The 60,948-nt window shown below is 62.9% G+C and overlaps 1 protein-coding gene across 1 annotated transcript; it reads left to right on the top strand.

Moving 5' to 3' along the window:
- Nucleotides 1-1,568: 1,568 nt before the first annotated feature.
- Nucleotides 1,569-39,742, top strand: PLXNA1 (plexin A1). The gene is made up of 32 exons (XM_055557842.1): nt 1,569-1,694; nt 5,557-6,805; nt 8,014-8,196; nt 14,799-14,939; nt 15,571-15,671; nt 15,874-15,997; nt 16,192-16,345; nt 16,545-16,644; nt 17,992-18,106; nt 20,941-21,141; nt 22,675-22,771; nt 22,841-23,034; nt 23,123-23,274; nt 23,672-23,792; nt 24,049-24,185; nt 25,549-25,716; nt 26,020-26,113; nt 26,257-26,496; nt 26,573-26,716; nt 26,858-27,092; nt 28,736-28,878; nt 29,931-30,187; nt 30,869-30,935; nt 33,223-33,369; nt 33,615-33,774; nt 34,175-34,278; nt 34,521-34,617; nt 34,902-35,092; nt 35,210-35,379; nt 36,518-36,730; nt 37,113-37,263; nt 38,155-39,742. The coding sequence occupies exons 2-32, from the start codon at nt 5,570-5,572 to the stop codon at nt 38,248-38,250; spliced, it is 5,733 nt and encodes a 1,910-aa protein (XP_055413817.1). The 5' UTR covers nt 1,569-1,694; nt 5,557-5,569; the 3' UTR covers nt 38,251-39,742.
- The last annotated feature ends 21,206 nt before the right edge of the window (nt 39,743-60,948 follow it).

Here is a 60,948-nt window from a genome sequence, read left to right as displayed (position 1 = left end):
TCTTGGGAGCAACAATTATTTGCCATTTTTGCTCCAACGCTGTGCGTGTTGGGGTTTCTGTCCTGGGTCCCTGATGGATTGTGGCCTTGTTGATTCTTGGGGATCCCTCCTAAATCCTGGCTATGCGGCTGTTGTCAAGTGTACAGGTGTTGTAAATATCTTGTCCTAAGGCCTGGCTTACTTTGGTATTTCCTCTGGTAATTTTTAGTGAACAAAAATAACCAACATGAAGGTAGTCAGACTGACCCCTATTTTCCTTTATTTTTGACAGGCTGAAGAACTCCTCTGGTGGCTGAGGGTCATAAAGACGACCAGCTCTGCTGTCTGGAGTGCCTTATCCACTGCCTGGAAGGATGGCCCTGCGTGATGCTGAGTGTCATGTCAGGGGTTCTTCGGGGAGGGGCCCACAGGTGACAGGAGTTGGGAGCAGGGAGTGGGGGGTGGGGGCAGCCAGGGACATTCCGGAGGCTGAGCGAGAGGGGTGTGGTCCCAGGGCAGGCTGGTGGGCCCGCTGCGCCCAACCAGCCACGCTGGGATCCGCACACCTTCCGGTGACTCCGGCCACTGGGTTGGGCCCCCACCACGCAGACCGCGTCCCCACGTCCCCAGATGTCGCTCGGTGGACGACATCTCGTGCTAGACCCACAGGAGATGGAGAACAGCAGCTCGGAATCCAGGACTCAGCCCCTGGAGGTGGGGAGGGGCAGGGGTCGCCCGAGCCTGCGGGGTCCCTCTCCTGCGGGTGACCGCCTGGCTCCCGGCCATCCGGCGGCCGCGGCCCCGCCCCAGCTGGTCCCCCCGCACTCCGGCCCCGGGCCCTTCAGCCGTCCCCACGGCTCCTGCCGCCTCGCCTAGCCCTGACCAGGTGCCCGCGCTCGGACCCACCTTCGAACGGCCCCGGGGCGCGCGCACTGCTGCGGGGGCGCGGCCACGGCGACCGCCCCTGCCCTGCCGACTCGTGAGCTCGGATTGGCGACTCCCGCCCGGCGTGCCCTGGACCTTCCCAGCCAGCTTCTACATCCCGACCCCCGCCTCGTGCGCCCCCAGCCTAGCCCCGTGACCCCCGCTCGGCGGGCCCTTGACCTGCCCCAGCCAGCTCCTACGTCCGGCCGCCCCACCCCCCACCCCCCGCCTCCTGCGGCCCCCTGCCCCGCGACCCCCGCCGGGTGTGCCTCCCGGGCCCCACTCGCCGCCCCGAGCGCCTCGCTCAAGTCCCCGCACCCAGCCCGCCGCCTCCTCCCGGACCGCGCGCCCCGCAGCCCTATGAGGATCCCGGGCCGAGACCGCCGTTCCGGATCGCGGCCGCATCTGGGTCCGGTTCCGGGGCAGCGGCTGCCGGCGGCGGCGTTGCCCTTTGCAGCGTGCGGTGGGCATAGGCCGGCGGCGGGGATCGAGCGCCCCCTGGAGGCCGCCTCCGGCCCCGCCCCCGCGCAGGCCCCGCCCCGGCCCGGCCCCCAGGGCGGCGCATGCGCGCGGCGCTCCGCGGGCGGCGAGAGCGAGGCCGGTCCGCATCCGCGCGCCTGGCGCCCCATTCATGCTGGGCAGCGGCGGCGGCCACGCAGCGGAGCCCGGGCGCGGCGGCCTCGGCCTGGGCGGCCTGCGCGGCTTCAGCGGCCCCGCGGCGGGGCAGGGGCGGGCGGCGGCGCGGGCGGCGAGCTGCGATGGCCGGCGGCGGGCGCGCCCCGGGGCAGCCTGTGAGTAGGGGCTCAACTTTCCCCGCGGCGGGGCGGGCGGGGGTCCGGCGATGGTCCAGCGGGGGTCCAGGCTCTGGGCGGCCCCGGGCCGGCCTCCTCGGGGCTGCGGCCGAGCGGCGGGGAGGGGGCATGCGGGGGTGGGGGGGCTGCGGCGCGCGTGTCCGCGCCCCCGCGTGTCCCTGCGGCTCCCGCTGGGTTCACGCGTGTCCGGGCGCGGCCGCGGCGCCGGCGTTGAGCCCGCGCGTCCCCGCCCGGCCGGGATGGGACCCTGCCCGCCGAGCTCGCGGGCCGCACCGCCTCCTCACAGCCAGGCGTGGAGAAAGTTCGCTGCAGCGCTGCCGGGGGGGCCCTTCGGCCGGCCCGGGTCACCGGAGCGCGCTGGACGTCCGGCGCCGGCAGGCCCGCGGGGTCGGAGTGGGCGCCGGTCCGCCCAGGCCCGCAGGCCCGCGCGGGCTGGGAGGGGCGGTGCGCCAGCCGCGCGCCCGGCCTCCTCGCCGCCCCGCGCGGGGCCTCTCCAGGGTCAGTCGCTTCCCGTGGCCGCTCCGAGGGCTCCTGCGCGGCCCTGGGCCTGGTGGGCGGCGGGGCTGGCTGCCGCGGGGCGCGATCGGGCGGCCTCGGGGAGGGGATTGCGACTTCGCGGACCCACGCCCGTTCCGAGACCACAGGGACAGCCCAGGAAGGGGGCGAGAGGAGCTCCGGCGGCCGTCTAGGGCCTGGAGCTGCCCCTGGTTAATCTGTGGGGTGCTGGGGCCACGCCCCTTGAAAGAAAGAGGGGTGTGTGTTGGGGGACGTGGACCGAGCCTTCAGCCCCGGAGCCTGGAATCCGGTGGTGCGGCTCTCCGCGCTGCCCCACCTCTTTCCGAGCCGAGGCCGGTTCTCAGGCTCTGCGCAGGGTGGGCTGAGCCTCGCTCCTCGGGCCCTGGGGAGCTCGCCCAGGCAGGTCCCCTGGCGCCCTGCTGATTTGGGGTGTGCAGGGGAGACCAGGTGCTGCGCCAGGGGCGAACTGGGAAGCCGGTGATTTCTTTCAGGCCCGGCAGCAAGTCGGCCTGGGAGGGGGCCCGGGAGTCCCCAAGTGGGCATTTCAGGTAGAGGAGACGGCGCTGCAGAGGCCTGGCCAGCCCCGGTGTGGCTGAGGTGGTGTGCTTGGGGGTAGGGGACGGATGAGAGCTGGGAACCAAGCTGACTGCCCTTCGCCGGCTCTGCCGTGGTTGGTGTCTTGTAAGCCCCTCCTCACGCCAAGGAACATCTCCGCGTGTGAAATGGGGTCGGGAGGAGAGGATAACTCTGGGGAGCCGGGGAGCAGGCACTTTTCCTGAGGAGCAGGACTCGAGTGCCCTGGATCCCGGCCCCCTCAGACAGGCCTGGAGGGGAGCAGGCGGCCACCTCCGGGAGCCTGTGTGGGGGAGGTGGGGTGACGGGGCAGCTCTTGGCTCCGGCTCTGACCGACAAGGCACCCCTGGGTAGGACGCCGTGTCTTCTACGTCCCCCATGCCTCAAGCTGTCCGAGTTCCGCGAGGGTCCAGATGTGGCTGGGGAGTTGGCCAGTGAGGCGGGGGAGATTGGGGCCGTCCCTCTGGGAAGAAGCCTCTGAGGGCCTTTGTTTCTCAGGGCGCGGAGCGGCGGTGGCCGCCGGCCGGCAGAGAAGCGGGCGGCGCGCTCTCCACGCCCTGGTGGATGGCTGAGCTGGTCCTGTGCGGGCGTGGAGGCCGCCGGGCCGCTCCCTGCCCTGCTCACCTCCCGTCGGCACACCCAGCCCTGTGCCCCGGGCAGCTTCTCCCTCCCGGCCTGGCTCTGATTGGTGCTGCAGGCACCCTCTCTGCCCTCTGCGCGGTCCAGCAGGTTCCACCCCGGCCTTTGCTCCTGCTGCTCTGCGCCCGGGGTGCCCCTCCCCCGCCAGCGTCAGGCCTGGTCCTTGACCAGCAGGTGGAAGTGCCTCCCCAGACCCCTGCACGGGCCCAGAGCTCGCATCTGTCAGGGCTCCCCTCCCCCCCGGCCGGCATGGCCCTCCCCAGCAGCCGCTCTGGAATGAATACATTTTTTCCTGGGCAGAGCAGAGGCCCGTGGGAGTCCAGGTCTCCGTAGGAGTGTGCACATCTAGCTGGGTGACCTTGGGTCTATCTGAGCCACGGCCCCGTTCCTCGCGGGTAGGGGGAGTCCCCCAGCTGTCTTTAGTGGTTCCTGTGAGGGGGTGGTCTCGACGCCCCCTTTTGCTGGCTGCAGCCCCATACCCCTGACTGGTCCTCTGGGCAGCCCTGCTGGGGGAGGGGCAGCAGGCCCCCGGCCAGGCTGGCGTTTGGATGGCGCTTCTTCAGCTGGGTCCCTCCTGTTTAATATAAAAAGTAGGGCCCGTAATTGCATTAGGACGTGTATAATTATCCGGAGGAGGGGAGAGCCCAGCCCCTGGTAATTGCAGGCCTGCTTTGAACTGATAAACGGTGAGTGATTCATGTTTTCTTTGGAGTTCGTAAGCACTCAGCCCAGGCCCTGCCGAGTCCTGAGGAGCCTGTTCTCCGGTTCTGCTCTGCCCTGGGCTCCTGAGCTTGAGGCAGGGGCTGAGGACTCCTCTCCCTGCCGCCTGGGAGGTCCCTGGCGGCCATAGTTGTTGGGGGTGTCTGGGCAGGGAGTGAGGGGGAAGCTCACAGCCTGTGGGCAGGGTCCTGCGGCAACACTGCCTGGTGCCCTTCCTGTGGGATGCTGGCCACAGCTCCCCCCCTTTCTGGGGGCTCAGCATCCCCCCTCAGGCCCCCACCCGTCACCCGTGGAGTGCTTACCAGCACCCCCACACCTCAGTTCTCGAGGCTCAGCATCCCCGAAGGGAAGAGGGTGTGGGGAGTGAGGTTGGGGTGGGCGGCAGGGCCCAGTCACTCACTCACATGGGCGGGTCCTGGGCTGGCCTCTGGGACTTAAGCAGCTCTCGTGCTGGTGGGGACAGTGTCTGGGGACAGCTCGGGCCTCAGACTATAGAGGTGACAGACAGCTGGAGAGCTCGTGGCTGCTGCCCTCAGCCCGCAGGTCCGGGGACAGCTGAGGCGGGACCCTGACTGGGCACCCCGGCCTGCTCGCTGTCACCCAGGAGAGGAACCTCGTGGTCACCACTGCACAGACGGGGAGACCCTGGCCGGCGACCCGGTCAACCACGTGGCTGCGGGCCCCAGAAGCTACACGTAACCTGGAGTGTGGCTGCCAGCTGCCGGGCTGTGGGGAGATGAGATTGTTTGCGAGGAGGCAGGGCCGGGGCATTGGCTGGGGATGGGAGGTGCATGCCGCCCGCTGCTGGGGGAACGTCTCAGAGAAGGGGGCGGGGCCGGGGACGGAGCCGGGCTCTTAGCGAGCAGGGCTGGGGGCGGGGCGAGGTTCGGGGGCGTGGTCTCCGAGAGCAGTGTGGGGGCGGGGCGGGGGTAGGTGGGCGGGGATGGGGCGGGGTCTCAGAGCAGGGCTGGCGGCGGGGCCAGGTGCGGGGACCACACGAGTGAGTTCTCTACTACCTGTGAGTAGTACTGTCCAGCCCACAAGGCGCTTGGGCAGAGAGGTGGTCACCACCATGGGAGCTTGGAGCCGGGAGCCTTGCTCCCTGGGGGGCGTGGGCAAGCCCAGGTCTGTCACCCACCTGCTGGTCCTGGGTCCCTATCCGCCCAGCCACGGACCGGGCAGCGGTGGAGCTCGCATGGCTCTCGCTGCCTGTTGGGGTGTGGGGCTCAGTATAGCTGCTCCCGGGGCTCCAGGCGGGAAAGGGCTCTCCCTTGCCCCTCTGGCGACTCCCAGAGGGTCAGGCCGCGCCCCACGAGTGGGACATCCCGGCAGAGGATGGGCACTGGAGCTCGGTGATGGCACAGGTGACACGCCCTGTCCCTCCTCCCCGCAGGGCTGAGGCTCCTATGATGCGTGGCCCCGCAGGACCTGAGCGCCTTGGCCCAAGGCCCCGGCCCGTCATGCTGCTGCCACGTCTGAGCCCACGGGCTCCGCTGCTGCTGCTGCTGATCCTGCTGCTGCTCCTGCTGGGGGGCGCGCCCCAGGCGGGCGGGGGTCTGCAGCCCCCTTTCCGCACCTTCACTGCCAGCGACTGGGCGCTGACCCACCTGGTGGTCCACGAGCAGACAGGCGAGGTGTACGTGGGCGCTGTGAACCGCATCTACAAGCTGTCGGGGAACCTGACGCTGCTGCGGGCGCACGTGACGGGCCCGGTGGAGGACAATGAGAAGTGCTACCCGCCGCCCAGCGTGCAGTCCTGCCCGCACGGCCTGGGCAGCACCGACAACGTCAACAAGCTGCTGCTGCTGGACCAGCCCGCCAACCGCCTGCTGGCCTGCGGCAGCGCCTCACAAGGCATCTGCCAGTTCCTGCGCCTGGACGACCTCTTCAAGCTGGGCGAGCCGCACCACCGCAAGGAGCACTACCTGTCGGGCGTGCGCGAGGCGGGCAGCATGGCCGGCGTGCTGATCGCTGGGCCGCCTGGCCAGGCGCAGGCCAAGCTCTTTGTGGGCACGCCCATCGACGGCAAGTCCGAGTACTTCCCCACACTGTCCAGCCGCCGGCTCATGGCCAACGAGGAGGACGCAGAGATGTTTGGCTTCGTGTACCAGGACGAGTTTGTGTCCTCGCAGCTCAAGATCCCCTCAGACACGCTGTCCAAGTTCCCGGCCTTCGACATCTACTACGTGTACAGCTTCCGCAGCGAGCACTTCGTGTACTACCTCACTCTGCAGCTGGACACGCAGCTGACCTCGCCCGACGCTGCTGGTGAGCACTTCTTCACGTCCAAGATCGTGCGGCTGTGCGTGGACGACCCCAAGTTCTACTCGTACGTTGAGTTCCCCATTGGCTGCGAGCAGGCGGGCGTGGAGTACCGCCTGGTGCAGGACGCCTACCTGAGCCGGCCGGGCCGGGCCCTGGCCCGCCAGCTGGGCCTGGCCGAGGACGAGGACGTGCTGTTCACCGTGTTCGCCCAGGGCCAGAAGAACCGCGTGAAGCCGCCGCGGGAGTCGGTGCTCTGCCTCTTCACGCTCAGGGCCATCAAGGAGAAGATCAAGGCGCGCATCCAGTCCTGCTATCGTGGTGAGGGCAAGCTCTCGTTGCCCTGGCTGCTCAACAAGGAGCTGGGCTGCATCAACTCGGTGAGCACCCCGCCCCGCTGGCCCGGAGCACGAAGCACGGCCGTCTCCCGGGTCGGTGCTGCGGCCGTCCCACCCCTTGAGAAAACAGGTGATGTGACCGTGTCTGTGTACCCTCGCGGCCGTGGACAGAGCCCCCGCCCTCGTGCCTCGCACTGTTCTGGGCTCTGGCTGGCCGGGCCTTGTCTCTGTTTCACAGATGAGGTCACTGAGAAGTGAAGTGATGTCCAGGGTACGTGGCCAGTAAAGGGCGAGCTGGGGCCAGACCAGGGTCAGGCGGGCAGCAGGCACATCCCCTCTCAGGGTGCCATCTGGAGGCTCTGCTGTCTGCTGCCCTGGTGCCTGGCTGTGCGCCTCACCTGGAAGGGCAAGAAGCTGGGGCCGCTCAGTGCCCATTGGCTGGCACTGTATGTCCTGTCTCTAGGCCCTGACGGGGCCAGCTGCTTTTTGAGGAGTGTCTGTTGCCCTCCCCCAGAAAGGACGGTCTTCCACTGGAGACCCCAGACTCGTAGAGGGTGAGGGCTTGTTCGGAGGGCCTCCGGCGCCTCTGCTGCCCGGGGCTTGCTGGTGGCCCCGGGAAACCCCGACCCGTCTCTGGCCGGGGAGCATCGGGCCTCCTCGGTGCAGCTGGAGACTCCTGGCGGGTGCCTTGCTGAGGTCCCTGTGTGCTCCACGTGCACCCCCTTCTTGGGCACGACCCCCACTGCCCCTCCCATCTGCCCTGGTCCCTCCCACCTCGGCCCCCCAGCCAGCATCCTGGACCCCGCCCCGCCCCCCACCCCCCACAAACCTCAGCCGGCCTGGAGCTGCCTGACCCTGTCCCCTCGGCCGCCCTCCCTGCCCGGCTCCGGAACCTGCACCATCGATTGCTTCCTTCCCCTGCAGACGCCTCCTCGCAGCCGGCCCCTCCCGCTGCCTATTAGGTGTCACCCCGCATCCTGTCCTGAGTGAGCCACCCCAGCTCCCCATGTGCCCCTGGCACGCACCTGTGTGCCCCCCGCCGCTCCCTGTGCCCCCGTGGTGGGGGGCGGGGCCTGGGCCTGGTGGGCGTGAGAGGTGTCCTTCACCTTGGGCTCCTGCTGCTCAAGCAGCTCCCAGGGCCTCCGTCTCCCCACGACCAACCGCAGCTGTGCCGGCCACCCCCAGCCCCGCACGGCCGCAGCGTCTCCCCGCGGGACGGCCTGGGCCTCACCCCCCGCCTCCCTCTCTAGCCCCTGCAGATTGACGACGACTTCTGCGGGCAGGACTTCAACCAGCCCCTGGGCGGCACGGTCACCATCGAGGGGACGCCCCTATTCGTGGACAAAGACGATGGCCTGACCGCCGTGGCCGCCTATGACTACCGGGGCCGCACGGTGGTGTTTGTGGGCACGCGCAGCGGCCGCATCCGCAAGGTCAGCACAGGGTCATTGCCAGGGCGCCAGCGCCTGTTCCGCGTGTCCTGGTGCGGAGGGGGCCCCAGTCCCTGGGACCGTTGCCTCCTCGCGCTCCCTGGGTGCTCCTGTGTTCAGCACGTGTCGAGGTCCGGGCTGGGCGTCGGGGCCTGGGGGCGGGTCAGGCCTATGGCAGCTTAAGGCTGATGGGGCCTGTTGGCCTACAGGCCTGCCCACCCACGGAGGTGACCTCCAGAAGACCGCGGGGGCGGGGGCAGGGCCAGCCGGGCGGCCCCCCTCCACCCCCATCCCCCTGGGATCGGGTGTCGCCGAGGCAGCACTCTGCCCAGAGACACAGAGCCAAGGGCAGGGTGAGGCTGGCGGCCCGCCCGCCCCTGGCTGCAGTGAGCCTGTTGGGGTGCCCTAGTGAGGGGGCAGCTCCCTGGCCCCTCCATGGGCCCAGCCCGGGGGTGCGCAGGGCGGGGGCGAGGGCCGGGCGGGGGTGGGCATCCTGGGGTGGCAGCAGCCCCAGGGTCAGCACTGGCTGGCTGGGTGGGTAGGGACCCGCCCAGGGAGGGCCGGCTGCCGTGGGCGCAGCTCCTGGGGGCCGGAGGGTGGGGGTGCCTGGAGCCCTGAGGGTCAGTGCAGGGGCGGGGCTGGTGGATGAAATAACAGCTGGCGGAGGCTGCCTGCTGACCCAGCTCGGCCAGGGGCTCCGGGTGGGGGCTGGGCCCTGACTCTGCTTGCTCAGCCCTGGTGCCCAGGCCTAGGGGGCGGGCAGGTCCCTGGTCCCTACCACGTGTAGTCTGCTGGCTCTGTGGCCTCTGGGCAAGGCCCTCCCCCAGCGCCGGCTTTTCCACCCGTGGAAGCAGCCGTGGGCCTTGGGCCCTGGGGGCTGTGCCGAGGGCACCCCGTGCTGGGTGCTGCGGGGTCCTGCCCGTGGCAGTGTGGGGTCGGTGCGGGGTGGCAGGCCCACCCCGTGACCCACTGTCCTGGCCCTACCTGGGGGGGGCCTCCAGCAGGGTTCTGCTGCTGCTGCAGTGGAGAGGGCCCGCAGACCCTGTGGGGGCACCCTGGGGAGCCGTCTTTGCCCCCTGCCACAGGAGCCCATCTGGGGTGGGGCTGTGGGTGAAGCCTCAAGAACTCATTCCTGCAGGGCCCTCAAGCTCATCGCCTGGCAGAAGGCTAGCATCTGGGGCAGAGGGGCCCCTCCTGGTGGCCAGTGAGCTGGTGGGCAGCTGGCCAGGCAGCGACTTTGCTCAAAGGCCACCCCATGAGGCTGGGAGGACGGGTTGGTCCAGTCCTGCCTCCCTCTGCTGCGTCCCGGCCTCACCCCTTGCCCCCGTCCCGCTGAGGGAACCTGAGGCCCCGAGGTGGCTCTCAGAGCGGCAGGACCCCATAAGCAGGTCCCACGTCAGGAGCAAGGAGGTGATAGCTGAGGCCCCCGGCTGCACGCCCTCCCCGCCTTCCAGGGCCAGTTGCCCACTGTGGCCCTGCTGGCCTTGTGTTCCACGTGGGATGGATGGCGGCCTTCCTGAGGGTGTGGGGTCTGGCTGCACCCAGGGCTGCGAGTTGGGCTGGTCAGGGGGTCTGTCGTGGAGGCATAACCCCCACGGGCCCTGCGTGGACCAGTGCGCACCTTTGGGGGGCCTGTCTCTCAGCCTCCCCATCCCCCCCGGGGCTGGGGCTGCCTGGGCATGGGGGAAGGGGCTTCTCGTCCCCATGCTGGGCCTGGCCCTCTGTCCCTGGGCCCGCCGGCTCCTTGACCTGCAGTTCCCACCTGAGGCCTCCAGCCTCGACCCCCTCAAGGGGCTCTGCTCCCGGCCGCCCGCCTCTCGCTGACCTGGCCTTTGGCAGCACATTCCTAATTCCCGCCCCTGCCTGGCCCCTCCCGCGTCGTCCTGATCGGGCCTGGGGGTGGAGGTGGCTGTGGTCCAGGGCCCGTTGGCCAGCTGTGCCCGTCCCCACAGGCTCCCAGCTCCCTCCTCTGGGCCTGGGAGGGCCGGGCCTGGGGTTCAGTGCAGGCCTGGCCCCCCGCCCTGTCTCCCCGCATTCCCAGAGTCTGGGCCTGGGGCCCCTCCCTGCCTCTGCCCGGCCCGCTGCGCTGAGATGGACCCGCCCCGTCCTCCCCACAGCTGGTCCTTCCTGGGCTTTAAACAGCGACTCCGGGAGCTCTGGGGACGCGGCTGGCTCCGGGCCACCTCCAAACGGCGTTGTGTAAAATTGCAGCCTATTAACTGAAGAGCTGCCAACGGGAGCTGCCATGGGCTGGCGGGGGTGCCCCTGGGTCCCCGCCCTGCCTGCACCTGCCCCCACCCCCACCCCGTCCCCTCCTGCTCATCTCCTGACCCCCCAGGAGTCCTCGAGTTGGCCCAGGTGCCCAAGGCAGGTGGGGGGCCTCCAGCCCTGGACTCCTGCCAGGGGTGGCCCCCACCCTCCCCAGCCACAGTGTGGGCCTGGGGGGGCACCTGTCCTCCCGGGGCTGTGGGGCCAGGGCCAGGCGGGGACACAGCTGAGCCCTGCTGCAGGGGGTCCTTCAGGGTGGAGGGACCACCGCTGCATCCCCGGGCAGCCCTGGCCCCTGCCCCGCACCCCCAGGGAGAACCCACCGTGGGCTGCTGGGACAGGACCACCCCTGCATCTCCAGGGGCCTCGTCTCCAGAAGCTGCTCTTGGAAGGTGGCAACACCTGCTCCCCACCCCAGGATGCTGAGCCTGGGAGACCCCGAACGCTGGGTGGCGGTGGGGGGACCCTGCCTCCAGGGTGGTCCGGCAGCCCCTCTGCGGGGTCCCAGTGCAGGCCTTGCAGCCTTGTGCTGACCGTCTGTGAGCATCCGTGGGGCCCGTGCTCCTCATAGCCAGGCCTGTGCAGGATGGGGTGCGGGAGGTGTTCCGGGGGCGGGAACAGGGGGCTCACAGGTCAGAGGGGCCCTCACCGTGCAGGAGGGATTGGGCCTGTCCTGCGCGCGGTAGACAGATCTCTGGGCACCCTGTGGTGGGCAGCGGAGGCCACAGAGGTCTGGTCTGGGGCGCCCAGTGGTTCTGGAAAGTGGGGTCACCACGCCAGCTGCTGTCGCAGGGCGTTGGTGCAGGGCTTGCAGCAAGGACCGCTGGCCAGATGGTCACCGCTGCCTGCCCGGGCATCCCTGGCCGTGGCCCCTGCCTGTGAGAGAGGCCCAGCAACTTCTGCGGCCCCATCCCAGCTCCGTGCAGCCTCCACAGCCGTGGGCGGACTCTGCGGGCAGCTGTCCCCTCCTCCCTTGCAGGGCTCAGCCTTGGGGGGGCCCCCCTCCAAGCGCCACCCCCTGTTGGGGCTGTGAAGTTGTTACTTCTCAGTGCGGTGCGTGGGTCGTCTGCAGTCAGACGAGGAGACCGAGGGTCAGGGAGGACCACTGCTTGTGTGGGCTGGTCTGTGTGTTGAGAATTGAGGACAGGAAGCATGAGATTCCTGGGCCCCCGCTCCCACCTCACCAGGTGTGTCTGGCCCAAGTACAGCCCTCAGGCCTCCTGCAAGTCCTGTTTTAATTACCTAATTACCACCAAGAGGAAATCGCTAATTGCTTTTTCAGTATCAGATTCCTTCTGGCCTTCCTGAGAACGGACCCGGGACAGGGCCTGGAGCAGCCCCCAGCCAGAGCAGGGGGTGCCAAGGTGGCCCGTGAGGGGTGGGAAAGGTCTGGGAGCAGGCCTGTCGGGGGCCTCAGGCCTGACCAGCAGGGAGGTGGGGAGCAGGGGCCGCTGTCCCCTGGGGGCAGGGAGCAGGCTGGGCTCCCGCGTCTACAGGAGGAGGGCACCCATGCGGTCTCAGCCCCGCGGCCCACTGCCTGGAGACCAGGAGGGTTCAGCCAGGGTGCCCCCACTTCACAGCAAGGAATCGGGTTGTCTTGGGTTGGGCGGGACAGGGCACTTTCCCCTCCTGAGAGGGCCAAGCCAGGCAGCCCCCTGCCTCCAGGCGGCGAGGGCGCGTGCCGGCCTTGGCAAGCAGCCTGCATGGCCCAGACGTCCTCCCCGGGGCCCCCGCCCGCCCTTGGCCCGGAGAATGGACCCTTTGTTGGCTCCGGGCTGGACGGACAGCTGACCTGGCCGGGCCGTCAGCTGCCTGCCCGCAGCCGCTGCCCAGGGCCTCACGGCGAGGGGTGTGGGGGCAGCCGGCTGGAGGGGCCCTGGGGCCAGGGTCCCTGTGCAGGACCTGCCTGTGCTGTGCCCTGGGCTCCGGGGTCCTGTCGGCCGGGAGGTTGGGATGGGGCCAGCCTGTGTGGCCGTCTCCCCCGAGCTCCTGCAGGCCTGCTGCCCCGGCGGGTGGCCCTCGGGTGGCAGCTGGAGGCAGGGGTGCGTGTGTCCTGCCGTCCAGCCGGCTGGCCCCGTGCCCGGCCCGCACGGCCCTTCTCCCTGGAATGCTCCCCTGGCGGCCGGCCACCCCCCTCCCCTGCTTTGCCTCAGGTGCAACCGGCGGTCCCGGCTCCTGGCTTCTCGGGCAGGTCTGGGGACATGGGGTGGTTCCCCTTCTGTGGGCTCCAGGGCCAGGCAGCCCTAAAATCAGCCCTGGCGGCTCGCGCGGGCCCCAGGACTGGCCAGAAGCCCTGACTGGCACCCATGGGCTGGGCCCCTGCTGAGCCTGGCCAGGGGGTTGCCCAGCACGAAGTGTGGGGGCACCTGCCTCCCCGGCACCCCCGGCGTTCTGCGCCCTCCAGAAACGGGGCAGCCTCGCGTGTGTAAGGGCCAGGGGCTGCCCCGTGCCGGCAGGTGGGTGGTGGACGGCGCCTGGCGGGTGGACAGCTGGACAGGCACGCTCCGGCCGCAGCTGTTGGCAGCCACCTGTTGGAGTCGGTCAGCCCGTGGCTGTGGGCCTGGGGGTGGTGGCATTCCTGGCCCCCACCCCCACCCCAGCGTCACCCCCCCACGTGGGCCTTCCCTGCAGTGTCTCCCCCATCCCCCAGGGTGGGCGCCCCCAGGCCTCACCCACAGCCCGGCTGGTATTCTCTGCCCTGAGAGGGGAGGGTCAGGGCGTCTGCAGGGAGAGCCTGGGGCCCAACACTGGCCCAGTTCAGCACCCTCCTGAGGGGTCCCTGCCCAGGTCCGGGGTGTGGTCAGTCAGGCCAGGGCCGGGCAGGCCTACCCTGGGTCTGGGGGTGGGCGGTGCATCTGCAAGGGCCTTTTGCATCCACGCCGCCCTGCCCTGCCCTCCAGTGGGCAGTTCCCCACCGCCTGGCCGCATTCCAGCCTGGCCCTGTCGGCCTGGTTGGCTGGCTCTGGGGGTTTGCTGTGGGGCCTGCTTGCCCGGGCGCCGTCTGCTGGGTCATTTAGTCCCTGAGTGGCTTTGGGGTGGGGGACAGGGGGATGCTGAGGGTGTGTGGAGGGGACACTGAGGGTGTGTAGGGGGGATGCTGAGGGGGTCAAGGGGGGACGCTGAGGGGGTCGGGGGGACACTGAGGGGGTCGGGGGGACGCTGAGGGGTCGGGGGGGATGCTGAGGGGGTGGGGGGACACTGAGGGGGTGGGGGGACACTGAGGCAGAGCCCGCACAGTCAGGGCACGTCTGGGCTGGGCTGGGGCATAGGCCGGACTCCTGGCCTCCTCGGCCTGGGGCTGCCTGTGGGGTCCCCTCCAGGCCCAGCCTAGAGGACGGAGGCTGGGCTGCTGTGGCCCTCGCCCTGGCTCCCCCAGGCTGTTTGCGCAGCTCTAGGCCCAGTCCGGCCCCCCAGCCCCCCCACAGCCCAGCTGGACTCGCCTCTTCCGGGTCTGGTTTGACTTAAGCCCGCCCGCCTGGCAGGGCAGCAGCTGAGCGGATGTGGGGGGGCCGCGGGCCCTCAGGAATGCGGCCCCCCCACCCCCATCCCTCCCTCCCCTCCCCCTGCCCCATGGCCTCCGCCCGGGGACGCCCGCCCCCGTGGGAGCTGGCCTGAGCCAGGGGCGTCTGCCGGCCAGTCAGGCCCGCCCCGCCGCGTCCTGCGAGTGAGGGGCAAGGAGCAGGGCTGCTGGGCCGCGGTGGAGGTGGGCCGAGGGCCCCACGCGGCCTGGGAGGAGCCCCCAGCCCGGAGCCAGCCCCGCAGGCTGGACCTAGCCGGCAGGACGCTGCCCCACGGGTCCTCTCTCTGGAAAGCCCCTTGGGTCTCTCGCTGTTAATTAAATACATTTGTTTGGTAAAAGCAGCTAAAAATACTTGCAGCGTCGTGAGCGGCAGGGAAGAGCTGGCTGATTAGCGCCCAGCTTGTTCGGGGCTTAGGATACCTTTTAGTGCCGGTGCCATGCCTGCCCTCCTGCCTTCTAGCCGGGGTGCCCCCCTCTCGGAGCAGCCCCTCAGTCTCCTGCCCAAGGTGGGGGGGCCCTCTATCTGCACCGGACATCCCACGTGTCTCCTCCCCTCTGCACAAACAGCCCTTCCCCCGGGACGCCGGCCTGGACCGAGGCCCCTGCCTGGGCTGTGGCCATGCGGCTGGAGACTGGGGGGTGGGGCGGGTGCTGGGTGGTGATTGTCCTGTCCCTGGGGACCCCCACACCTGGGCTGTGGTCTGCGCCGCTTGACGAGGTGGTCCAGGTGCAGTGGTCCTGCCAGGTTCCTCCGGGAGGGGCTGGGGCAGGAAGACCCCCCCGACACACACACACAGCGTGGATCTCGTTCCCACAGATCCTGGTGGACCTCTCGAACCCCGGCGGCCGCCCGGCGCTGGCCTACGAGAGTGTGGTGGCCCAGGAGGGCAGCCCCATTCTGCGTGACCTGGTGCTCAGCCCTGACCGCCGGTACCTGTATGCCATGACAGAGAAGCAGGTGGGCACCCCAGGAGCTGGGGGGGCTCACCAGCCCACCGGACCTCCTCCCTGACTGACTGGGCACCCCTGGGGGTGAACGCCCGACGAATGCCTCCAGGCTGGGGGCTGGCGTTGGAGGGGGAGCGTCCAGGGTCCCTGGCTCCTGGCTCTGGCCTGGCCACTTCCTCCAGGCCACGCGCTGTGCTGCTTCTGCCCAGCCTGCCTGGAGCCCGCCGCTGCCCTCTGCCCCGCCTGCTGACCCCTGGCAGTGGGAGCAGCAGGTGAGGCCAGGCCTCTGTCCCTCCTGGCAGCTGCCTCCTCCTTTGCCCCCCGGCCCTGGCCCCCGCCGTCACTCCGCCTTGGGAGCGGCCAAGGTCGGGGTGAGCAGGCCCACCCACCTCCTGGCTGAGGACTGGGGACTGTGGCTCCCTTGGGAATGTCAGGGCACAGCAGGGCAGGAGGGACCGGGTGACTCCCAGAACGGACAGAGCTGTCTCCCGGGCCCGCTAGTGTCTGCAGAGAGGCAGGTCTGCGTGGCCTGACTTGGGCAGGACTGGGGTGACCCTCGAGTGGATGAGGCACAAGGAGGGCCTGAGACGGGGGCTCCCAGTATCTGGGGGGCGAGCCTGACATCAAGGGTCCTCCACCAGGTGACACGGGTGCCCGTGGAGAGCTGTGTGCAGTACACGTCATGTGAGCTGTGCCTGGGATCCCGGGACCCCCACTGCGGCTGGTGTGTCCTGCACAGCATGTGAGTCTGGCCTGGGCAGCCTCGCGGAGAGTCTGGAGGCCCTGGCCTAGTGCTAACTCCCCTGGGTCCGGTTGGGGGCGGTGGGCATCCTGTGAGCTGCCGAGTGTCAGAGGCCCAGCACCCCTGGGTCAGGACAGGGTGCAGGGTGGCCTGGAGCCCCTCTGGCCTCCTGCCCGAGCCCAGCCCACGCCCCCGCCTGCAGCTGTTCCCGCCAGGACGCCTGCGAGCGGGCCACGGAGCCCCAGCGCTTCGCCGCTGACCTGCTGCAGTGTGTGCAGCTAAGCGTGCAGCCTCGCAACGTGTCCGTGACTACATCTCAGGTTCCGGTGAGTGCGGCTGCCCGCGGTGGGGCGGGGCAGAGCTCGGGTGGGAGGGGCCTGGGGCAGGGCCGGGGCCCTGGGTGGGAGGGGCCCTGGGTGGGGCGGGGCCTGGGGCCGGGCCAGGCCCAGGGTGGGCGGGGCCCGGGGCGGGCTGGGGGTCCCCCTGGGCTGCTCACCCTGTCCCCCGCCCCACCCCCCAGCTCGTGCTGCAGGCCTGGAACGTGCCCGACCTCTCGGCCGGCATCAACTGCTCCTTCGAGGATTTCACTGAGTCTGAGGGCGTTCTGGAGGACGGCCGGATCCACTGCCGCACCCCCTCGGCCCGGGAGGTGGCGCCCATCACGAGGGGCCAGGGTGAGGCCGCGGGGCCCTCCAGTCGAGGCGGGGGGCCGTGGTCAGCGCAAGGTGGCAGGGGAAAGACTACAGCTAGTCCCCGCCCACTGGGGGTGGGTGCTGGGCCCCTGGTGGAGGGGAGGGTCCTTGGCAAGGCCCTGCGCTGGCTCCCGGGGCCCGACGTGGGGCCCTGGTGACCCGGCTTTTGCTGCTTGTGCAGGAGACCAGCGGGTGGTCAAGCTGTACTTGAAGTCCAAGGAGACGGGCAAGAAATTCGCGTCCGTGGACTTCGTCTTCTACAACTGCAGCGTCCACCAGTCGTGAGTGCCCCGCCCCCCGCGCGGCTTCTCAGGCCTGAGGCCCTGCGCTCAGGAGGCAGCGGGGGTGTGATGCAATGATTCACCCCCTGTGCGCGGTGGGCACCAGAGTGAGGCAGGGCATTGGGGTTGCTGCTTTGTCTGGGCAGGAGACGGCCGGCCAGGGGTGGGCACTCAGGACCTGGCGCCTGGGGGCAGAAGGATCTGGTCCCCCGGGGTTGGGGGGCCGCTGGGGCGTGGCTGGCAGGCCATGGGTGCTCTCCTGGGGCTTCAGAGGAAGGATGGGAGACGCTGAGGGCCTGGCTGTGTGCCCCCTGGGTCCGGGCATGTGGGGCAGGGTGCTCAGCCTGGGCGGGGTCAGCCTTGAGCCAAGGCCCTGGGTTTTCAGTTGTGTCTTTGTGGACTAACCCGCAGGCTGACACCCATCTGGCGGCTCACGGGCGCCCACTGGGGGCCTGGGTGTTGCTCCTCCACCGAGGTCCGGCCTCCCTGTGCTGGGCAGGCTGGGATCTTTGGGGTGGGGGCTGTGTTCCAGAGGCTGGGAGGGGGCGAGGCGCTGTGTGGAGCCTGGGCCATGGGCTCCCTGGAGTTGCAGGTGAGGGTTCAGGGCAGGGCTCCGTGGCCTGTCCAGGCCCCCGACTGGCGAGCCTTGTTCCAGTCAGGGAGCCAACTTTCACTGGGGCTGTCCCACCTATGCTTATATCTTAGTTTATTAGGAAGAGGTGGGATTTAAGACATGCTTCTCAGGACGTCCCTGGTAATTCAGTGGTTAGCACTCCATGCTCTTAATGCAGGGGCCTGGGCTCGGTCCCTGGTTGGGGAACTAGACCCCGCATACTGCCACACAAAGATCCCACGTGGTGCGGCTGACACCCTGTGCAGCTGGGTGACGGGTAATCGAGAGAAGCCTCTAGTAGTCGCTCTGTCGTGTCCGACTCTGTGACCCCGTGGACTGTAGCCCACCAGGCTTCTCTGTCCATGGGATTCTCCATGCAAAAGTACTGGAGTGGGTTGCCATGCCTTCCTCCAGGGGATCTTCCCGACCTAAGGATCACACCTGGGTCTCCTACATTTCAGGCAGATTCTTTATTGCCTGAGCCACCAGGGAAGCCCTAAAACTATATATTTAAAAAAAAAATTACACAAGAATGTGCCTCTCAGCTGCACTAAATACGTTTTCAGTGTTGATAGTCGAGTGGCCTGGTGCCGGCTTCAGAGGATTCTGTCCTTGAGAGGGTCTGACGGGGCTGTGGGGGCGCGGGGTGGGGAGCCCCGGCAGGCAGTGAGCAGCTCTGGGTGGCGCAGCCCGGGGTGGGCGGGGCCCCGCCTCACCGCCCGCGTCTCCCGCAGCTGCCTGTCCTGCGTCAGCGGCTCCTTCCCCTGCCACTGGTGCAAGTACCGCCACGTGTGCACGCACAGCGCTGCCGACTGCTCCTTCCTGGAGGGCCGCGTCAACGTGTCCGAGGTACGGGGCTGTGGGTTGGTGCTGGAGGCGCAGAGAAGCTGTGTGCGGGGTGCTGGCCAGAAGGGCTGTCCCGCCTGGGACTGTCGCCGGTGGCGTTGGCTGGGGGTCACCTCTTGGGGGCTGCACACCAAAGGCATGTCCATGCACAGTGGGGGCAGGGGCCGTCTGTCCAGCGTGCTGGTGGGGGGAGGGAGTTCCATGTGGACGGGGGCTGGGCCGAGGTGCAGGTGTCTGGTGGTCTCTGGAGTCACCGTGAGGCCGCATGGTCCTTGACAGTCACTGGGGATGATAGCTCTGGGGCCGGGCAGAGCCCTGACTTTGTTCCAGGCGGTGGGGCTGGACTTGCCCGGGGAGGAGGACAAGCCAGTGTGGACCCCTCACAGAACCTGCCCTGGCTGCCCCTGCCCACCCCCCGCCTCGTGGGCCTTGGCTTTTCCACTTCCCAGTGAGGATACATGTCCAGGACAAGCTGGCAGTGGGTGGAAGGAGCCAGGAGCAGGCGGGCACCCGGGGGAGCAGGCGAGTGGATGCCCCAGGTGTGCAGCCTGCCCTGGGGGCCGCCCGTGGGCTGAGCCAGCTGGCGGTGGCCGTAGAATGGACGTGTGAGGGGGAGCCTGGTCCTCACAGGCCGGCCCTGATCACACTGCCTGTCTGAGCTGTTCTGCAGACAGCTGGGGGTCTGGGGGGTACCCCAGCGGGGCGTCTGTCTGGGCTCGGCCGTGGACACAGAGCAGCCGGTGTAGACCCTGCTCAGGCCGGGCGGGGGCAGGGGCGATCGGGGTCAAGGGGCCTGTCGGAGGTGGACTGACTTCAGGGACGCCCCCTCTCAGCTGGTCCCAGGTCATGTGGGGCTGTCCCTAAGGAGTGTCAGGTTGACTTCCAGGGCGACCCCCCTCCCCTCAGCGCGTGCTCAGGCCGTGGGGGCCTGGGTCCCAGCCCCCCAGCGCCTTCCTGCCTGCGGTGGCGGCTCGGGGTCCTTGCGCTTCCGCATCTGCTCAGTTGTCTTCAAGGGAGCCACCAGTGCGTGGTGGGGAGGGGCGGCCTGGCGGGGCCTCATGGAGCCCTGACAGAGGGCCGCCATGCTGTGGGAGCGGCCCACGCCCAGGCCCGGGACTGCCCCCGTGCAGCCTCCGCAGCAGTGGGGCGTGGGGCTCTCACACCAGGTCATGCTCCCTGCCGAGCCTGCGACTCTGGTGCCCCAGCAGCAGGCTGAGCCATCGCCCAGACGCTCCCGTGGCCTGTGTGAGCGGACGGGCATCAGCAGTCGTGGCCCTCGTTCACGTGTGCACCCGGATGCGCTGGGGAGGGCTCGTGTCCACACCGCGCGCCTGCCCCCAGCCTGGCCTCAGCCACTCAAAGGGCTTGCGCCAGGCCCGAGCCGACCCCTCTCTGGGGCCAGGGTCCTGAGAGGCCAAGGCCACAACGAGGCTCTGGCCTGATGGGGGGGTCTGTGCCCCGAGACCCCCGGGGGACAGCAGCAGCACTCGGCTCCTGGCCGCAGAGGGTGAGGTGGGGGACGGGGGAGCGGGGCCCTGGGGCTGCTGACGGCACTGGAGGGGCAGTGGGGGCCCCGGGCTGGGGGCTGGGCACTGCTGGCTGCTGTGGGCACGTGCCTGCTGGCCGCTGCTGTGCGGCTGTGGCCTGAGCTCCACACGCTCTGCCGGCCAGTGCCCGCGTGCCAGTGAGTGTGCCCATCAGCACACACGTGCTGGCCAGTGCCCACGTGCCAGCCAGTGCCTGCATGCCTGTCAGTGCCCACGTGCCTGTCAGTGCCTGCACGCCGGCCAGTGTGCCAGTCAGTGCCCACGTGCCAGCCAGTGTGCCAGTCAGTGCCCGTGTGCTGGCCAGTACCCACATGCCAGTCAGTGTGCCCGTCAGCACCCATGTGCCGGCCAGTGCCTGCATGCCTGTCAGTGCCCACGTGCCTGTCAGTGCCTGCGCGCCGGCCAGTGTGCCAGTCAGTGCCCGCGTGCCAGCCAGTGTGCCAGTCAGTGCCCGCGTGCTGGCCAGTACCCACATGCCCGTCAGTGTGCCCGTCAGCGCCCATGTGCCGGCCAGTGCCTGCGTGCCTGTCAGTGCCCGTGCGCCGGCCAGTGCCCGTGTGCAGGTGGCCCCCAGGGCACCTGCAGACCCAGCCAGGGGTCAGCCTGCCAGGCCTGCCCTGCTCCCTCGGTGCCCACAGGGGCCCTGGGAACCCCTGCAGAGCCAACCCTGCCACCTCGGGAGCTGCCTGTGGGGCGCGGGGACGGCAGCCTGCTCTCGGCGTCTCTATCTAGAGCTCCTTCTGCGGGGCTCCCGCGGGCCTGTGGGGCGTGGGGACGGCAGCCTGTTCTCGGCGTCTCTATCTAGAGCTCCTTCTGCGGGGCTCCCGCGGGCCTGTGGGGCGTGGGGACGGCAGCCTGTTCTCGGCGTCTCTATCTAGAGCTCCTTCTGCGGGGCTCCCGTGGGCCGGCTCCGGCTCTTCCGCGGCCGCGGCAGCGCTGCTGCAAGCAAGCCAGGCCATTGCATCAGTTATTGTTGCTGAAACGCTGGCCCTGGGGGCCGGGCTGTTTTTCTGCCCGCTCTGACTATTTTTACCTACTCCCCGGGCCCCGGCCGAGAGCTCGTGCCTGCTTCTGCCTCAGGGGCCTGTCGGCTGCTCCCAGATGGGGCCCCTCTGGTGGGGGTCCCAGGGGCAGGCCTGCCCAAGTCGTGGTGTGCCGCCTGGAACCAGGCCTGGCTGGCTGGCCTCGGTGCCTCTGGCGTGCCTGTGTGTGGGGTGGGCGTGCGATGCTAGGTCGGGCCCGTGCAGCCGCCCTCCGCCTCCAGCCTCAGCTGCAGCCTTGTACCCCCAGGACTGCCCACAGATCCTGCCCTCCACCCAGATCTACGTGCCGGTGGGCGTGGTGAAGCCCATCACCCTGACCGCCCGGAACCTGCCGCAGCCGCAGTCGGGCCAGCGGGGGTACGAGTGCCTGTTCCACCTCCCGGGGGGCCCGGCCCGCGTCGGCGCCGTGCGCTTCAACAGCTCCAGCCTGCAGTGCCAGAATTCCTCAGTGAGTCCGCTCAGTGCCAGGGCGCCCGCTGGGACCCTGTGCTGTGGGTTTCTGCTTTAGCAAAAGGGCCCTGTGCAGGGAGCGCCCCGGTCACCCCCTCAGGCCACGCCAGCCCCTCAGCTGGGAGGTCCCAGGTGAGCAGGCCGCAGGGGCCACTCCCAGAGCCGCCCTGATGCTTGGAGGGAGGCTGTCTGTCTCAGACGTGGGTGAGGGGCCTGGGTGGGTGAGGGGCACAAGGGATATCCCTGGGGGCCGAGGTCAGGGAGACAGCATCAGCTCCTTTGAGGTGTCCTGTGTCGGGACGTGGCTGCTGTGTGTGGTGGCTGGTGTGGGCAGCCGCCCTTCGAGCCTCCCATCTGACAGGGTGACCTTCCAAAGGCCTTTGATCTCATCCCATGAGTTTAGTGATGGTGCTGTCCACAGAGCTAGAACCTCGTTGTGGGAGAGGGGAGAGGGCTGACTTGGCGGTCCTGAGGCGGCAGGCCTCGGTCTCCCCATCTGTTCAGGAGGGCAGTGGGCCTCCTGGCACGGATCAAGGCCCTGAGTGGTGGGTGGGTGCCTCTGGGTCATCTGCCAGGCCCCCAGAACCTAGGGGAGGGGCATGAGGTCCAAAGTCAGGGTCCATTTTTCTTGGCTCTGTCCTGGCCAGGTGGGCCTGGGGCCCAGGGGTCAGCACAGTCTCAGGGCAGGTTGGCCGTCGGCTGGCGCCTAGGGTCCCCATGCCTGCCTGCCTGGCCAGTCCGGTTTTCTGTCTGCCTCCTTGGCTCCTGTGGGCCCCGCCCTCCGCCTGTCTCTCACTCTGGCTCCCCTTCCTCCCTGTGCCTCCCCAAGGCCGCTGTCTCTCTTCTCCCCATCCCTGGGCCTCTGTCACCTCTGTCCACCCCCCCCCCAACCCCTCCAGGCCCACATTTGTCTTTCCTGCAGCCCCGTGTGAAGGGAAAAGAAAGCATCGGGGAGTTTGATAGGATCCAATTACATTCCTGCAGATAAGATGATGATGAATTGCCCTGGGACAGAGCACAAGTCTTCAACTGAGAAAGTGGGACACAGCTGGGCTCCCCGGGAGGGCTGTGTCCCTGAGCCCAGCCCAGCCTGGAGGCGGTTGGGGGATGCAGCCCTCATGAGGGACACATATGTCACACTCAGGGAGGTCCCAGGGGAGGGCTTGTTGTGCCCGCCTGGAGATGAGGAAGCATCCTTGACATGTGCCCAGGGAGTGCGGGGGAGTCCTGGCATCCTGGTGGGGGTCACCCTGGAGGCTGTGGTCCTGTGGCTGCTGGAGGGTGGGGGTGGCAGCCGCCTATGTGCAGAGGAGCGGCTGGATGGAGGCAGACACTTGGGCCCTCGGCTGGCTTGGGTGGGGGTGTGGCGGGGATGGATGCCGGGACGGGCGGGGGGATGTTGGGCATTGGGGTGCAGATTGGCCCCCAGACCCTGTGCTGCCAGGCCTGCCACCAGTGGCTGGTGCTGGAGGTGGCCACGAGGGACACGCAGGCCCGGCTGCACGGCCTGACCCTCTTCCCACCGCCGCAGTACTCCTACGAGGGCAACGACGTCAGCGACCTGCCTGTGAACCTGTCCGTGGTGTGGAATGGCCACTTCGTCATCGACAACCCGCAGAATATCCAGGGTGAGCCGGGTGCAGGGCGGCCTGGGGGGCGGGCCTGAGGGCGGCCGCTGACCCCTGCCCTCTCTGCAGCCCACCTGTACAAGTGTCCCGCCCTGCGGGAGAGCTGCGGCCTCTGCCTCAAGGCTGACCCTCGCTTCGAGTGCGGCTGGTGCGTGGCCGAGCGCCGCTGCTCCCTGCGTCCTCACTGCCCCGCAGACTCGCCTGCCGAATGGATGCACGCTCGCCACGGCAGCAGCCGCTGCGCGGACCCCAAGATCCTCAAGGTAGGCGCACCCCCAGGCCTGTGGCCCGGGGTGGGGTGGGGGGGCTCTGACGCCCGGCCATCGCCCCAGCTGTCCCCTCTTCCCACAGCTGTCCCCTGAGACGGGCCCGCGGCAGGGCGGCACGCGGCTCACCATCACGGGCGAGAACCTGGGGCTGCGCTTCGAGGACGTGCGGCTGGGCGTGCGCGTGGGCAAGGTGCTATGCAGCCCGGTGGAGAACGAGTACATCAGCGCAGAGCAGTGAGTGGGGTGGGGCCAGAGAGTGGATGGGGCCTGCGGGGGCGGGGCCTACAGGGGTGGGGGCGGGGCCTACAGGGGTGGGGGCGGGGCCTGCGGGGCCATGGCAGAGTGGGTGGGGCCTGTATGGGCGGGCCGGACCTGTGGGGTGGGGCCAGATAGCACGTGGGGCTGTGTGGGTGGGGCCAGATGGTGGGTGGGGCTGTGTGGGTGGGGCCAGATGGTGGGTGAGGTAGAGTGGGCGGGGCCTGTGTGGGCCGGGCAGGGGCAAGGTGCTGTGCAGCCCAGTGGGTAGCGAGTATGTTAGCGCCTAGCAGTGAGTGGGACGGGGCCTGTGGGACGGGGCCGGCGGTTGGGTGGGGCTGGTGCTGCAGCTGCTGAGGCCCCCGCGTGCCCACAGGATCGTCTGTGAGATCGGGGACGCCAGCACTGTGCGGGCCCACGACGCCCTGGTGGAAGTGTGCGTGCGGGACTGCTCCCCTCGCTACCGCGCCCTGTCGCCCAAGCGCTTCACCTTTGTGGTAAGCCCGCCCTCCTGCCCTGCGACCTCTCCTCCGAGGCCCCAGGGGACGAGGGGCCCCCCCCAACAACTCGTCCATGGAGGTGGCCCGGGGTTCAGGTGACCTCGAATGACGGCCCCAGCCCCGCGCTGCTCATCTCCAGGGCCTGACTCAGGGGCCCCTTTGCACATGGGACCTTGCCTGTGGTCGCCGTCCCAGACCCAGTGCGCACAGACCTGGGCTTCTCGGAGCCCCAGCCCGTCCCTTCTCTTCCCAGACGCCGACCTTCTACCGCGTGAGCCCTGCCCGCGGGCCCCTTTCCGGGGGCACCTGGATTGGCATCGAGGGCAGTCACCTGAACGCGGGCAGCGATGTGGCGGTGTCGGTCGGCGGCCGGCCCTGCTCCTTCTCCTGGTATGTGGGGACCCTGGGCTCGCTCCGCCTGCCCCGGGTGGCGGTTGGTTCAGATGGCTGGGCGCCCCCTCCGTTGCCTGGGAAACAAGGGGGACTGTGGCGGGCCTGGCTGGGGTAATCACTATGGAAACCTAGAGAGGAGAAGGTTACCATGGAGACAGGCTCCCTCCAGAGCAGGTGGGCGGGGCCTGGCCTGAGGGGCGGCCGCCGAGCCCTACCCTGGGCTGATGCCCCCAGAGCACAGCCGTTTAGAGAAATTCTTAAGAGAGAGAAAGGGAACCTTAACAAAAGCCGGGAGCCTTGAAGTGGATAATTTTAGATTAGGGATGATAATGGAGCGAGCCTTTAAATATTTTCCTGCGGTAATTACCCGTTATCAGACTAATTATTGGTGTTTGCAGCCTGCCGCGTGCGGGCCTGGCGGCTGTGGTTGTAGGCACTGAGGGGACAGGCAGGTGCAGGCGGTGACCAGGCTGGTTGCCCCGTAGGGTGACCCAGCACCCCCACCTCAGCAGCCCGTTTCGCCAGCTCATGGCCCAGACTTGGGATTAACCTGTTTTCAGATCAGAGAGGATGGGGGTGGGGGAGTGAGCGCATCATGTGTGTCCTTCCAGGAAACAGGAGCCCTGAGCGTGGGGCTCTGACCCTGAGCGTGGGGCTCTGGCCCTGAATGTGGTCCCTGAGTGTGAAGCTCTGACCCTGAGCATGGGCTCTGACCCTGGGTCTGAGCCTGAGCGTGGGGGTCTGAGCCTGAGCGTGGAGCTCTGACCCTGAGCGTGGGGCTCTGGCCGTGAGCGTGGAGCTCTGACCCTGAGCATGGGGCTCTGACCCTGAGCGTGGGGCTCTGGCCCTGAGCATGGGGTCTGGCCCCACTGGTCGCACATTGAAACAGTGGGGTCCGTCCAGCTAGCCAGCCCTGGGCGATCGATGGGGCTGCCACAGGGCTGCCTTGAGGCCCAGTGAGCCCCTTCCTGCCCAGCAGGCCTGCTCCTGGTGCCTGTGGGCCTGGTTCTGCAGATCGAGACACAGCCAGATTCATCAGCTGACACCACAGAGGAGGCAGATGTGGGGGTGGGGGTGTCCCCTAGAGAGGGAGCTTGGATCCCAGACCCGCCTCTCAGCTGGGGACGTACTGCACAGGGGCACAGACAGCACCTGGCCCCTCACAGGGGCTGACAGGGGAGGTGACTCCCACAGTCCTCAGCCTCCTGGAGGCAGGGCCCGCAGTGGCCTGTGTCACGGGGAGGCAGGTGAGGCCGGAGCGGGACGTGGCCAGTGACGTGCCTGCAGCCTGTGGTGGTGGAGCCTGGATGCTCAGGCAGGTTGGAGGTGCCTCACTGCCCCCGCTCCGCTGCCCCTCCAGGAGGAATTCCCGGGAGATCCGGTGTCTGACGCCTCCGGGGCAGAGCCCGGGCAGCGTCCCCATAGTTGTCAACATCAACCGCGCTCAGCTCACCAACCCCGAGGTCAAGTACAACTACACCGAGGACCCCACCATCCTGAGGATCGACCCTGAGTGGAGCATCAACAGGTCAGGGCACCCCTGGGGGCCTCCCCCCTGCTCTGAGCCATGCAGCCCTTGATCTGCCCACCTTGAGCCCCGCGACCCCAGTCCTGAGCCGCCAGAGACCAGCACGTGGCTCGGGGCCCCTGCCGCCGGCTCTCGGCTCAGCCCTCACGCCGTCCCGCCACCCAGCGCGGTGCCAAGAGGCTTTAGCCCTCCACCGCCTCTTGGGAGGCCAGGTGGGGTGTCTGTGCCTCCCGTTTGTGCTGGGCCCTGGGGAAAGGGGCCCCGGGTGTCCCACCTGTGACTCCTACCACCCTCTTCTTTTAGTGGAGGGACCCTCCTAACAGTCACGGGCACCAACCTGGCCACTGTCCGCGAACCGCGCATCCGAGCCAAGTACGGCGGCGTTGAGAGGGAAAATGTGAGTCCCTGCTGGGCCCTGCCCCCCACGCCTGCCATCGAGGCCGCGCTTGGGGGGTCCCAGGGAGGGTGGGTGTGTGCCGCTGCTGGCGCCTGGCCCCTCGTGGAGCAGCCAGCCCAGCGGTCCCTGCCCCGCGTCCCCAGAGCTGCCTGGTATACAACGACACCACCATGGTGTGCCGGGCCCCATCGGTGGACAACGGCGTGCGCAGCCCACCCGAGCTCGGGGAGCGGCCGGACGAGCTGGGCTTCATCATGGACGATGTGCGCGCTCTGCTGGTGCTCAACACCTCGTCTTTCCTCTACTACCCGGACCCCGTGCTGGAGCCGCTCAGCCCCACCGGCCTGCTGGAGCTGAAGCCCAGCTCGCCGCTCATCCTCAAGGTGGGCCGCGCGGGGCGGCGGGGGGCGGGGGCTGATTGGCGGTGGCTGCGGCCGGCTCACCCCATCCTGCCCACAGGGCCGCAACCTGCTGCCGCCGGCGCCTGGCAACTCTCGCCTCAACTACACGGTGCTCATCGGCTCGACGCCGTGCGCCCTCACAGTGTCCGAGACGCAGCTGCTCTGCGAGTCGCCCAACCTCACCGGACAGCACAAGGTCACGGTGGGTCCACGCCCCCGGCGCCCCACGCAGGGCCACCCACCCCGGAGGGAGCCCCCCGGCGCCTGCACGCCCCACCCTGCCAAGCTCGCGGGGCCCTGAGCCGTGGGCGCCGGGCACCCCCTGAGCGACCTGCGCCCCCAGGTCCGGGCCGGCGGCTTCGAATTCTCGCCAGGGGTGCTGCAGATGTACTCGGACAGCCTGCTGACGCTGCCCGCCATCGTGGGCATCGGCGGGGGCGGGGGCCTCCTGCTGCTGGTCATCGTGGCCGTGCTCATCGCCTACAAGCGCAAGTCACGGGACGCCGACCGCACCCTGAAGCGCCTGCAGCTGCAGATGGACAACCTGGAGTCTCGTGTGGCCCTGGAGTGCAAGGAAGGTGGGCGGGAGGCGGGGCTGGGGGCGGGGACCGGGGCGGGCTCAGGGGGCAGGCTCGGGGGGCGGGGCTGGCCGAGGCCGCTGAACTGGGCCGTGCTGCCCACCGAATCCACTCCGTCTAGTACGCTCCCATGGGCCTTGCTGTGCCGGGCTTGGTCCAGGGAGGCAGGGGGGGGGGTCCGAATGGGGCCTTTGTCGGGTGCTCCCTCAGACAGACCCCGCCAGAAGCCCCTGTTTGTGTCCCAGCCTGGCTGGAGGATGCCGGGTGGACACACGGTGTCTTAGTCTTCCTTGCGTGTGAACCGACACGCATCCAGGTGTGGAGACACTGCGCCTGCTGCTGAGGGCGGCGTGGCGCCCTTTCCCCGGGCGTGGTGGGTGGTCAGTGATCCACGAGCCCGTGTGCGTTGTTCCGTCCGGTGGCCAGGGGTGGCCCTGGGGCGGGGGACCTCTCTGTGTGCACGGCCTTCTGCCTGGCCCCTGTTCTGAGTCACCCAGTGGGGCAGGAGTCTGTCCTGCCCTGGAGAGTGAATGGGGAAAACCCGGTCAGGCCGTGGCCGCGTCCCCTGTACCGCATCCGGTGTCTGCAGCCCAGCCAGGCCTCATGTCCCCAGAACCGGTCTTCTGTGACTCCTCCCCTGTGCGGTGACAGGACGACCCCAGAGGGCAGGCGTGGTGTCTCCGCACCTGGTCACGTGTCCCCTGCCCTCAAGAGCCCCCAACCGGGAGGTGGACCCCGGGGGCGGGGCCGGCCTGAGAGTGGGAGGGGCTCTGCAGGCCGGAAGTCTGAGAAGTGGCCTGGGGGTGGGGGCTCAGGGGGAGGGCCGGGGGCGTCCCCAGGGTGCCCGTGTGTCCAGGGGAGACCAGTGGCTCATCCCCACGGAGCAGAGGCTGCCCCTCCAGAGCTCAGTGCTGAGGGCACGACTGCTGTGGGACCAGTGGGTGGGCGTGAGGGGTGGGTAACCCGTACGGGGCCACTGGCACCCTGGTGGGTTCAGCGCTTGTGTGCCCGTGTGGGCTCCGGGCAGCAGCCTGGACCTGTGCTGGCCGCCATCCAGCTGGCCAGCTATTCTGGCCGGTGCCCTCAGCCAGCGGGAGAAGGGTGGGCGTCTACTCAGAGCCCAGCCCACGTGTGCCTCTCAGAGCCCCGTCGGTGCAGGGCACTCATGAGAACGACCAGGGGCCCCAGAGCAGATGCCCAGCAGCGGGCAGGGAGGTGAGGGCCGGCTCCTGTTCAGCCCCCCTGACGTGCCTGGCGCCCTCTGGCTCCTGACCAGACAGTGCACACCTCACAGCTCTGGAATGTTCTGAGAACTGCGGAGCCGCCCCGAGCGAGCGGGCATGTTGGGGGCCCGCTGGCCTGAGTGGTGGACAGCTCTGCTCCCCCCCAGGTGGCCAGAGCCAGGGCAGCCACAAGCGCCCTGGCCTCCGGGACCGGGGCCCCCAGCCCAGCCCGATCTCTGCCCTCGTCTCGGTTATGCCTGCAGCAGCTCGGGGGCGGGGGACACAGCCGGGCAGGTCCAGCAAGACCCTGAGTGTCGGGTGGGCGGGGCCGGGGGGTGGGCAGGGCCGGGTGGGTCCAGTAGGACCCTGTGTGGGGTGGGTGGGGCCGGGCAACCGCCTTGATCCCTCGTCTGGCCGCAGCCTTTGCGGAGCTGCAGACGGACATCCACGAGCTGACCAACGACCTGGACGGCGCCGGCATCCCCTTCCTGGACTACCGCACCTACGCCATGCGCGTACTCTTCCCGGGGATCGAGGACCACCCAGTGCTCAAGGAGATGGAGGTGGGCTGCCGTCCCTCTCTGTGGGGGTCCTGGGGCCCTGGAGCAGCTGGGGCCTGGGGGCCAGCCCGAGCCTCCTGGGAGCGGGGCCTGGTGCCAGCAAACCACCCCTAGCCTGGGCTCCCGGGGCCCAGCGGTTTCTCTGGGCCTCTGGTCCACCGTGCACCACCCACGCTGGCCAGCCCGCTGAAGGGGAGTGGGCTGGCTTCCGCATCCTCCTGGGTGCCCCAGTGGCTGGCCAGGAGCCCATGCCCCGGTTCAGAACGGGCAGGACTCAGCGAATCCGGTCTGTCATGCTTTGTAGGCAGGGCCATCCTTCCTGCACCCCTAGGATGTTGGGGCTCCGACCCCATCCCAGGTGGCTCTGTGGGTGGAGACCTCCTCTCTAGCGACACCTCAGCAGGCCTTCCCATCACTGGCAGGGGCCCAGGCGCCCTGGGCTGCTCACTGCCGCTTGCTTCCCGGGGTGGCGCCGCGCTGGGGCTCCCTGTCCTGGCAGGTGTCTCTCCCGGGTTGTGGTCCGCTGTGCTGTGTGACGGGTCTTAGGTGTGACTGTGTGTCCTGCCTGAGCTGGGGGCCTGTGTCCCTTCTGCTTCAATAAGCTCTGGGGCAGAAAAGAGCGAACACGTGGGGCCCTGGAGCCAGCCATGCCTGCATTCCACCCCTGTGTCCCACCTCTGTGCTGGGAGACCACAACAAGCCACGCCCCTGTCCAGACTTCAGTGTCCTCTGTGCAGTGGGGAGAGGAGTTTCTGTGTTGGTGCTGGCGTCAGTGGCCGTGGACGGGCACTCCTGGTGCCAGTGGACACCAGGCCTCCTCTGAGCTGTCAGAGCCGGGCCACACAGAGGGGGGTGGGGCAGACACCTCACCACTGTGCCCAGACCTCTGCCCACGGGGGGCTTCTCATGCAGCTGCCAGGCCATAGCCATTCTGCGAGGACTTGGGGCTTAGGGTCCCGCCAGGGTGATGGGTGACTGGACGCCCAGGCCTGCACGGTCCCTCAGCCAGAAGGGGCCAGTGCTTCTTAGGTCTGAGCAGGCCTGCGGCCCCCCAGGTGCAGGCCAATGTGGAGAAGTCACTGACGCTGTTCGGCCAGCTGCTGACCAAGAAGCACTTCCTGCTGACCTTCATCCGCACGCTGGAGGCCCAGCGCAGCTTCTCCATGCGGGACCGCGGCAACGTGGCCTCACTCATCATGACGGCCCTGCAGGGCGAGATGGAGTACGCCACGGGCGTGCTCAAGCAGCTGCTGTCCGACCTCATCGAGAAGAACCTGGAGAGCAAGAACCACCCCAAGCTGCTGCTGCGCCGGTGCGTCACCGCCCCGCCCCCGCCTGCCTCCCCCGCCTCCCTGTGTACCCACCTGCCCCCGCACCCCGCCTGCCCCTGTAGCCCGCCTCCCTGTGTACCCACCTGCCCCCACACCCCGCCTGCCCCCTGGCCCCCGCCTCCCTGTGTACCCACCTGCCCCCGCACCCCGCCTGCCCCCTGGCCCCCGCCTCCCTGTGTACCCACCTGCCCCCGCACCCTGCCTGCCCCCTGGCCCCCGCCTCCCTGTGTACCCACCTGCCCCTGCACCCTGCCTCCCTGTGGCCCCACCCACCTGCACCCCTGTGTCCCTGCCCACTGCCCCCCTGTACCCCCCACCTCCCTGTGCTCTTGCCCGCCCACGCCCCCTCCCTGCCTGCGTCCCTCTGCCCCATGCCTGTGTACCCCTGCCCACCTACAACCTGTCTGCCCACTGTGCCCTGGGCATTCCTGTGCCCACCCACACCCTGGCTCACCCACAGCCCTGCCCGCCCACCCCTGCGGCAGTGCGCCCACCGGCCCAGCCCAGGCACTGCTGAGGCGACTCTGGGGACCCACCTGGGCTATGCCCTGTCTGGGACCCTTGTCGCTGGGTGACACGTGCTCTGAGGCCAGGCCTGACCACTGGCCCTGAGGCGGTGGGGGTCGGGTGGGCCCGAGGTCACCCCACGTGCTCTGTTCCAGGACTGAGTCAGTGGCCGAGAAGATGCTAACCAACTGGTTCACTTTCCTTCTGTACAAGTTCCTCAAGGTGGGTGGCCGTGGGGCCTGTGTGGGGGTGGGGGCCGCAGGTGCCCACCACGGGTCCTCAACCTGGAGGCATGGAGGGGCCAAGACCCTGGCGTGACACCCCCGGGACACGCGTCTGTCCACTGGCGTCTCCAGAGGCTGTCCTGTCCTCCCTGAGCTGCCGAGGCAGGGTGCACGCCTGGCTCTCGTGGGGGTTGATGGCCGCACGTGGCTGAGCGGGCTGGAGGTCCAGGCCGCGTGGGGTTCAGGTGGTCCCTGTGGCCCAGACCAAGGCTCACACGGAGCCCCTGGGCAGGGCGTCTGAGTTCAGCCCCGGTGCTGGCCCAGCCTGAGGAGGTGCCTGGTGGGGGTACTCCCGTCGACCCCGTGCTGAGGAGGGGGCAGCCACCCGGGTTTCCTCCTGTTGTTGCCCAGACAGTTCCCCCCAAGCCCTGGAGACCAGCCCTGGGAAGCCAGGCTATTGGAATGGGGTATATAGCCCATGGGTGGCTGGACATGGTTGCAGATGGGCCTCACTGGGGCTGTGAGCAGCTCAGTGGGTCACCTGCGTTTTAGAGCTGGGAGGTTGTCCAACCCCGAGGTGTGTCTGACTTCCCTCGACAAACCCGAAGGCTTGGCAGGCGGGCCTAGTGTTCCCGCAGTCAGCGCTCCACAGTGGATGAGGAAGCGGCCATGGAGCCCCTTGACAGGTGGCCCGGGTCTGGTCCTCTCTGTGTGACCGGGTGGCAGGCAGCCCGGGTCTGGTCCTCTCTGTGTGCCCAAGTGGATGTAGCCTCGGCCCTTGGTGGTGTCCCATGTCGGGGAAGATGGTGGGGCTTCCCGTCGTCTATGCTGGGGGCTGAGGCTGGCCGCTGCAGCTCAGCAATCACGATAGCCCTGCTGGGCCACAGGGCCGATGGGAAGGGGTGGCAGTGAGGGCATGGATTGGTCTGTGTAGGGTGAGCAGAGGCGTGGGGGTGGGGCAGGGGGTAGCCAGACGGAGACTGGAGGCCCGGGGTGGACGCGAGGTCCAGAGAAGGGTGCCGGGCGGGCTGGCCTGGGGGAAGGTGGCTCAGCACACGGCCAGCTCATGCAGGAGGGCGGCAGGAACAGGGCTGGCTGCTGCTTATAAAATATAGTGGTTTGCAGCCCGTGTGATGGGCTTGTGTGTGTGTTACAGAGACTTCATGTTTTCGAGCTGTTTTATGTTTACGACGCTATGAAGCCAAGTTTGCAGGCAAAACACCTTGAGAGACAGGCATGCTGTTGGATGGAGGGTTGAGGGGCGATCTGCACTCACAGCCACGCCTGGGCAGCCGTCTCTTTAATCACACTGCCTGATTAAAGGCGGGAGCACCCAGTTCGAGGCCGTGTTCGGGGGGCCAGGGGCCGAGGAGCTGGAGCAGGCTGGGCAGCCGTCTGCCTGTGTCTCACTCACCCCCAAGCCCCAGGGCTGCCGAGACGGAGGCTACATGTCTGGCCCAGGCAGGGACTCAGTTGGAGCCGGGAGCCCTCCCCCAACAGCTGTTCCTTCATGGTGCCTGTTGTCCAGTGGTGTCCGCAGAGGCTCCCCCGACCCCCACCCTGCACTGGGGGTGTGACAGGAGCACCACACTTGGCCTGGCCTTTGGGCGGCTTCCACCCCAGAGGGGAGACGGCAGGGAAGCATGCAAGACCAGTTACAGGGGCGTCAGAGCCGCGGGCGCGGGCACCCTGGGACAGCAATGAGGCCCAGCGCCTTTCTGAGGCACCTTGGGTGGGGTCCGCAGGGGGGTCCTCTGGGGCGGGAAGACCCGAGGGGCGGAGCCCTGGTCTCTGGTGGAGGCCCTGACGCGGGGCGCGCTGGGTAGCAGTGGAGCAGAGGGAGGTGGGAGGGACATGAGGTGGGGGTTGGGCAGCACAGAGGCGCCCAGGCGCACCAGGCAAGTGTCTACTCCGGGACTGTGTTGACCGCATGCTCTGGAGCAGCGGATGGAGGGGCAGGGGGTCCCTGACTTCCCGCGGCCGATGGTCATACCCAGTGCTGGGGCCGGGCCTGGCCTCATCCGTGGGCGGCACCGGCGGCCCTGGGCAGGAGTGGAGCTGGGCCCGCAGTCCTCCCGACACCAGGCCGCCTGTCCCCCGGGGCCCCTGCTGAGCTTTCCTCTGGGAGTTTCAGACCCACCAGGGGGACGGTCTCCGGTCAAGGGCTTTGATCACTTCCTCCTTGCACTTTGGGAGCGGGGTTCTCGGGTGGGCCGAGTTGCCCTTCCGGCAGGGCCAGGGCCGGGGCCGGGCCAGAGCCTGACGCCCCTGGCCCGTGCCCACAGGAGTGCGCAGGGGAGCCGCTCTTCATGCTCTACTGCGCCATCAAGCAGCAGATGGAGAAGGGCCCCATTGACGCCATCACGGGCGAGGCGCGCTACTCGCTGAGCGAGGACAAGCTCATCCGGCAGCAGATTGACTACAAGACACTGGTGCGAAAGGGGGAAGTGGGGGGCCAGCCACGTGCCCCAAGCCCCGCCCTCCCGCCCGCCTCTCACATAAACCCCACCCATCTGCCCACCCCCACCCCAAACCCTGCCCGCCCTCACCCCAAACCCCGCCCGCCCGCCAGCCACTCCCCAAACCCCGCCTACCCGCCTGCCCGTGTCCACACACCCTTCCCCGCCCACTGCCCAGCGAGGCGCAGGGAGCTGATCTCACGTTCTCCCATCCTCAGACCCTGAACTGCGTAAACCCCGAGAATGAGAACGCGCCCGAGGTGCCGGTAAAGGGGCTGAACTGTGACACGGTGACGCAGGTCAAGGAGAAGTTGCTGGACGCCGTGTACAAGGGCGTCCCCTACTCCCAACGGCCCAAGGCTGGGGACATGGACCTGGGTGAGCCCGGGAGGGGCGCTGGCCCGGACGGTGGGAGGGCAGGGCTGTGATCTTGGGTGGGCTCCCCAGACTCCTCCCCAGGGTGGTGGAGGCCGTCGAGGGTACGGTCCCATTTGCATCTAGAGCTGGGGGCTCACTGGCTCACCAGGAGGACAAGTAGGGAGGGAAAGTAGAGAAGAGCTGGTCTGGGCCAGTCTGGTCCCGTGGTGGACAAGGCTGGGCAGTGGAGGGAGGCCTGAGCGCCAGGCTGGGAGAAGGGCACACACAGGGTCCCTGGGGCCGCCTGGGGTGGGATATAGGGCTGCAGCTCTGTGCAGACAGGACGTGGGCCGGAGGCAAGGCCTGCCCCTCTGCTGCCCAGCGTCCACTCAGGGCGCCGGGACCCTCCCCTCCCCCGCAGAGTGGCGGCAGGGCCGCATGGCCCGTATCATCCTGCAGGACGAAGACGTTACCACCAAGATCGACAATGACTGGAAGAGGCTCAACACGCTGGCGCACTACCAGGTGAGCTGCCGCGGCCGCGCTCACCATGTGGGCCGCGCTCGCTGCCGACCTGGCGCACTACCAGGTGAGCTGCCGCGGCCGCGCTCGCCATGTGGGCCGCGCTCCCTGCCGCCCTGGCACACTACCAGGTGAGCTGCTGCGCTCCCTGCCGCCCTGCAGGTCCTGGGCCCAGGAGGCTGAGGCCCAGGGGAGAGACTGGCTCCGGGTGGTGGTTCCCATGTCACCTGGTCCTCCGTCCGCAGGTGACAGATGGGTCCTCAGTGGCCCTGGTGCCCAAGCAGACGTCCGCCTACAACATCTCCAACTCGTCCACCTTCACCAAGTCCCTCAGCAGATACGGTGAGGACCGGCCGGCCAGGGCAGGGGCAGGCCACTGACCGGGACAGGACCCTTGCCCCAGGCACCGTGGGGCTGGCTGGGACGGCTTAGTTATGGCCCGTCCCTGGGCCACTTGGCCTTTCCCTGGGCAGCACGGGCTCCTCGAGGCCATCACATGTGTCATCCCAGGGCATGGCTCCCCCTAGTTTTCAGATGGGGACACCGAGGCTCAGCCAGGGTCCCCAGCCAGGCGGGCGGGCGGATGAGGGTACTGGACGCCACGGCTGATGGTGCGGTGCCCGCAGAGAGCATGCTGCGCACGGCCAGCAGCCCCGACAGCCTGCGCTCGCGCACGCCCATGATCACGCCCGACCTGGAGAGCGGCACCAAGCTGTGGCATCTGGTCAAGAACCACGACCACCTGGACCAGCGCGAGGGCGACCGCGGCAGCAAGATGGTCTCAGAGATCTACCTGACGCGGCTGCTGGCCACTAAGGTGGGGGGCGGGCCGGGGGTGGGGGGTTCCTGGGGGGGTGGGCCGGGGGCGGGGTGGGGGTGCCTGGGAGGGGCGGGGCAGCCCCTGAGCTGTGCCCCGCCCCCGCCCCGCCCCCAGGGCACGCTGCAGAAGTTCGTGGACGACCTGTTCGAGACCATCTTCAGCACGGCACACCGCGGCTCGGCCCTGCCGCTGGCCATCAAGTACATGTTCGACTTCCTGGACGAGCAGGCCGACCAGCACCAGATCCATGATGCGGACGTGCGCCACACCTGGAAGAGCAACTGGTACGGCGGGGTGGGGGCGGCCGGTCCCCTCCACGCGGGCCCCCCTGACTCACCCGGCACGAGAAGCTGCTGCTCAGCTTGTGGGGCGTGTGCGCACGGGGGCGTGGGGCCGGTGCCCTCCACGCGGGCCCCCCTGACTCACCCGGGACGAGAAGCTGCTGCCCATCTTGCGGGGGCGTGTGCGCATAGGTGTGTTCGCGCATCACTGGGGGTGCAGGATGGTGTGCTGGTGTGACCTGTGTGAGACATTGCTCGGGGGCCCAGCCCGTGCTGCCTACAGCGGCGAGGGTGATGGGACAGCGACCCCCTCCTAGCCCAGGCCCCCAGGCCAGCAGCCACTGCCGGTCGGGCTCTCACCTCCAGAGCAGACGCGGCACCCGGCAGGGTGGGCCTCGTCCTCAGTAGCTCTGTGCCTCTGGCCTCTTCCTCCTTGTCCCCTGACACCTCCCAGTATCCTCTCCTCTGTGTGCTGTTGCTACTCCCCAAGCCTCATCCTCTCTGAGTGAGCCCACCTGGGCCTTCATCTCCACCTCTGCTGCCCACAGACTTTGAGGGGGTCCACAGGGCATGGGGGGAGGCAGTGTCGTGTAGGTCAGCATCGTCCTGGGGCATTCCTAGGATGACGGAAGGTTCCAGGTGTGTGCTGGCCATGTGGCCAGGTGCAGCTGGGAGTATCTGACATAACTGGTGCAGCCAAGGACCTGAATTTTTAGCTTAGTGACACACGGCTAGAGCTTTTAGCCCGGCTAGTGGCTGTCAAACAGATTGGTGTTTGGGGTCGGAGGTCAGTTGTCTCCGGGAGCCCTTCCTGGTCTTGTTACCAAGACTCGTGTGGGCAGGAACAGGGGAGATGAGTGGGCCCTGAACAGGCACTCAGGCCTGGAGGACCCTGGCTGCGCACACGAGTGACCCCAGGTGAGAGCGCCTCTGGGTGTGCACCCTTCTCCCTGGGACTGTGGGCAGGGGTGCAGCCCTCACTGCCGGGCTCTCTGGGCCCGTCTCCCCGGCTGCGTGGAGCCCCACAGTCGCTGCGCAGGCTGGAGGCAGGAGGACGGGGAGGCCACAGGTCAGCCCTTCCCGCCGCGCCCCGGGGGTGGCCGAGGCCCCTCTGACGCTGTCTGCGCCCGCCCGCCTGCAGCCTGCCCCTGCGCTTCTGGGTGAACGTGATCAAGAACCCTCAGTTCGTGTTCGACATCCACAAGAGCAGCATCACGGACGCCTGCCTGTCGGTGGTAGCCCAGACCTTCATGGACTCCTGCTCCACGTCGGAGCACAAGCTGGGCAAGGACTCGCCCTCCAACAAGCTGCTCTACGCCAAGGACATCCCCAACTACAAGAGCTGGGTGGAGAGGTGGGCGGGGCCGGCGGGGGGGGGGCAGAGGGGGCGGGGCCTGGGGCGGGGCCGGGCAGGGCAGGGTACGCAGGCGGAGGGGCTTTGCGGGGGAGGCAGAGGGGGCTGGCATGGGACGCACAGTGGGTGGGGCTGGAGGGGGGTACGCAGGGGGCGGGGCTGGGGGGGTGCATAGGGGAAGGGACGGGGTCTGGAGGGTGGGGGATGCAGACTGGGCGGGGGCGGAGGATGTGGAGGGCCGGGGCCGGGGCCGGGCGGGGTACGTAGGGGGCGGGACTGGGGGGGGGTGCAGATGGGAAGGGGCTGGGGGGCGGGGAATGTAGAGAGGGCGAGGCCGCAGAGGGGGCAGGCCTCTCCCTCGCTTACACGCCCACCACCGCAGGTACTACGCAGACATTGCTAAGATGCCCGCCATCAGCGACCAGGATATGAGCGCCTACCTGGCCGAGCAGTCGCGGCTGCACCTGAGCCAGTTCAACAGCATGAGCGCCTTGCATGAGATCTACTCCTACATCACCAAGTACAAGGACGAGGTCAGTGCAGACTCGTCTCTGCCCCGGGCTGCTGGACAGGCCTCGGCCTTCACACCGGCTCTGCTGCTGGGGGCGGGCGCTGGGCCTCCCTGAGATGCTGAGGATGGAGGACTGCGCCACAGGCTGGAGAGGCCCACTGGGCACGGCTGGGGCCCAGTCCTGAGGCCAGGGCAGGCCCACCCCAGAGCCTCGCGGGAGGTGGGTGGCGGTGGCTGTGGGGTATGTGGGCGTCAGGGGTGCGGGCTTCTCCCGGGCACACAGAACCTGACTGCCAGGGGCTGGAGGGTGGGGTGGGCATGTCAAGAAGTGGGGTGGGGTGGGCGAGGGGGAGGGTCAGGAGCCTGGTTCCCTGGGTCGAGAGGGTGGAGCAGTCAGCTCCGGAGACTTGGCCACAGGGCCGGACTTAGGGGTGGCAGTGGAACCAGGGGACGGTCAGCTGAGACTGGAGGAGGGGGCTTGGGGAGGGAGCCCAGAGCAGAGAAGCGGCTGTGCTGAGCCTGGGGCCAGCGGGCAGGGGCTGCGGGGGGAGGAAGGCCCGCCATGACCTGGGGTGGGGCTCGGTGAGGGGCACAGAGACAGGGGCTGCGGGGGGAGGGCGGGGATGGCAACATGGCCGCTGGCGAGGGGGGGAGGCCGCTGCCTGCCCACAGGATACAGAAGTGTGAGCAGGGGTCACAGAGGACCCCTGGGAGTTCAGAGACACTGCACCCCAGGGACCTGGAGGGCTAGCAATGGACCCGAGCACGGTTTGGGTGGTTTCAGGGGAAGAGGGTAGGGAGGAGACCCTGGCAACCTGGGGGTCCTGGCTCCAAGCTCAGGTCCCTCAGGCTCCAGCGGCGGGCACCGTGTGTGGCCTTGGAGCCCGCCTGAGGCCTCTGCCCACCCCTGCAGATCCTGACGGCCCTGGAGAAGGATGAGCAGGCGCGGCGGCAGCGGCTCCGTGGCAGGCTGGAGCAGGTGGTAGACACCATGGCCCTGAGCAGCTGAGCCACCGGCCCAACCGTCCGGCCAGCGGCAGAGAGTTAGAGGGCCCTGGCGGCGGCCTCCGCCTGGCGGCCAGAGCTGGGAGGTCCACGGAGGCAGCCTCGCCCGCCATGCCAGGGTCCTGTGCTGGGGCCAGGTGTGCGGCCCTGGACCCCGGCCCCTGTGTCCCCTTCCTGCCTGTGGGGTCCCGGCTCTTCCTTGGTGTGGGTGAGGCGGTGACTGCAGCCCTCCCCACACCCAGAGCTGTTTGCAAGGGGCTGGGGAGCCCAGGTGTGACCCGGCCCCCTCAGGACAGCAGGGGGACTGCCAGAGCCTTCCAGGAAGGAGAGGCGAGGCTGCGGAGGCCAGCGGGCCAGGCCCAGGGCTAGGCGGGCCGGTGTGCCCGCCTCCTGGGCAGAATCTGAAGGCTGGGCCTGGCTGGCAGCCTGGGCGGGGAGGCGGCACGCCCAGGGCCCTGCCGCAGGGAGCTGAAGTCGGCCTGGGCCAGCCCCACCCACCTGCCACGTCTCAGCATCCCCACGCCCGCCACCGCTGCCATCCTCCGATTCACCGCGTGCTCTCCGCGGTCGAGGCCGGAGCGCCGCGTCGACCTCGCCCAGAGAGAGGCCCCTGGCTCCCTCCTATGGAGGGGCTGCAGGACGGCTCCACGCGGGGCCCAGGTGACTTCCGGAAGGACTCGGGTCCCCTTTTGTCCTCAGGGCTGTGCCTCTGGGAGCCACTGGGGCCTGGGGCTCTGGGCTGTGAGTGCACGTTCCCCTTATTTATTCCCCCCTTACCCCTGCCTCCCCGGAACCCACCCTGCCCCAGGCTGAGCTCTCTGCTGTGGAAGGCCCCGGAGCCTAGCTGATCAGCCTCCTGTCCACTCCCCAACCTCCCGCCCACCCCCCAGCCTCCCACCCACCTTCCTGCGGCTTTCGTCTGGCCCCTCAGCAGCGTGCTGGCCCCTTGGAGGGTGGGACGCTTGGGGGACGTTGCTTGTTTTTTAGGGGAACAAGGGAGTCCTTCTGTGCTTGGACAGCTGGAGCTGTGGGGGCCTCAGACCCTACACAGTGGCCTGGCCGGGAGCAGGACGCAGTGACCAGAGGGCTTGGAGGTCGGGGCCGCCCACCCTGCCCTCAGCTAGCAAGAGTACACATTTTTAATTAAAAAAACCTGTACATATATATACATATATATATATATATATATGTGGCTCTGCCTGTCTCCAGCCCCAGTGGGGTCCTGTACAGTTAACTGGAGGAGGAGGAATTTTACAGTTCAGAGTAAGAGCCGAGGCACCAGGACAGCCAAACCAAATGGGCGTGGCCGGCGTGGCCAACGTCTCCCGCTGGAGCGCCCCGGCCTCCGCGTCCAGCTGCGGGGCAGCCTGTCTCCGTGTTGGTGTGAGGAGACTGCTCGGCCGAGAGCTTCCCGGAGGCAGGCCGTGGATTCCTGCATGACTGTGCTAGCGTTTAGTATGACTTGATCTTTTTAAAACTGCAAGTGTTGAATACTAGAGGTTGTTAGGCCCCTTTTTTTCATGTTTTTTAATTAATCAGTCACTTGTGAAGGCAGTGGCCCGTCCCCTTTTCAATTCACTTTTTCGACGGTACTACAGATCCCGCGGACTTCTAAGGGACAGCTAACTGTGGCCGGCGCCGCGCCTTCCCCGACGCGGCGTGAGCCCGCCTGAGAGCCTCCATCAGCTGAGCAGCTGCTCCCCCGCGGGAGGAGGGGTGAAGTCCACCACCTCCTGACTCAGGAAGCTCCTGGAACTGGGGGTCAGAGGCCCCCAGGCCCCACGGGCGCTGAGTAGGGCTCGGGCCCCCACACGGTGGGTGTCCAGCAGGAGTTCAGGCCAGGCAGGCGCCAGGTTCCTGTGTGTGGCCCTTTCCCCCCGAGTCTTCCCTGAAGCTGCTTCTGATCGAAGCCCCCGTTCTTCCAGCCCCACTCCGGCCAGAGGGCTCCTTGGCCCCCGGCACCGCCCTCTCCAGAATTCAGTCCCCACCCCTTTCCTGGGCCTCCCTGGTCCTTGCGCCCGTCCTGTGGTCGGGTCGGCAGGTTGGGCAATGGGGACGCAGAAGCGCGGAGCCGCTGGCCCTGCCCAGCGCGTGGCCTCCCAGAGCACAGAGGCGGTTGGGGCGAGCACTTTAGCGTTGCTTGTTTACACACGAGCCAATCACGGACCTGAGCCTGCCGTCCACCCGGCAGCACGGCCGCACCTCCTTCCCGGGGCAGGAGTCAGGCCGAATCCTCGTCACCCAGCCCCCGGCCTGTCTCGCCCTTCGCACCTCCGTATCCTCCTGCCTGGCACTGACCCAGAGCCCAGCTCTGGCCTGAGGGCGGCCGGAGCACGGAGTGGAGCCCTGCTCTGCAGTCCTGGGGCCGGGAGGCTGGGCCAGACTGCCCACCTGTCCGGACTCTGCTGCTACTGCCTGCTGCCCCGGGCTGCCTCCCTTGCTCTCGCCCGCACGCCTCTCAGGAGCGCCAGGGATGGCTCGGCCACGGTCGGGAGCCTGGCCTCTCCATATACCTCGAGCTTGCCCAGACTCCTCGACCCGGGCCCGGCCCCGTCCCACAGGAGAGGTCCCCTCACCCCTGCTTTGCCCTTGCCGAGCGAGCCCTACCTGGCTCTCCCCCAGTGCTGGAGCTGAGGGCTCACGCCGTTGGTGCTACACAAGCTAGAGTAGATATATTTAGAGAGAGAGATATTTTTAAGACGAAGCCCACAGTTAGCTGTCCTTTAACGCCGCAGAGCCCCCACCCAAAAGAAGAGCGATGGCTCGGCGGCCTGAGCGGCCTCTCGGCCGCCGCCTCTCCCAGGGGCGGCGTGGCTGAGGCACTCGGCTTGCAGGTTGTGTAAATACACGGCTATTTCCTATTTTACTGTCTCAGATTTAGTACTTGTAAATACACACACATTAAGGAGAGTAAACATTTTTGCTAAAACTCAGGGCTCCGGGTTTTCCTTGCTGGGAGGGGTCTGGGGTGGAGCCACGCGGGCAGCACAACAGCCAGCCCATCCCACCCCCACCCCCCCACCCCACCCCCACCCCCCCACCCCACCCCCACCCCACCTCCCTCTGAGCAGCACTTCCCGGGATGTCAAGGCTCCTGCCCTCAGGGGGTGACTGCAGCAGGGGGCCCCAGGACCACCACCTTTGTTCTTCGGTGGGCCCTGAGGGTGGTGGGCCCAGCATCACAACTGGCCCCAGGACCACCGGGCATTTCAGCTGAGACTTAAACCAGGGCCTGAGCCCCATCCAGAGGGTCCTGTTGACCTGGGCCCCCGCCTATGTCAGAACAGGAAGGGTGTGACAGACCCCAGAGAGCGAGCTGCACCTCGGCCTATGCCTGCCCTGCAGGCCGAGCCAGGCGGTGACAGTGATGAGCTGACGGTCCCTCGTGCTTCAGCCACCGTTCTGGCCAAGCGAACTGCTATGGAGCTCACAGCCACTCAGACACAGGAAAGCTGAGGAGCATGGGGGGAGTGGCCTTGGGGGACTGAAAGCCGGCCACGCGGCAGGAGAGGTCCCCAGAGAAGCCGGTGGTGCTCCAGCCTGCCTGCAGCATCTCCACCCGGAGAGCGCTGACAGTGGCCCATAAATCATCATCAGTACCTCCTGCTCCAAAAACAGGCCCATCCTGACAGCCGGTCTGCGGGGCGGCGAGCTCAGCGCCAGGCTCAATCACCAGAGAAATCAGTGTAATCAGCATGAAATTGCATCGGAAACAAATTTAGCAAACACGGTCCCATTTGGGGGTGTGACGTGGCCTGTTCGCATAGCTCTGTCCCCTCCAGCTTTCCGGCGCAATCAGCCGTGCCAAGGGCCTCAGGCCCGCCAGCGGGCACGTAAAAGCAGGCGCGGGTGGGTCTGTGGGCGCAATTAGCGCTCAAATCAAGCGGGGTGGGGGTGGGGGTGGTGCCATCTGACTGTCATGCACGGGGGAGCATCCAGGCTCTTAGCCCTTACTGCCAAGGCCGGGCAGGCCTGCTGCGCAGGGCAGCACACGGTGTGGGGGTGTCTGGTGGCCAGAGTGAAGGCCCCAGCACGCTGGGCTGAGTCCTTCTGTGTGCCAAGCTCTGCACGAAGCCGTGGCGATGGGGAGGCAGGGTGCAAGGCACAGTGCCTGGGAACACCCTGGTGACTGCACACGGGGGCCTGTGGTAGCGGCCAGCTGGACAGACAGGAAGGGCCACCTGGAGAGGGGCAGTGCCCCTCGGGCCAGGGTGACTCGGGCGGCCGTGCTCCACCAGGGAGCAGAGGCTGGGTCGGCAGCATGCGAGGCCAAGGGTGGCCCAAGCTGAGGGGGACCCCGGGCCCCAAGAGAAGCAGAGGCTGTCTTAGGCTCCTTGGGAACCAAGGCGCGGGCCCTCAATCGCACCTGGAGGCCGCGGGACCCTTCCAAGGCTCCTCCAGGGCGCCGACGTCACCACGCGCCAGGCCCAAGCCGCCGCCCCACCCCGCACTTCCGCTTCCGGGCGCGTGGCCTCCTTCCTGTCACGTGACCTCCTTCCGGTCGCGTGCCACAGCCCTTCACTTCCGGCCGGGAGGAGGCCTCAGCGTTGCGGACTGAGGTGTGCGCCCCGAAGCCTCCACACTGTCCCCAGCCAGGCGTCTTCCTCGCCGCCCGCCGGCCCTTGCTGCCTCGTCTGTCAGCCCCCAGGCCGGACGCTCCCCCGCTCCCCACCGCCCGCGCCCCCCTGAGGCCCGGTCTCTCCGGGACGCCACTCCCAGGTGTGACGCTCAGGGGCCGGGGTGGGAGGTGGGCCGCGGAGCAGCCTGTAGTGCAGGGAGCAGCCCCTTTTCCTTTCCTCGTGTGAGTCGGTTTTCTGAGGGGCACGTTCCTCTCAAGTCTCTGGGGAAGGGCTCTCCCAGCTAGGAGCGCAGCCTTTGGACTCAGTACCCGCCTCCTGGGCCACACAGAGAGGAGCAGCCCTAGGCGACCCTGCGAGACTGCCCTGGAGGGCGGAGCCGTCGCGAGGGCCGGGGTCCTAGAGCCCCCCTCAGGCTGCCCCCAGTGCCGGCAGCACTGGAGTTCCACCAGCGAGGACTCAGGCAAGGGGCTGGGGGCCGGCGAGGGAGGCCCCTGCCCTCCCTGGTAAGAAAGGGGCAAAAGGAGGGGCTGGGGGATAGCGCCCCTGTCCAGCAAGGCCGGCCGAGGCACAGGGATACTGGTGGGGCCGCCAGCTGCAGGAAGGCGCCTGGGGTCCGGAAGAGGAGGCTGCTGAGCAGGGCAGGCAGCAGAGCGGCTTCCAGAGTCGCTGCAGAGGGGCAGCAGGTGCCCCTGAGCCGGGATGTTCAGTGAGGACCGAGGCTGAGGACCAGAGGTGAGCGGGATCCGGGCTGCTGCGCACACCACTCCGGGAAGACCTGTGTCCACTGTAGCCTGAGTCGATGGTACCCCTGTGGAGTTGTGCAGTGCACAACCTGTCCAGATGCACAGCACGTCCCTGAGTGGGTGAGGCACTTCCACCAGAGGCCGAGAGGGGAGCGGACCTCCATTCCTAGTGTCAGGAAGCCTTGTCACCTTTGCCTCAGGCCCCACCACCATCATGGGAAGAAGATAAAGGGAGGAAGAGCCCTGTTAGGGAGTTGAACTGTGACCTGGAACTTAACATTTTCCCAAAGGAGACTGTTGATTTTATTTTTAATATTTATTTATTTGGCTACCTCTGCTCTAAGTTTAGTCACATGGCACATGGGCTTCAGCAGTTGCCACACAGGGGCTTAGTTGCTCCACAGCATGTGGGATCTTAATTCCCCCACCAGGCATCCAACTTGTGTCCCCTGCATTGCAGGGTGGAATCTTAACCAGTGGACCACCACGAAAGTCCCCAAAGGAGACTACTTAAATACCACTAGATTAAGATATTTGAAAGTTTAAGGTTTGTTCCTACTTCTCGGTAGGGCAGAAGCTTGGAAGCAAGATTAAATGAGCTGCAGCCAATTAAGAAGTTACGTTGACAAGATACGGTAGTGCTGTGTGCGTCTTCAACCCCAGAGGCCTTGCGGGCTCTGTCTGTGGCCCGAGTCCCTGGTCCGGGAGTAGCTCCCCCTCCACACCCAGGGGAGTGCGCCAGCAGGGCTGTGACCCCAGCTGACCAGTCAGAGCATCCGTGCCGATCAGGCTGAGCATGCCACGTCATCAGGAACAACTGTTTCCCCTGAAACTGCTGAAAAGAATGAATAGTCCTTAATGTGGGGCCTCGGGGGCAGTGCCGACACCAGCTCCAAAGTGTGGGGCTAGGAGATGAGGGGGTGAGAGACTAACTGCACCCAGCCCCGCCGGTAGACACGATCTCCTGTGGCCTTCAGTTACTTAGCCAACAGACTCCTTTTTCTGGCTTTGCTCAAATTGATCTGCCGTGGGGATGTGGAGTGAACCTCTCACTGCTGGAGGCTCTGCTGCTGGGAGAGTTAGACGGGCCACCTGAGCTGAGACTACTGCTGATGAAAAACACACAGGATGTAAAATAGCTCATTAAAATTGTTTATGTTGACATGTTTGAAGTGATAATAAAGGGGCAGACAGGCTTACCTAAGATGGTGTTAAATTTTACACGTTCCTTTTAACTTTTTAAGTGTGCCCACTAGAAAATTTAAGACTATGTTTCTAGCTCATTTTCTGGACAGAGTGGGACTAGACCAGTTTTCTAGAGATGAAGAGCATGTATGTGTGTGTGCTGATGTCTCTCTGAACTGTTGCGTCTTTGGAGAGTGAGTTCTGCTAACAGAGGCTTTCTTGGTTTCCTGTGCTGCGGTGGGTCTCCCCAAGCTTGGGGAGAGAACTGGGGAAGAGAGGAAAGGCTCTGATTTGTGTTTCCTCAGCAGCTTTGCTGAGCTGGGGTCACATCGCGTACAGTTCCCCACTCAGTGTACAGCTCGGGCTCCTAGTCACGCAGCGGTGCGGCCGCCACTGCAGTCCCTTCAGCACCCAGTCATGACCCAGCAAAGCCCCCACACCTGGCGGCTTCCACTTGCGCTCTTTCTCCTGGCTCCTGCCCTGCTCGTCTGCTCACTGCCTCCGTAGATCTGCCTGCTCTGGATGCTTGATGCAAACGCAGGCGCGCAATACACGGCCGGTGGTGTCTGGTTTCTCTTCCTTAGTATCATGTTTTCAGGGTTCGTGTCCGTGGTAGCCTGCATCATGCCTCACTCCCTTGACGTCTGAATGATACTACCCTGCATGGATGTATTCATCCATCTATCAGTTGAAGGGCATTTGAGTTGTTTCTTGACTTAAGGACAGTACTGCTGTGCACGTTTGTGTACAGGTTTGCACGTGAACATACGCTCCTTCTCGCAGGCACGTCCCAGGACTGGGGTTGCGAGGTCACACGGTAACTCCATAGTTAGTGCTTTAAGGACCCGCCTGACGTGTCCACAGTGTCTGCACCATTTTACCTTCCCACTGTTACTGCACCAGGGGCTTCCCTGGAGGCTATGGCAGCAGAGAAGCTGCCTTCAGTGCAGGAGACCTGGGTTCGATCCTTGGTTTGGGAACATTCCCTGCAGAAGGGAATGGCAACCCACTCCAGTATTCTTGCCTAGAAAATCCACGGGCAGAAAAGCCTGGCAGGCTACAGTCCTTGGGGTTGCAAAGAGCGGAGCATGGCTGGGTGCCTAACACACACGTTACTGCACAAGGGCCCCCGTTCGTCTGAATTTGCACCAACACTAGTGATCCTCCGCCTTCTGACCACTGCCATCTTAGGGGTGTGAAGTCGTGCACCGTGGCTTTGAGTTGCGTTTCCCTGGCTGCTCGTGACACTGAGCATCTTTTCGTCTGCTTATTGGCCCCTTACTGGCTACGTATTTTCTTTGGAGAAACATCTACTCAGATTTTTGCCCATTTGTCTTTTCATTATTTAATTGTAAGCGTTTTGTCCATATTACAGGTACACGTCCGTTATCAGATACATGATTTGCAGAAATTCTTCTTGCATTCTGAGTTTTCTTTTCACTTTTTTGGTTTGTTTTTGGCCAGGCCAGGCGGCTTGTTTGAGGGATGACAGTTCCCCGAACAGGGTTTGAACCCAGGCCACGACAGTGAAAGTGCCAAAATGTCAGGGAATTCCCTCTGTTCACTTTTTTAAATATTTAAAAAAATATTATTTTCCCTTTCTTGATGTTGTGTTTTAAATGCTTAGCTTTTAATAAAAGAATGAAAAAAAAAAAGAATGAGAAATCTGATATTGGGTTCAGGGTTAAGGGATGGAACCCAGGAAACAGAGGAAGCAGGCAGGGTGGGGCCTGGGAAAGACAGAGGAGAAGGAACTCTGAAAAACAGAATACGGAACCCTTCCAAGACTTTCACTTTGTGATAAACTCTGTTTCTTTAAATGTTTTCAAAATTGTGGTAAAATACATATAACAAACGTACGCCATCCTTATGTGTCAGGCTCAGCGGCATTAAGTACATTCACGTTGTTGTGCAGCGATCACCACTACCATCTCCAGAACTTTCTCATCTTCTGAAGCTGAAGCTGTGTCCCTGTTAAACACTCGCCTTCCCTCGGCCTCTGGCTCTCACCATGCTACTTTCTGTCTCTATGGATTTGACTCCTTTAGGGCCTTCATCTAAGTGGATCATACAGTATTTCTAATTTTGTGATCAGCTTATATCACTGACATAATGTCCTTAAGGTTCATCCATGTTGTCACACGAATCAGAATTTCTTTCCTTTTTAAGTCTCACTAGTTCTCCACTGTGTTGGATGGACCATGTTTTGTTTCTCCATTCATCTGTGGATGGATAACTTGGAGTACTTTTGCCTTCAGCTGTTGGGAACACATCATGAACAGGAGAGTGCAGATACGGCTTTGAGACCCAGCTTTCAGTTCTCTTGGGTACATGCCCAGGAGTGGAACTGCTGGGTCATATGGTTATTCTGTAAATGTTTTAATTTTCTGAGGAACTGATACGCTGGTTTCCACAGTGGCTGCACCACTTTATATTCCCACTAGCAAAGTGTTAGGGTTCTAATTCCTCCACGTCCTTGTCAGCACTTGTGATTTTCTGTGTTTTCTTTTCTTGTCTTTGTAACAAGGTGGTATATCATTATGGTTTTATCATTTGCATTTCCTAATGATTAGTGATGTTGAGCATCTTTTTCATTTGCTTATTAACCATTTGAATATTTTTTTGAGAAACATCTATTCAAATCCTTTGCTTCTTTTTAAAACTGGATTTTCGTTGTTGAGTTTCAGAGGTTCTCTGTATGTTCTAGGTATTCATCTGTTATCATTATGTGACTTGTAAATATTTTTTCCCATTCTATGAGTTGCCTGTTACTCTGTTGATACTGTTTTTTAATGCATAAAATTTTTTCAATTTTCATGAGATCTGTTTTTTCTTTTGTTGCCAGTGCAAAAAAAAACTTTTTTTCCTGTAATTTGTTTCATTTCATCCTAGTCTTTGAAAGATAGGTTTTCCAGATATTCAATTCTGTTGAGTTATTTTCTCCCATTGTTATGGCCTCCATCATTCCTCTGAAGAAGTTGACTGTCTTTCCTCAAAAGCTCTTCACTGACTATTTTAGGATCTGCTTTGGTGTTCTGCATTTCCGATCCAGCGTCTGGCTGATCTTCACATCACATATATAGCGGAATGTTCTGGTTAGCATTTCCAAGGGGGACTATCCAGAGGCCATTTCTTGGCCTCTCCAGCCAGGTGCTGGGACTTTGTTCCCCTCACTCAGCACCTTCTCATGAAACCATTGGTGTTTGTGCAACAAGCCCTCATGGCCTCAGGCCTCGCCCTGGCCACGCCGCCCTGACTGACTGTCGCCTTCTGTTTGAGCTCCCCAGCTCTGACCCAGCGCCTCCAGTGAAGCTCATGGGAGGTGGGGCCCATGCCTCCCAGGTGTGGGTGGGGGAGCCTGCCTCCCACCCATGTGTTTCCAGTTCTTTCCTTCCCTTGTTTCTCTAACCCCTCTACTCGTGGAGCTTTGTGGGGGAGGCGAGGGGGCTCCGTGGTGCCCCCCCCCCCCCCCACGCACCACAGTTATTTCTGTGGGTGAGCTGAACCAGGCCAGAGTATTGTCCAGGAGTGTCACTGCCCCAGTCCCAGCCTCTGACAGTTCCTTACAAACCACCAGGGCTCCTTGCTGGCCCTCGTAGAAATCTGAGAGTCTTTTCCAGCAGTCCGTTTCCCTGCCCCTGGCCCCTGATATCAGGTGCATCTGCCCAGAGCTGCTGTGGCAGCTGAGAGGATGGAGTGTTTCTCAGCTTAACTCCCCGCTGGTTGAGACTGTTGCCTGTGCCTCCATCCACGGAGGTCAGCGGACAGCTGGGAGTCCTGCCCAGACGTCAGCGAGAAGTGTGTGAAGCCCAGGCACTTCCTCATGGCCTGCAGCCCTAGGTCGGAGCAGCCGCGCAGCCACAGAGCCGCCACCGCTGGGGCGAGCGCCCAGCATGCCTATAAAGCCCATTAAATCTCGGGTGGGGGCCCTTGAAGGCCGACAGGCAGCTGCTCTTGACTCTTGGATTCCAGCCAGCTGAAATACTTCCTGTGGTAATTGACTCTCAGAATCCCTTCTGCCAGGAGGCTGGTTTGGAGTCAGGAAAAGGGATGTCCCAGCTCTGCATGGGGGTCACAGACCTGCCGGGCTGGCAGGTGTGAGGAGCAGACGGCCTGCTGCCCTGGCGTGGGCTCTTGGGTTGTGACCCCTGGATTCTAGAAACTGAACAAGAGTCAAGTCTAGTCAGATGACAGCATTTTTTAGCAAGAAAGTATTTTTTTAATTAAGACCAGTACATTTTTTAGACATAATGCTATTGTACCCTTAGGAGACTGTAATATAGTGTAAACATAACTTCTCACATGCACTGGGAGACCAAAGACTTTATGTGACTTGACTTACTGAGATATCTGCTGTACTGAGGTGGTCTGAAACCAGACTTGCAGTAGCGCCATGGTATGTATGCCTGTGATTAGTTGTGATTGATAACCGCCCATCTCAGAGCAGAATCCGCAGAGCAGGCTTTGGAGAAATCAAGGCTCATCTACACTGAGGACCATTCCTGCCACCCCCATGACTATGGCTCCCACTTTGCTCTATGTCCAAACTCCACCATCCCGTGTGGAGGTCACCATGGACTCGGTTCAGGTGGCTCCAAGGCTGCCAGGGTAGATTGACTGCGAGAGTGTCCCTGTTCCACTCCCAAAGACATTCTATGAAGCCACCATCACCCTGATACCAAAACCAAAGACACTACCAAAAAATAAAATGACCAGTATCATTGATGGATATAGGTGTACGAATTCTCAACTAAGTATTAGCAAACCAAATCCAGCAACACATAAAAAAGATCATATGCCAGAACCAATTTGGATTCATCTCAGGGTCAAAAGGAAGGTTCAGCATACACAAATCAATGTGATATACCACATCATTAAGAAGAAAAGATTACAGCCACTGATCATCTCAATAGATGCATAAAAAGCACTTGATAAAATTCAACATCCATTCATGATAAAAATCCTTGTGAAAGTGGGTCTCAAGGGAACATATCACAACATAGCGACAGCTATTTATGACAAACCCACAGCCAGTATAATACTCAGTAGTAAAAGCCTCCCACTAAAATCTGGAACAAGACAAGGATGTCCACTCACCACTTCTATTCAGCATATTATTAGACGTCCTAGACACACTGGTCAGACAAGAAAAAGGTATTCAGAGTGGTAGGGAAGAGGTAAAATTGTCATCATATGCAGATGACATAGAAAAAACCCTAAAGACCCCACACAAAAATTACTAGAACTGATAAGTGAATTCAGCTAGGTAGCAGGATACAAGTTAACACATAGAAATTAGTTGTGTTTCTTTACATTAACAATGAAGTGTCATAAAGGGAATGTAAAGAAATAATTCCTTTTAAAACTGCATCAGAAAAGTACTTAGGAATAAAGGAGGTGAAAGACATATGCAGAGTACTATAAATCAGATCAGATCAGTCGCTCAGTCGTGTCCGACTCTGCGACCCCCATGAATCGCAGCACGCCAGGCCTCCCTGTCCATCACCAACTCTCAGAGTTCACCCAGACTCACGTCCATCGAGTCAGTGATGCCATCCAGCCATCTCATCCTCTGTCGTCCCCTTCTCCTCCTGCCCCCAATCCCTCCCAGCATCAGAGTCTTTTCCAATGAGTCAACCCTTCGCATGAGGTGGCCAAAGTACTGGAGTTTCAGCTTTAGCATCATTCCTTCCAAAGAAATCCCAGGGCTGATCTCCTTCAGAATGGACTGGTTGGATCTCCTTGCAGTCCAAGGGACTCTCAAGAGTCTTCTCCAACACCACAGTTCAAAAGCATCAATTCTTCGGCACTCAGCCTTCTTCACAGTCCAACTCTCACATCCATACATGACCACAGGAAAAACCATAGCCTTGACTAGACGAACCTTTGTTGGCAAAGTAATGTCTCTGCTTTTGAATATGCTATCTAGGTTGTTCATAACTTTCCTTCCAAGGAGTAAGTGTCTTTTAATTTCATGGCTGCAGTCACCATCTGTGGTGATTTTGGAGCCCCGAAAAATAAAGTCTGACACTGTTTCCACTGTTTCCCCATCTATTTCCCATGAAGTGGTGGGACCGGATGCCATGATCTTCATTTTCTGAATGTTGAGCTTTAAGCCAACTTTTTCACTCTCCTCGTTCACTTTCATCAAGAGGCTTTTGAGTTCCTCTTCACTTTCTGCCATAAGGGTGGTGTCATCTGCATATCTGAGGTGATTGATATTTCTCCCAGCAATCTTGATTCCAGCTTGTGCTTCTTCCAGTCCAGCGTTTCTCATGATGTACTCTGCATATAAGTTAAATAAACAGGGTGACAATATACAGCCTTGACGAACTCCTTTTCCTATTTGGAACCAATCTGTTGTTCCATGTCCAATTCTAACTGTTGCTTCCTGACCTGCATACAGATTTCTCAAGAGGCAGATCTGGTGGTCTGGTATTCCCATCTCTGTACTATAAATATGAACAAAGAAAACTAAAGATGACTCAAGGAAATGAAAAGCCATCCCATGCTCTTGGGCTGGAAGAATTAATATCATTAAAATGGCCATGCTACCCAAAGCAATCTACAGATTTAATGAGTTTGCTGTTAAATTGATATTTTTCAAAGAACTAGTCAAATAATCCTAAAACTTATATGGAAACAGAAAAGACCCAGAATTGCCAAAACAATCCTGAGGGAAGAGAACAAAGCAGGAGGCACAACCCTCCCGGACTTCAGACAGTACTACAAAGCTACAGTCATCAAATGGCGTGGTACTGGCACAAAAAGAGTGCTATGGATTACTGGAACAGAAGAGAGAACCCAGAAATAAACCCATATTTCTGTGGTCAGTTAATCTTCAGCAAAGGAGGCAATGGGGAAAAGACAAGCTCTTCAGCAAGTGGGAAAGTTGGACAACTGTGCAAATCGATTAAGTTAGAATATTATCACACCACACACAAAAATAAACTCAAAATGACTTAAAGACTTTAAATATAAGACAAGACACCATAAAACCCCCAGAAGAGATTGTGGCAAAACATTTTTTGACATAAATTGTATCAATGTATTCTTAGGTTCCTCTTCCAAGGCAATAGAAATACAAACAAAAATAAACAGATTGGACCTAATCAAACTTAGAAGCTTTTGCACAGCAAAGGAAACCATAAACAAAACAAAAAGACAACCTATGGACTGGGAGAAAATACTTGGAAATGATGCAACTGACAAGGGCTTATTTGCCAAGATATACAAACAGCTCACACAACTCAGTAACAACAAAACCAATAAAAATGGGTGCAAGCCCTAAATAAGACATTTCTCCAAAGAAGACACACATATGGCCAATAGGCACAGGAAAAGATGCTCAACATCACTGTTAGAGAAACACAAATCAAAACTTGAATGAGGTATCACCTCACACTACTAGGAATGATCATTAAAAGTCTATAACAAATGCTGGAGAGGGTGGCGAGAGAAGGGAACCCTCCTGCACTGTTGGTGGGAATGTTAACTGGTGCAGCCACTGTGGAGAACAGTCTGGAGGTTCCTTAAAGAACTAAGAATAGAGTTGCCGTATGATCCAGTGATTCAACTCTTGGACGTATGTCTGGAGAAAACGAATCCAAAAAGATGCAGGCGCCCCTGTGTTCACAGCAGCACTGTTTACAGAAGCAAAGACAGAAGAAACCCGAATGTCCATCAGTGAGTGAATGGGTAAAGAAGATGCGGTGCATATGCACAATGGACTGCTCCTCAGCCATAAAAAAGAATGGAATAATGCCATTTGCAGCACCATGAATGCAACTAGAGATTATTACACAAGTCTGGAAGAGAAAAACAAATACCATAGGAGATCACTTATATGTTGAATCTGAAATAACACAAACGAACATATCTAGGAAACAGAAGCAGATTCAGGCATAGAGAACAGACCTGGGGGGGAGGTTAGGTGAGGAGGGAAGGGGAGGTTGGGGTCAGCAAATAGAGCCATGATGCATAGGATATACAATAAGGTCCTCCTGTATAGCACAGGGAACTATACTCAGTATCCTATGATAAATCATAATGGGAAAGATACATTGGACTATATGTATATACATATGTATGTATAACTCAATCACTGTTGTACAGTAGAAGCTAACATTCTAAATCAACTATACTTCAATAAAATGAAAAAAAAAGTGTCCCTGATCCTTACTCCTCCGTGTTCCACATGAGACTGCCCCCCCCCCCAATAGGAAGAAGGGACCCTCTCCCCACCCCTGGAGTCTGGGCTGACCCTGAGACTTGGTCTGACCCACATCATGTGGCTGAAGTGTTGGTGTTCCCGTTCTGAGGCAAGGCCTCCAGGGCCTTGCAGGGGTCACTTCCTCCTGGCTCACAGGAACAAACCTGGGCCAACCTGTTGGTGGTGACAGACCCAGTGGAGGACAGGCCAGCTGCCCAGGGAAAGGCCAGCCAAGACCAGCCTACAGCCAGCTGACCCCAAACAGTTGGCCTGCAGGCCTGTGAGCAGTAATTAGTGCTTGTGATTTTAAGCCACAGAATCTGGAGTGGTTTGTTAAGCATAAGGCTGCCAGAGAAAACACAGGACACTTAGTTAAATTTGAATCCCAGATAAACTGCAGAAATGTGTTGCTTCTCTGAAATTCAAGTTTAACTCGGTGTCCTGTGTTTTTACTTGCTCAATCTGGCAACCCTAAACAGCATGTGACGGACTGGATTATGTCTCTGCTCAAATTCGTATGTGAAAGTCCTAACCCCTTGTATTAGAATGAGGCTCTGATTTGGAGACCGGGCTTTAAAGAGGTGACTGACTGAAAATCAGTGTGGACCCTAATCCAGTCTGGTGTCCTTGTACAAGATCAGGACACAGACACGCACAGGGGTCGTCCATGTGCACGCACGGGGAGACCGTGCACTGGCCTAGGCGAGCGGCCTCTGGAGGAACCGGTCCTGCGGACGCCTGGGTCTTGGACATCCAGCCTGCAGCACGGACGGAAATGTCTGTCGTTTAAGCGTCCCCTTGTGCGGCACTTGTCACGACCACGCAGCTGAGGAGTAGGGAGTGACTGCCTCAGGATTGGGGCTGCCGCCTGGGAACGCGGATGCTCGGCCAGGCCTGTTGAGTGTGGTCCCTGCTCCCCACCCCAAGGAACACCCCGAGGGGTGTCCCGAGGAGCGTCCCCAGGAGCCTGGGCAGCTCTGGGCCAGTGAAACGGGGAGGCTGAGTCCTGCTTCTAGAAGATTCTCTACGAAATCTCCCTCTGTGGTAAAACCTGGCTCAGGGGACCCCCGTCAAGGAGCAGAGCAGCGCGTTCTCCAGGACCGGTGGTCCGCCTGGCCCCCGCCTTCCCAGCTGGGTCGCCAGGCGCCGTGAAGACGGCTGGACCCTGGAAGTCCCGAAGCGGTTCAAGTTTCTGCACCCGGGTGCGACCTCCCGCGGCCCGGCCCGCCCGCTGCCGGTGCCACGCGCGCGCGAGCCTCCGGTTACCCGCAGCCCACGCTCCAAGGCGCACACTCCGCCTGGAGCAAGGCGCTCGCTCCCGGGCCGCGCGTGGGCTCCTGGCCGGCTCTGGAACCCACGCGGAGCGGCTCCTCGCCCACCCGCACACCTGGGTTTTCCGTCTTGAACTTGGGGCTGGGTTCCCCCAGAACCTCCTGGAGGCCGTGGAGCCACCGCTGAAGAAAACGGAAGGAGCCCTCACAGAACCTTCCAGAGCCCAGGGAGGAGAACAGACCCAGAACCTCGCAGAGTCCACGGAGGAGAACGGACCCAGAACACACAAGGAGGCCCTGGGCTCATGGAAGCTTCTGGAAGCCTCCCCGCGGGCCAGGTGCCCGCGTTGGGCTCCGGCTGTGCCTCTCCTCGCCGGGTCTCCCCGTGGCGGCTCCGCGCTCCCGGGCCGAGCTGCCGCGGAGCGTGTGGCTGCCTCCCTGCGTGCAGTGCCGCGTGGCTAGTTGGCAGCGCCCGGGTCCCGAGCCCCAGGCCTTCGTGGGCAGCATGTTGGCGGGTCCCCTGTTGCAGCACGACCGGCCACGCCAAGTCGGAGATGCCGGGAGCCTCGCCGCCGTTCCGACGTGGTCCTCCTCAGGCGGCAGGCACATGTGGCCGCGCGTGCCTGGCCAGCCCACGCTGGGGGGCCAGGGGGGACAGCTCCTCGTGGCCGTGCCTGTCTGGCCGCTGGTGGTTGGACCAAGTCCGATCGGCTCAGCCCAGACAGGCCGCAGGCGCCGCCGGACCGCACCTGCTCCCCCAGCTGGGCGGGAAGGCTGGGCTGGAAGGTAAGACCCGCCCTTCGCCAGAGCCGCTGGGGTCGTGTTGTCTGTGTAGGCTCCTGAGTGGGGTCGCGCTGTCTCCTGTGTCCCCACGCCTTGCTCGGAGCGACTGAAACCTGGGGATGTCCGCAGTGACGAGAAGGGTGGGGACGTCTCCGCTCCTGAGCTGACCTGGAAAGCCGGCTGGTCCAGTAAGGGTGGCGGCGCCTCGCAGGGCTTTAGAGGGCTGGAATTACTCGGTTCCACAGCCGCCCACCCTCCCGCCCCGAGGAGGGGCTGCAGAGGGGCCGGAGGTTGACATCAGTTCCCCGTGGGCTGTCACTTGCTCAACCGGGCCCCCCAAGAAAGCCAGAAGGAGAGGCTGCGGAGAGCTTCCTGGTGGGTGAGCACGTGGCCATCCGCGGAGAGTGGGGTGTGCTAGGGGAAGGTAGCCTGTGTCCCTTTCCTGGCAGAAAAGGGAATTCAGCTGAGCCCGTTTGAAAGCTCTGATGGGCCTCATTTTCCGTTCCTGAGAACTGCAGCAGCCTGTTAGCAGCTGGAGAGGCCCTGGAGGGGCTGTAGCGGGCCGAAGGCTTCTAGGGGCAGCAGGGTGACGCCGGCAGAGAAGCGGGTTGCTTACTGCAAGGCCGTGGTCCTGCAGCGGGGTCAGGAGCCTCCCCAGCAGGTGCGGGCGGTCTGGTTTGAGACCCCGTTTCTGGGCAAGCCGAGACTGGGGTCACGTCTCACTTTGCTGAGGTGGGGCTGGTCATTTGTCATCTTGTCTGTAACAACCCAGGCCTCGCCTGTGCCTCTCCTCCCTTCGGCTGTTCCTGAGTCATCTCCTGCAATAAATCCGTTATCTCATAGGTGACACGTCTCTCAGCTCTTTGAGCCTCGCTGGCAAATTAACCGAACCGAGGAGGGGGTCGTAGGAACATCCAGTCTACAGAGGGCAGGAGGGGAGCCCAGGGACAATCGGGATGTGTGACTGGGGGCAGAGCACAGGGGTGGGACATCTCGTGAGACTGAGCCTTTGACCTGATAGTCCTTCCGGGTTGAATTGCAGGACCCCCCCACCCCCCAGCTGGTGTTGGAGAATCGTTTGGTGGTGTTATAAAAACACATACATTGGAATTGGTATCAGAATTGTAGGAATATTTAATTCAATTATTTTCATTGCTGCTTGTTTATTAACATGAATATTTAAGGCTATGAATTTTTCTCTGAGGAGCATTAACTCCCCTGTACTGTTTTTAGTATATCTGGATATACCAAATGTGGGTTTTGATTTCTTTTTTAAACCGAATGTTGCTTAAGAGAGAGCTTTAAAATTTCCAGGTCAAGGGCCTTTATATTGGTTTACCTCATTTTATTGAATTGTGAATAGAGACTTTTTCTGTACTTATTTTTTAACATAATGAAATGTGTATAGTTTAAAAATTCAGATGATAGCCCCCCAAGCCTAAAGCAAATATCCTGTGCCCTGTTCATAGTATCTCTGATCACACTGTTTCCTCATACATTTCCCCCCTGAAATAGCCCTATATTTGTTATTGTTATTATTCAAACACAGTAGGTAATCTGCCAACTTAAATTGGGGCCCAGGGTGCTAGCCTGGTGGGTGCTGTGGTTTCCTTTGTCCTGAGTGCACCCCACATCTGGGGTCCCCATGCCCCTCCTTGATTTGTGCCCTCGTGTAATGGAGTGCATCCTCCAGTGGCTCCTTCACAGTGTGTATGAGGCCGTGGTGCTCATAAATGCTGTGTTTTATGTTACCCTTTAGAATGCATGTTTTGCACTCAGCCTTGATAATAACATGGCTGGGTGCTGAATTCCAGGTAGGAGTCTTTCCCTCAGTATATGGGGCTCCTCCAGAGAAGGAGATGGCACCCCACTCCAGTACTCTTGCCTGGAAAACCCCATGGATGGAGAGGCCTGGTTGGCTGCAGTCCATGAGGTCGCACAGAGTCGGACATGACTGAAGCGACTTAGCAGCAGCAGCAGCATGGGGCTCCTCCAGCTTCCATGTTGCTCTGAGAAGGTGGATGCCTCTGGCCTCCCTACCTCATGTGCCCTGTGTTGGCCCCACACAAGCCTTTGTGGTGTGGGCGTGTCTCAATTTGGGTCTGTTTTCACTCTTTGAGCCCTTCACCAGGCCTCTCGATGTGGTAACTAAGGTTATTCAGTTCTGGAATGTTCTTTCATTGTTTTCTGTGCTGAGTTTTCTCTAGTCTCTCTGATTCCTGTTATTCAGACATTAGACATCTTGGATCCACAGCCTGGTTTTCTTTAATTTTCTTTGTCCATTTATCTTACTCTCTGGAAGATTTCCTCAAATTTGTCTTCCAATCATCCTGTCTCATTGTAAAATTTGTGTTCTGACAGATTTACTTTCTGAGCACTCCTTAGAAATTGTCCCCTGAATTCCCTTTGTTGTTTCCTTTATGGATCTTTCCACGTTGCTCAGAAGATATTCTTTTTCGTTTCACTTTCAAGTTTTGATCTGCTGCCTGTATTGGACGGAGAAGGCAATGGCACCCCACTCCAGTACTTTTGCCTGGAAAATCCCATGGATGGAGGAGCCTGGTAGGCTGCAGTCCATGTGGTCCCGAAGAGTCGGACACGACTGAGCGACTTCACTTTCACTTTTCACTTTCATGCATTGGAGAAGGAAATGGCAACCCACTCCAGTGTTCTTGCCTGGAGAATCCCAGGGACGGGGAAGCCTAGTGGGCTGCCGTCTATGGGGTCGCACAGAGTTGGACACGACTGAAGTGACTTAGCAGCAGCAGCAGCAGCAGCCTGTATTGGAGGTCCTCTGAGACCCTCTGTTTTCCATGTTGGGTGATCCTTACCTGTTTATTTACATTTAAATGGCAACCTAGATAGCATATTCAAAAGCAGAGACATTACTTTGCCAACAAAGGTTCGTCTAGTCAAGGCTGTGGTTTTTCCTGTGGTCATGTATGGATGTGAGAGTTGGACTGTGAAGAAGGCTGAGTGCCGAAGAATTGTTGCTTTTGAACTGTGGTGTTGGAGAAGACTCTTGAGAGTCCCTTGGACTGCAAGGAGATCCAACCAGTCCATTCTGAAGGAGATCAGCCCTGGGATTTCTTTGGAAGGAATGATGCTAAAGCTGAAACTCCAGTACTTTGGCCACCTCATGCGAAGAGTTGACTCATTGGAAAAGACTCTGATGCTGGGAGGGATTAGGGGCAGGAGGAGAAGGAGACGACAGAGGATGAGATGGCTGGATGGCATCACTGACTCGATGGACGTGAGTCTCAGTGAACTCCGGGAGTTGGTGATGGACAGGGAGGCCTGGCGTGCTGCGATTCATGGGGTCGCAAAGAGTCGGACACAACTGAGCAACTGATCTGATCTGAAAAGGTGATTAAACACAGGAGTATCTCAGAGCTGAACCTGGAAGTCACCCCAGCGCCCATGGACGGAAGGACGGATGAAGCAGTGTATCCCACAGTGGACAATGTGTGGCAGTGACTGTGAGTGATCTGTACACATGTTCCTACAGGCAGTTCTCACAAATGTGATGTTACGCAGAGGCAGTGCACACATGTGGTTCCACTTACAGAACCCTGAAAGCAGCAGAAGGGGTCTGTGTCACCAGACGTCAGCACCCGGGGCCAGCTAGGGAGCAGGGGCTGCCTGGACTTGGGGACAGGTGTGCTGAGTGAGTGAGAGTCCTTCCAGCTGGACACGGGTGGTGTGGGTGTGTCTCCGTGCATGGATTACACTTCACATAGCTGAAAACAGGCGTGAGACTGTGTTTGGGGTGGGTCTTGTGGATGGGTGTTCCTCCTGGTGGTGACCCCACGCTCTCCCCCTGGTGGGTGTGCTGTGAGTGCATGGCATGTGGGATCTGCAGTCTCGTGACCCCATGTGTAGACTTCCTACTGCTCCCCACTCCCTCAGTTAGGAGCCTCACGGCTGCCCCTGGGAGCCTTTAGCCTCACCTCCACGAGAGTACATCTGTCATCTTGTAGGGGTGGGGAATGGGGTGCCCTGGCTGCCAGATGGGTGGGAAGCAAGGCCACCCAGCCCCAGCCCCAGGGAACCCAGAGTCTCTGATTCCCAGCCTTTCTGGGAGTCAGCACAAGCTGGCTCAGTTCTACGTGGCTTCCCCGATCCTGGCATCCAAACAATTTTTATCCCCTTGTATCTTCTCTGTTGTCTTTCTGGGCCTCTAGTTAAGAGATGAGGGGCCATCTGGACTAATTCTTGGAGACTTTTTTCCTCTCCCATTTTCCATCTCCTTTTCCTTTTGTTCTACTTCCTACTAGGTTTCTTCAACTTTCTCTTCCAGTCCTCACATAGATGATTTTTAAAAAGAGCATTGTCATAGTTTATATTTTTAATTAAACTGTTTATCGTGAGATCAGTTCCGTCCAGTTGCTCAGTTGTGTCTGACTCTTTGCGACCCCATGGATTGCAGCATGCCAGGCTTCCCTGTCCATCAGAAACTCCCAGAGCTTGCTTAAACTCGTGTTCATCGAGTCCGTGATGCCATCCAAGCATCTCATCCTCTGTCATCCCTTCTCCTCCTGCCTTTAATCTTTCCCAGCATCAGGGTCTTTTCCAGTGAGTCAACGAGACTTCTCCAGTGAGACTGTCTTGAGATAGTCACATGCAGTTATAAGGAATAACGCAGAGAGACCTGTGTTTTTCACCCAGTTTCCCACTGGTGACACAGGAAAGCATCACAGCCAGGATGCTGACATTAAGGCAGTCAGAACACAGAACGATCACCACCAGGATTCCTGCACCACCCTTTACAGCCTCCTCTTGCCCATCCCTGGTCCTAGGCAGTCACTCATCTCTTCTGCAGTTGTGTAATTTTGTTATTTCAAGAGTGTATGTGAATGGAATCATGCAGTGTGAAGGCTCCTGTGACTGGCTTTCTTCCACTGAGTGTAACCCCCGGAGAGCCACCCTGGGTGTCCCGGTGTCGGTAGCCTGCTCTTTGTTGCTGAGCAGGATTCCACGGAACAGATGGACCACAGTCTGTTTAACCATTTACCTGTTGAAGGACATCTGAAATGTTTCAGTTTGGGGCTTATAAATAAAGCTGCTCTGAATATTCAGATTGTTGCAGAAACATAAGTTTTCATTTCTCTGTGACAAATGCATGATGCATTTGATGATATTTACATGTTTGGTTCTATGAGGAACAGCCACTGTTTTCCTGAAAGACCACGCCGTTCACAGCCGTGCAAAAGTAATACAGTCTCGCTGCACTGACTCCCGCACTCGGTTTTGTCATTGTTTAAAACGTTAGGTCTTGTGGTGGGTTCATCTCCTTGCAGTTTTAGCTTCATTTCTATAATGGCGATGCTGGTGAGCAGCTTTGTGCTCTTTCTTGCCATCTGTATGTGTTCCTAAGTGAACTATCTGTTTATGTCTTTTGCCCATTTTCTAATTGGATTGTTTGGTTTTTTACTTGGAGAGTTCTTTATATGTTCTAGATAACTAGTTTTTTGTTGGACTGGTGGTTTGCAGCTATTTCTCCCAGTCTGTAGCCTTTCTTTTCATTCTGTTAATGTGGTCCTTTGTAAGCAAAAGTGTTTGATTTTAATGAATCCCAGTTTATCAATTTTTCCTTTTATGGATCATGCTTTTGGTGACAAGTCTAAGCACTAGCTCTCGATACTGAAGATTTTCTTCTGTTTTTTTTCCTGAAGTTTTATAGTTTTGCATTTATGTTAAATTCCATGATCCATTTTGAGTTAATTTTTATATAACAGGTGAGGTTAAAGTTCATGTTTTTCCAGCTGTCATCTGAAAAAGTTAATAATTAAATTTATGTTTTTAGAACTTTTAGACTTATAGAAGAATTGAGTGAATTGTGTGGAGAGTCCCATATAATCTGCCTTCTCATACTTTTCACGTGGGCTCAGTGGTGTCTGACTCTTTGTGATCCTGTGGACTGTGTAG

Source organism: Bubalus kerabau, chromosome 20 (genome assembly GCF_029407905.1).
Source record: "Bubalus kerabau isolate K-KA32 ecotype Philippines breed swamp buffalo chromosome 20, PCC_UOA_SB_1v2, whole genome shotgun sequence".
NCBI lineage: Eukaryota > Metazoa > Chordata > Mammalia > Artiodactyla > Bovidae > Bubalus > Bubalus kerabau.
This window is presented reverse-complemented; position numbering and strand designations above follow the sequence as displayed.

Bases quoted from the DNA above. Each gene is read 5' to 3' on its own strand.
- PLXNA1 (XM_055557842.1), top strand. From the start codon at position 5,570: ATGATGCGTGGCCCCGCAGGACCTGAGCGCCTTGGCCCAAGGCCCCGG. The intron at 30,188-30,868 runs GTGCGTCACCGC...GCTCTGTTCCAG, and splicing joins CCCAAGCTGCTGCTGCGCCG to GACTGAGTCAGTGGCCGAGA. The intron at 33,370-33,614 runs GTGCGAAAGGGG...TCCCATCCTCAG, and splicing joins AGATTGACTACAAGACACTG to ACCCTGAACTGCGTAAACCC.